The 65,759-nt window shown below is 31.2% G+C and overlaps 2 protein-coding genes, 1 long non-coding RNA gene and 1 pseudogene across 8 annotated transcripts; 1 reads left to right on the top strand and 3 right to left on the bottom strand.

Annotated features, from left to right (window-relative positions):
• Window positions 1-278: 278 nt before the first annotated feature.
• On the top strand, window positions 279-9,804 carry LOC107944135 (SUPPRESSOR OF ABI3-5). Of its 6 annotated transcripts, none has more exons than XM_041075698.1 (15): window positions 279-803; window positions 959-999; window positions 1,265-2,009; window positions 2,090-2,161; window positions 2,258-2,350; window positions 2,431-2,510; window positions 3,216-3,369; window positions 3,799-3,871; window positions 3,948-4,042; window positions 4,123-4,191; window positions 4,999-5,178; window positions 6,914-7,106; window positions 7,757-8,716; window positions 8,958-9,109; window positions 9,429-9,804. In XM_041075698.1, exons 1-15 carry the CDS (start codon window positions 750-752, stop codon window positions 9,606-9,608), a joined length of 3,141 nt encoding a protein of 1,046 aa, XP_040931632.1. In that variant the 5' UTR covers window positions 279-749; the 3' UTR covers window positions 9,609-9,804. The 6 variants fall into 6 exon arrangements, with proteins under 6 accessions (XP_040931632.1, XP_040931633.1, XP_040931634.1 ...); XM_041075699.1 differs by having other exon boundaries at window positions 3,951-4,042; XM_041075700.1 differs by having other exon boundaries at window positions 3,219-3,369.
• Window positions 9,805-13,660: 3,856 nt separating this feature from the next.
• LOC121204910 (trans-cinnamate:CoA ligase, peroxisomal-like) lies at window positions 13,661-15,789 on the bottom strand (annotated as a pseudogene).
• Window positions 15,790-18,375: 2,586 nt separating this feature from the next.
• On the bottom strand, window positions 18,376-19,577 carry LOC121204911 (uncharacterized). The gene is made up of 2 exons (XR_005900047.1): window positions 19,034-19,577; window positions 18,376-18,785 (listed from the first exon to the last, which is right to left on the bottom strand). It is a non-coding gene; the product is annotated as an uncharacterized lncRNA (long non-coding RNA).
• A 39,489-nt stretch (window positions 19,578-59,066) lies between these two features.
• On the bottom strand, window positions 59,067-63,389 carry LOC121204912 (NAC domain-containing protein 86). Its single transcript, XM_041075705.1, has 6 exons — window positions 62,983-63,389; window positions 62,016-62,296; window positions 61,635-61,937; window positions 60,885-61,289; window positions 59,946-60,027; window positions 59,067-59,847 (listed from the first exon to the last, which is right to left on the bottom strand). The coding sequence occupies exons 1-6, from the start codon at window positions 63,137-63,139 to the stop codon at window positions 59,258-59,260; spliced, it is 1,818 nt and encodes a 605-aa protein (XP_040931639.1). The 5' UTR covers window positions 63,140-63,389; the 3' UTR covers window positions 59,067-59,257.
• Window positions 63,390-65,759: the final 2,370 nt, after the last annotated feature.

Below are 65,759 nucleotides of genomic sequence, written 5' to 3' on the forward strand. Positions count from 1 at the left end.
AATCAATTAACATTGTTAGTCTTTTTCATCAAATTTTGCCGACCTGACATGTTAATTACACTGCCTTTATATAACATTATATATGATTGATAAAAAATAAACATGTTAAAAGATAACTAATTTTGACAGATAATGATTCGATTTTAATTTTTAAATTGAAAAAAATAGATGTAAAAGTATAGGAACTAAATCTCAATTTCTAGATAAGTACAGGGACTAACAGCACATTTTAACCCCTTCAAAAAAGTTTAAATACTCAATTTTCTGGCTAAGTGTTGCCTTCCCTAAAAGAAAAAAACCCACCTTAAAACTGAATTCTGCAGAAAGGGTTACATATTGCCAAATCGTGAGAAGGGCGATCAAGCGAAGGTGTTTAATTGGTTTTCTCATTGAATTCGATCTGATTCAATCATACCGCAGGTTAGGCAGGTAAATGAATTGGATGCAGATTGTGGAGTTTGACCTATGTTCATAAGGGGAAACGTCGATTATATTAGGTTAGCTTAAATTAATTTTCCCTGATTTAGTTCAGCCAATCAACCAATCGAATATGGAAGATGGAAAGAGGGTTTCGAAGGCCAAGTCCAAATTCGTGGCAATTGTGTTTCTTGCTTCTTCGTAATGGCATAACCGTCTCTGTTTCTTTTCTTTTTTTTGTTGTTGTGGATTACATTACAGGGAATTGAAAAGAAAGTGTTTTTAGACAATTTCTTCTACGCCTCCAACCGAAACGCTTTTGTAGGGAGAAAATGGATCATGCTCCTGCTCGCTACCCTCTTCAGCGAGGATGGGATAATAACAGCGTAATTGCGGTTTTCTCCTTTATAAAATGGGATCATTATCTCATCCCTTATACCAATATGAAACAAAGCCCTGCGGCGTTCTGGATATGGACTCTCCATTTGCCTAATTCATATTTCTTCCTCGCACTGACATAGCTTATCTCTTGAATCCACAGGCTCTTGAGGGGTTTTCTGCTGTTCCTGTACCCAATTACCGGTGAGTGCTTCCCACTGCTTATTATGGTCTCCATTCATTTACTCCCAATGGCTGTAACGCTTGATAGTTAGAAACTCTGTACCAGTCTTTTTTGTGCTTCGCAAAATTATGTGATGCCAGGGCGTAATTTTGTTTTTTTCTTTTGCTTTCATGTTGCCATGCCAATTTTAGATTTCATTCACTGTTGAAATACTTGTTTACACAAACATTTGGCTTCCTTGTATCCCATTTTTATCTTCACTCCCACTCTTTAATACTGCGGCAGGGTCCGTGGTTCTTATGATAAGAGGAGATTTCTAGATGAAAGATATTCCAGGGATAGTTTTTACCCAAGAAGTACCTGCCACCATTATTTTCCAGAGAGGGATAATCATTCCCCTCCTGCTGCTGCTGGTGTCTGGTCTCAATCAAGGGAGAGAAGTTATGAGGAAGAATATCCCCGTGATGAGGATTTTAGGCATCATCAGAAGCTTTATGTGGATTCATATAGGGACATGGATACATATTGTGATCATGAGATCGCTTTTCAAGATTTTGATAAGTTTCAGGATGGCTATCGTGGTGTTGACAACATCCGTGATCATGAATTTGGCAGGCCCTCTAGGTATGGGGGGCGAGATTGGGAAGACTACTCATATGATTATTATGATTATAGGCCTCACATTTCTCATCAGAGCAGGGACAACAGCCGTGAGAGGAATTATGAATATAGTCGAAATAGTTATGATTCTTGTCATAAAAGAGGCAGTTGCAGAGATGGCAGTTGGAGGAAGCGTCAATCACGTGATCGAGATTGTTTCAGTAGAGAAAGAGATCAGAGTCCACATAAAAGGCATGAGAGGTCTTGGTCACGATCCCGTGGATGTGATGATCATCCAAGATCAAGGTCACCTCGAGTTTGGAGCCATGGGCGAAGCCATAGAGAGGACAGCTATGATAATTATCAAAATGAGAAAACTCAGAAGCAAAGGGACCGAGAAGGGAAATATCAGCTGGAGCATTATTCTGTGGTGTGCTTCATTTTTCCATGTTCTTACCGTTGCATTTGTTTTAAACTTTGAATTTGGGTGAAGATTATGTTTTCTTGCAGGCACCATCTGCAACTGTTGTTGTAAAGGGTCTATCGCACAAAACGACGGAGGAAGATCTTTGCCAGATTCTTGTAATATTTTTTTGTTGTTTTCTTGGGGGTTGTATATTATTATTCTGTCACTTGTTATACATAAATAACAGTTTTTCAATTTTATATGACCATAAGGCTGAATGGGGCCCACTTCGTCATGTTCGTGTGATCAAGGAGCGAACCTCTGGCATTTCTCATGGATTTGCTTTTATTGATTTTCCTTCAGTGGTACCTATCACATCTTAGTAGTCAATGCTTTGTGTTTGGTGTTATTGAATGTTATATGAGGGAAACTGCTTCTGAAACAGGGGGCAGCACGCTCAATGATGGACAAGATTGGTGATGATGGTCTTGTTGTGGATGGTAGGAAGCTTGTCTTTGATTACAGGTAAATTCTCCCTACAATCATGATTGCAGTTTTTACGTGGCACAGTTTTTATGTTGCTCTGTGATGCTAGGTTTTACAGAATACTTTTATCAGTTGGTTCGATTCCTTTGCAGGTTTGATAGTAGAAAATGAGTTTATAAGGTTTTAACAAAATATAATCTGATTAATTTCAACTTGAGAGTATAATTGGCTGGAAATTAAAGAGAATAATGCAATATCTACGGAAAGAAGAAAACAGGGAACACAAGAACCTTGTATATTTGCCAAAGAGTGCTTATTTAATTGCCGAAATGATTCTGTTTAGCTGTAAATCTTAAAATGACAACTGAAATACAGAACTGCTTTAAACATAAAACCATACTCTCCCTTTGTGTTCTTAAGTAAGAGGTGCCATGCAATGGAAATCTTACAATTACCGCTTCATCAACCTTAAATGTCTGAGGTATATTATATGCGCATTGTTCAAACCTGGATCATTGGGTTACTCCATGCTTGTTGATTGATTTTAATATTATCTAAAGCTTCTGTACATTGAGGAATGAATATGGTTGAAATCAGTACCACATTTTAAATTGATGAAAAAACTCACTTATTTCCCCTTTCTTTTAAATGATAAAAAGAAAAAAGAGTGTTCTCATTTAATGTTTTTCCTACAATGTGTTTGCATACAAAACTATTGCCATGTTGAAATCTATTCTGTTACAGTAGTAAGCCAACTGGGGGCACTGGTGGACCTTCTGCTCATAATAATGCTGTGAAAATGGGTCACTCAAATCATAAGAGCACCACATTACGGTCTGATTGGATGTGCAAAATTTGTGGATGTGTCAATTTTGCACGTCGAACTGAATGTTTTCAGGTCAGTTTTTCTTTCCCAGTCTATCTGATTTTTTTTTTTTGGACTAAAACATTAACTTATTGAAGCCTTCTTTCTGTGATATATCTTTAGATCACCTTCCTGTTATCACTAGCCAGAATTAGGTAACTATAGTTGGCTAGCTTCATGTGCCATTTTATTAAGGCACACCAAAAAGTGATGCTAGGAGCTAGGCTAGGGATGTACGGGGATTGAGATGTCAAAAATTGCAATGCATGTACATTGGCTGTTGAAAATTGATATATTGTGTACCCAAATGTGACAGCTGAATCCTATTATGTTGATTTATTTCTTTTATTGATGGTGCATTAAGTTTAGTGCTAGCCTGCAGTTTTCCTAATGACTGTTCAAGATTTTTCCAGCTGAGTTAGTGCAAAATTGATGTGTCCTTTCTCTCAACTTTCTATGCAGTGTAATGAGCAACGTACTGATGATGCTCCAGTAGCTGACATATCTTTAACTGGAAAGAGAGGATCTGATTCAGGTTGGTTCAGATCTTACTTTGAGCAGGCTTTTATCATCTTTGTGTAATTGCCACATCATATTAATTTGAACTGTAGTAGGTCCTACCCATGTATTGGTTGTTCGTGGATTGGATGAAAATGCTGATGAGGAAATGCTTCGTTACGAGTTTTCTAAATATGCCCCAATTAAGGTCTGTGTGTTTATCATGATACTCTTTTGAAGGAAAACTCTTTTCTAGCACCTGCAAAATCTTATGGATTTAATCTGCAGGATCTTCGCCTTGTTAGAGACAAGTTCACCCATGTTTCAAGGGGATTTGCTTTTGTACATTACCATTCGGTATGACTTGCTTCTTTATGGTAATTTGACTGTGCTTTATATTTAAATCTAAGTACAATAACTGCAAATAAGAATGGGTTATAAATGGTTTTCTTTATTATTAATATGTTTACATGCCATTAATCTGATAATAGTCTTGTCTTGCTAATAAGTCACATTGGCAGCTGTCAAGAAAGCAATCCTGAGAATGTGTATTCCCAAATTTTTTAGCGTGTTTCACTTCTCTTGAGCAAATAAAGAAAAAAATTGATTCTAAAAATTTGAAATTTATCATCTCTATTGTGCACATTGGTTCAAACACTAGTATATTTATTGGAAAAGCTTTTTTCTTTACAACCAATGACATTTTGGAGTTTTTGTACATTTATTTTTAGTTCATTATAAATATTATACATAATAGCAGAGGCTATTCAAAAGTAAAAGAATAGTGCTATTTTCCAAATGTTATTTTTACTAATCCTGCAATGTAATATATGAAGAATACCACAAATTCTGTTCTCTTGTTCAAATGAAGAGCATCATGTCTGTAGGTGATGAAGAGAAAATATCTGCATCCATAAATTTCTTCAACTGATTTATTCTCCATTAATACACTTTCAACACAGTAGGATAACTTAACGCATATTACTATCCTATGTCCTGGGGTCGCTTTCAATAAACGATGCTCTAGAATTCCGTGCTCCCTTGTAGGCTGAAAGCTGTTGTACTTAATACTTTTCTGCTTTTGTTATTTTGTCTAGGAATTTTTGGTTGGCAAAATTATTTATGAAATGAGCTATATACCTCTGAATGTTTGATGTCATATAGGTTGGTGATGCCACAAAAGCCCTTGAAGCCACAAATGGGACAACCCTTGAGAAGAATGGGCAAATCTTAAGAGTAGCATATGCAAGGAGCATTATTGGGCCAAGATCAGGGACATTGGGATCTTTACAGTCAAGTAGCCTTGCAGCTGCTGCAATTGAGGCAGCAGCTTTTTCTCAACAGGTATGTGAATGTATCTTTAGTTTTAATGATGATGTCTGCATAGATTTTTGTACTTTTGAATGGATGATAGTTTCTACTGTAAATATATTTTTTCATGCTTGTACTGGCAAGAATAGGCTGGACAATCTTGTCAGCTGAGGTAAGATTAAAACCTGGTCAAAAGTGTTCAAAACCAGATTGTGGATAAATCTGGTTTTAATTTGCCTGATTAACTGGAAAAAAGAAGTACAAGGCCCAAGAACAAAATCATTATCACCAGCTCTGGCCTGCACACTACTTCCATATCACCTCTACCACCTGCTAAAGTCTCTTAAGACTCAAAAATGACAATACACTTAAGACTCAGAAACCGGAATTACCACTGTCAATGTAATTGTAGATATTGATCTTAGATGTGATGTGAAGGAGAGATAACAATTAGGAAGAAAACAAAATATTAGGAGGCAATGATCATGATGTTTACATTACAATGAAGTAGTTTGGTGCTTCGAACTGACTGAAAGAAGATTTTGAGTCAGTTACTACTTACACGAAAGTTGATAATAAGAACCCAAAAGAAAAACATGGGAAGACTGAAAGAAGCTCTAAATGTGTACGTGGAACTGAAGGAGAGAAAGGAGAGAAAGAAGACTCCATATCTGGTAAACTCCAATGACAGAAGTGATAAGTATAAAGTAATACTGAGAAAAACGAAGCAATAGTTAGTTGTAAAAATTGTAGACAATCATGTCACTATAAGGTGTCCCTGAAAAGTCAATTGTTTTCCAATGTCTACTGAACTTGGACCTTTTTTTGAAGAAAGAATTAATATTGTGCGTTTACTCTTGGATTTTGGCTTCCTTGGTCAACTCTTTGCTGTGGCATATTTCTAGGATGTGTTGTGGGTTAGAAGCTTAAAAGAATCAATCATAATGGAGTTCCATGGACTAAGAACCCTTACTCTATTGAGAATATAATTACCTACGTAGAATCATCTCTATTACTAATACGATGAACTGATTGGAGTGTTTCACCTCTTTTCATTATTTTGTTATCAGTGTCCATGGTCTAGTGGTACAGAAGGAAATAAAAGAGATTTAAGAATCATGAGCATTTAGGAGTGAAAATGCCTTTTTTTTTTTTGTTTTAAATGCAAAGAAGGAAAATGTTGTAAGGTCACTGAAACATGACTGGTTAATGCGTTATGTATATATACTACAACTTCTTTGCTTTCGATATAGTCAATTTATTCTGATGCAATTTATGGCATGTACAATTTCATGACTGCAAAAATTCGGCATGTAAATTCACAGGGGTTTCTAGCTGAATACTTTTGGGATATAATCTGATAGCCATGGGTTTTGTTCTATTGCTGCCATAATTATTCTATTTCATGGTTATTAGTGTTTGATGTTCATATGGTCAATATCACAGATGGTGCTTTTATTTATTTATTTATTGTTATCTAGTACCCTGTAAATCTAGCTAGAGTATACCCTACAATAAACCCTTAAAACCTGAAAGCAAACTACCTTAGATTTTACTAATTAGTACAGTCATCTGCATGCATACATGCATATATATATAATGGCCCAGCTGATGATTCCATGCTGCTCCTCTGGTATTGCTTTTCTTAAGCTTTTGCATTTTTATGTAATTTCATGGGATGCAAGGTGCTGTTTATTTTGTTCATCCTAGTTGCCATCTTAGTTCTAAATGTTTCTTGGACTTACGGTATTGCTATATTTCCTTTCAGTATGATGCTGTTGGATGGACAGCAAAGGAATATAACCCAGATGACAAACAGTCTACTAGCTGGCAGGAGCAGGTTGGTGGTTCATTTGCAGTTCAACTGGACCATTCAGCTTTGCATTCTGGATTTGTGTGGGATGAAGCCTCTGGTTATTACTTTGATGCTGCTTCTGGGTTTTACCATGACAGGAATACAGGTTTGCATGCATTTTCTTGAAGTTTTCCATGCCATTGCTTTTTTCCTTTTGCACATTAGAAGTCAAAATATTAGGATACTGATTTTTCTTTTTTAAATTTATTCTCAGAGAACTTAAAAATTTTCTAACTGTAGAATGAAAATTGTTATTTTATTAGAAATTGATTTATTGGGGGTGCGTCCCTTGCATTCAAATGCTTTTTTGCTTCAAAATCATTTTATATTGCATGGTGTCCGAAGTTCAAGCTGCTATTGGTGGGGATGGGGTTTAGTTGGGTTATTGCTTCAGTCGTTACCAAGAATATATTGATGTGAAAGCTGAATAAAACTTGGGGATTGTTTCCTTTTCTAATATAGCTTTTATTTTCGTCAATTCTAATGACAAAAGCTCAGGGCTCTTTGTTTTTATACAGATTCTAGGTTTAAATTGTTCTTTTTATAGATTTTATATAAAAATGTAAAAAAAACAAAGATACCCTCATAATAATATTTGTTACCTTTCAAATAGAAGGGTTTTTTACTTATTTCTTTATTATTGAGTTGGTGTTTGGTTAACTCACGCATTTCAAAATTTCAAAAATTCCTTATTCAAACACGCCTAAAGGGTTGCAATTTTAGGCCTAATTTGTTTTCGGTTGCTTCAACATGCAGGCCTTTATTATGACAGTAACAGTGGGACTTGGTTTTCGTACGACCCCCAATCCCAGCAGTACATCCCTTGCAGTGATCAGAATGACAAAATAATACCTGGTAAAGAATATGAGCTTTCTAGAGAAGCTGATGGTTCCAGTAATTCAAAAGTAATAACATCTGCACCAGCTGCTATGGTCACATCAGTTGAGAAGGCAGCCTCACTACCAGATGCGGTTGAAGCTGCAGCAGCAGCAGCACTGGCTGCAGAGAAGAAAGAGAAGGAGAAATCAAGAGAGATAAAACTTGCTTCAAAGAGTAGTATACTGGCTAATAAGAAGAAGATGAATAATGTGTTAACCATGTGGAAACAGAGGAGTCATGAAGGGAAGGCATCCCAATCAGGTCTTAATGACAATCACCTGTCTGCTTCATCTGAAGATAGGCCTCTTTCAGCTGAACAACATGCAAAAAGCAAGTATAAATTTGATATGATGGACCTGAAGGAGGGTGATACAAGAAGTTCAGGAGTCAATACAACTGCCCAAGCTACATCAACATGGGGTTTGGGGTCTCCAGTCAAGCCAAGGCCTATAAATAACAGCTCAGGGGGGAATTTAATGGGAGTAATAAGAGGTTCTGCAAGGGGCCTGGTGAAATCTGATATTCCATTTCCCAGATCATCTGCCAGGGTTTCAACCTCTTCAGCTGGTGGAGTTGCTGAGGGTTCATTGTCATCAACTTCGGATCCTGCATCTATGACTCCCTTTAGGACTGATGCATCTGCATCGGGTTCTATTGCACCTTCAACTACAACTGGGAGTGGTAAAAGAAGGTTTTCTGAAGCACCAGTGCCTCCCACTACCAACAAGGAGCAGTCTCAAACCACTTATAGGGACCGTGCAGCTGAGAGGAGGAACTTGTATGGTTCATCATCTTCCACCACTGATGATCTACCTGATGATCAGTTCTGGAATTCAAGTAAGCTTGTTTAAGATTATTGAATCTTCTTTGTTCATGTTATGCCAATCATTGTTTCATACCATCAAAATTATCTCCAAAATCCCTTGGATTTATTTCTAATGTTGGTGGCTTAAAGGCCTTGGTTGTGTAACTTGATTGGTTCATTTATTTATCTTTAAAATATTGTGTTAACTTGTGAGAAATTGTTCGTTTGTGTATTTTGAAGATTGAGATTTAGCATTCAAAAAATTCTCCTCAGATCCAATGCCTTTCCCACCTGGAGTTGGTGGTGGACAGGGGGCTGTATCAGATGATGTACAAAGTTTCGAGGTCATCACAGCAAAGAAAGCAATTGATGAGAACAATGTGGGCAACCGAATGCTCCGCAGTATGGTTTGGCATGAAGGATTGGTATTGTTTCTCTCTTGCACCTTTTAGCTGTTGATTACATATTCAAGTGCTATTGAGCTGCTACACGTCTCCCCTTGAAATTTCTGTCCCCATTATGTCTGATGCATCCCCCTGTCCAGCACTTTCTCCTTAGTTTTGGACCTTTGCATTCTATTATTAGGTAATAGTTGTTATGCATACAGGGAAAATAACATTAGGCTCATCTTCTTTAGCTGGCATTTTGTTAACAACTGTAACTTTGAAGCCGAAAGTTGCATCCAATTTTAGATTTGGGGGGATTAGGTTTTGATGTTTGTGTGCATTTGATGTGATAAAATAGGGAATGGGGAAGGATGGAAGTGGAATGACAGAAGCAGTTGAAGCACAGGGAATAGATAAAAGTACAGGACTTGGAAGTCAGGTGAAGAAGTTGGACCCCAGCCTTGAGGTGCAAGCTGGCGATAATTACAAAACTGTGATTAATAAGAAAGCACTTGCTAGGTTCCAACAAATGTCATAGGTTGGATCACACAGATGTGGACAGTGGAAAATGTAAGTCTTTGTTTATAAACATAGTTTGAAATCTTTAGGTTTGAGATTATATTTCATTTGTCTGGATGAATGGAGTTTGTTTCTCTAGGCCCTTAGATCATCTTGATAAGGTATATGTACAAAGACACATGAATCCCCATGTTTATAAACTTAATTTGGAAAAAGACTTATACTAGGTTATATCATTTTTATAATACAAATTAAGCAAAAAATTATATAAAATTATAATATATAACATTTATAAAAAAAGTTTTATAAATTGCCTAATAATTTTCTTAATATTTTTTATAAATAATATAATTTTTTGTCATAACTTTAAAAAGTTATTTTTTTATAAAGTTCTGATAAAAAAAATCATAACAAGTTTTTATGATTAAATATATTGTTTTTATAATATATATAATGAATACATAAATAAGTTACGTCTATATTTTTTTATCTTAAATTTTATAAATAAATATATTATAACACCTTTATAACATATAATTTATTTTTTATAAAAAACTTTTTTTTCATAATTTTAGAAAAATTTAAGGATTTAAAGAATATAATTTTTTTTGTTATAATTTTATAAAATACACATTATTTTTGTAATAGATTTTTTTTAAGATTTATAATATATAAAACTTTTCGTAATATTCATCCGAAATACTCATACGTGTTCATGCTTATGATATAATTTTTTTAAAATTGAAATTACATGTGTAATTATTTCAATTCTCACTCTCCCTCTAAGAATTGAAGAGTGTAATTAGGGTGTTTCAATTATACTCAATTTGATGGGTCCACTAATTACAATGGTTAGCCAAATATGTCATCCTTGTGTAGTTAAAGTTAAAAATTATCTTTTAAGACAAAATTAGTCTTAAATTTTTTTTAAGTACTATCGTATATGCTTATTTAAAAGTATATGATTTTTTATTGAAAATAAATATGTAAATGATATTTAAAAATAAATATATTAAATTACTTGGTTGTTAATAAGAAACTAAGTTTTGTTAATAAAAAAATAATTGAAAAATGTTAATATTAATTAAATTTATATTTTATTTGATATGAACGTTTTCAAAAAATTTATCCTCACATCTCTAGTAAAGTGCTCGATAAATAAAACGTATGTGTTATATAATAATAATTACAACTTGATCGGAGATTCGACCCAACATCTAAATTATTCGACCTATATAATAAAATTCTAAGGCATGAAACAAAGTCTATATTTCGAGTCGGGCCAATCTTAAGCAAATACAAAGTATGTTAATATTATGCTTAAGTCCAACCTAAATCTAGTCCGGCTCATAAACACCATTCTACACCGGCAACAATGCCGACAACAATCGAATTAATACTCAATCGACAATTAATGAGACTCTTTAATTTAGTATATTCATGTGTCCTAGTTAAATGGTTATTAGATTTTCTAAACTCATCTATTTTACCGGTCATTTTGATTCAATACAAATTTATTGTCATCGCATTATTCAATAATAAAAAATAAGTGATACCATACCCCTTGGAGCGAAATTAGTCCAGTTGATATAAAATTAAAAAAATTTTAACAATGTAGAAGGATGTGAGTACGAGTGTGCTGAAGTGTATTATCCTCTTATTTAAGAGTTGGGAAGGAACTATAGGTAGTTTGAGACATTATTATAAGAACATATAATAAGATTAATGTTCAAAAAAATATAAAAGAGATTTTGGGGCACTAAAACTTGATATGAGTAAAGCTTATAACAGAACAAGCTGAAATCTTCTAGAGGCAACCCTACAAGCTAAATTGGATTTGGAGAATACTAGTCAAAATTAATCATGAAATCAGGGGTGAAGTTAGGAATTTTTTTAGAGCAGAATGTAGTTGTATATTTTAATGAGAACTAAATACAAGTTTACCAATTTAATAATTTATATTTTTATAATCTTTTAAATGAATAAATAAAAAAAATTATTTTTTTGGGGGGACAATGCAATTTTCCTATATACTAATTTAAAATTTTGACTTAATACTCATTTTATCCTTTAAATATCGTTAAAAAATTGATTGGCATATGACAACAATCAAAATGTGCCATGTTACATATCCAATTAATTAGAATGCGATATGTAAGAATAGATTTATAAAATTTTATGTGCTACTTCTGTAATTTGTGGTAAATGACAAAACTCACGGATTTCATTAGACTGAGAGAGGATACCCACATATTAACATCAAAGTGGGGACAATGGTCAGCTCGAAACAGCAGCGTGGCAGGTAAGCATCTACCTTAATAACATGCCAAATAATACAGTAGCTTTCACTGACTCGGGGGACATAAAAAAAAAAAAACTAATTAGTCTATGTATATTTCGAAATATAAAAATTAATCCTATATTAAATGATGGTGTGAAATATTAATTGAAATGGTTTATTATTAATTTAATCCTTGAATCATAGTTTAAATATCATTTTAAATTTTTTTAAATTTAATAATAATTTTAAAAACTAAAAATAAATATAAATTATTAAAATTAGTTAAAAATTTAATAAATTTAACGTTCAATATTTATCAAATTTATCAATTTAATCCTAACTCTAAAATTTTAAAAATATATATTTAAAAAAATTATTTTTAGTATTTTATAATTCATCAATTAACCGATATAAGATACTAAAATAAGAAAAAGAGTATACTCTTTCAATTCACTTGAACTCTAAAAAGGTGGTATAAAACACACACAAAAAAATTAGGGTAAACTCCACCAATTGTCCTTAAACTTTGTTTAAAATTACATTTCAGTCCCCAACATTTAAAAGTTACATAATAGTTGCTAACATTATTAAATTATTACATTTTGGTCATTTTTCCATTAACTATCATTAAGAGGATAATATGACACGTTAATTTAAATAGTTAATTATTAATTTAGCCTTTGAATTATAGTTAAAATTTTATTTTCACACTTTTATAAAAAAAATTAACCATAATTCTAAAATAAAAAATTTAAAATCTTAAAGATTATAATAAAAATACATATATTTTAAAATCCGCCATCGATTTTTGTTATATTTTTTTCCTTAAGAAATCAAATTCAGATTTAAATATTTAAAACTAGAGGGTGCCAACTTAATATTCGTTCAAAGAAGAGGTACGATTATCCCCTTTATTTATAAGCTAAAATGAATGGATAATAAAGTAAGCAAGCAAGTGAACAACAATCCACCTTGTTGACATCCTTTATTATATATAGCATGGATTGAGGATGACCTACATTTCATTGCCCCCACAAAAATGCAGAGCTGACAGCAGAGGGCATAGCCACCTCTTTTGATGGATGTACTGACCAATCCATTGAAGATTTTTATGTAACCATTGAAGATATTTATGTTAAGTTCCAATAGAATAAAAATCAAAATTTTCGAGATACGAGAAGTTACGTTCGCGAAGCTTTAAGTTGAGAATCTATTAAATTAATTTGAAATTTTGTGTGAAAATAAGAATATTTAGATGTTTCTTGTGTCATATCCAAATAAGTATTTAACCATTGTTATAGTAACCAAGGATTAAGTTAGAAAATTGCTTCGAGAGGGTTAGAGATTAATCATAAATTATTGCGGGGTTAATATAACTATACTAAAATGTAATTTTATAAAGATTTAAGAGACTAACTAATAAATCTGCCATTTGGGAGGTCGAGGTCACTGACTACCCTTTGTCTTTGTCTTTGATAATCATAATCAATTTGGGTTTTATGATTATTATGATTTCTTTTAATTAAATGGTTTTTATTTTCGATTCTCTGAAGGTTTTTTTTTTCTTTCATATTATGAGGTAATACGATTCGGAATCATGTTAAAAGAGTTTAAATATCTTCAGTAATCATCATATGATGTGCATTCAAGTTTTTGTTTTACTTTACAGGAATAGACTAAATAATAACTCAAAACTAGGAGATATTGTATGAAATTGTATGCATTTTTTTGACAAATCAGATTTTGAAAAGAGATAACCATCTTCCTAAACAATAAAAAAGAAAACAGAGTTAACAACAAAATTGTTTATTCATAACATAGATTAAGCAGTAGTGTTTCTTCACAAGCCATCTGCAAGAGGGTACAAAAGCAAATAAAAAATATCAAGGAAAGGGGCCTCTATACAAGTACTCGCATGTATAGTTTATTCCAATTCCATGACTTTGAACTAATTTAACTAATCTCTTTTTGACTTTCAAAGGCGTGACATAGCAAGAATCTGTTCATGACCCTCCACGTGATATTGAGGAATTTCTTTATTGATTTGCGTAGACTTCTTCTCTGTAACCTGGAATGTTTTGGCCATAGCTCTTAGCTGGAATTTCTGTATTTTCCCCGTTGAAGTTTTGGGCAGCTGTGATAGAAACTTCACCTTCTTTGGGATCATGAAATGTGGGAGGTTTTTACGGCAGTATGATATAATATCGGCTTCTTTCACGTCGCCTTTTTGGCTGGTTTCGTTCTCTCTTAATGAAATAAAAGCACAAGGGCTTTCCCCCCACCGTGGGTGCGGCATTGCAACCACTGCTGCTTCTAGAACTCTGGGATGTTTGTAAAGAACCGATTCAAGCTCGACGCTACTGATGTTTTCGCCTCCAGATATGATTACGTCCTTTGATCGGTCTTTTATTTCGAGGTACCCATCGGGGTGTATAACTCCCACGTCACCGGTGAAGAACCATCCCTTTTTAAAGGCTTTGGAGGTGGCTACTTCGTCTTTGAGATACCCTTTCATGATACTACTTCCACGCAAAACGATTTCCCCTATGGTTTTCCCATCCTGCGGGACACTTTCCATGGTTTCCACGTTCTTCACGTCTACATCTGCTAACGTCAGTACACTAATTCCTTGTCGGGACTTGATTTTTGCCTTATGTTCTGCGGGTAGATGGTTCCACTTGGCTTGCCATTCGCACACTAAAGCGGGACCGGTGGCTTCTGTTAGTCCGTAAGCATGTGTTACGTAGAAACCAAGGTGTTCCATCTTCTCGAGCAATGGGGCTGGAGGGGGTGCACCGCCGGTGAGTATTTGGACGGGAGAGGAAATTTCCCGGCGCTCGTTTAGTTTGGCTTCGAGGAGGATGTTGAACACGATGGGCGCGCAACACATGTGGGTCACTTTGTGAGTCGCTATGCTTCGGTACATGTCGTACGCGGTGGTATTGCGTATACATACATTGGTGGAGTATACATACATTGGTTCCACCTCGTGCTGCAATTCCCCAAGTGAAGGTCCAACCGTTGCAATGGAACATAGGGAGAGACCAAAGATAAACAGGCTCATTCCCCATTTCCCACCCTAAAATCAAGGATAAAGTGCTTAAATAAGCCCCTCTGTGACTGTAAACAACCCCTTTGGGTTCCGATGTGGTTCCGGATGTATAGTTGAGTGAAATAGGATCCCACTCATCTTGTACCTCAATGGGGACAAATCTCGGATTACCCATTTGGATGAGCTGCTCATATTCCAACTCCCCAAGTCGAACACCCGTGGGGGAGTCTACATCATCTATGACAATCACCAATGGCATCGATGACTGCCCTTGTTGTGAATCCGCCATCAAAATCCGAAGAGCCTCGCTAGCCAACTGCACGTACTGATAATCAACAAACAAGGCCTTGGCCTCAGAGTGACGAAGAATGGTGGCAACATTCTTAGCATCCAGCCTGCTATTAATGGTGTTAAGAACAGCACCAGCCATGGGAACAGCAAAATGCATCTCATACATAGCCGGAACATTAGGAGCCAACACAGATACCTACGAAAAAGACATGTTTTCTAAACATCAATGAAAAGAAAAAAAAAAAACACTAACATACATACATGTAACACAAATGGCGATTGAAAGAAACTTACAACATGGTTGTTAAGTATGTTGAGAGAACGTAAAGATGAAGCCAGACGACAACACCGCTCGTAGGTTTGACGCCAAGTGAAACGAGTGTTCTCGTAGATGATGGACGTACGATTAGCATACATACTGCCAGCTCTTTTGAGGAACGACAAGGGTGTAAGTGGCACATAATTTGCTTCGCATTTCGAGAGTCGGTCCATTCTAAATTTTTTGAAAGATTGGTTTCTTTTATAAACTCTGTTATTTGTTTGGTTGAGAGAAGAAAGAAAGAAAAGATTGAATTGTGAAGGAATTAGGATGGAAGGAGAAATATATATAGGCTGGGCAAAGAATTTCTTTTTTTAAAAAAAAAATAAGAAGTAAATATAATAAAAAAGTGAATTTAAGGAAAACTGATACGGAAATTGCTGAGATATTGCAAGGCAATTTAATGCCAAATTACTTTAAGTGAAGATTGATTAATTTAGCTTTGGAAATAAGGATTCTTGAGTTGACCCGAACTACCCAACGCACGTTCACACACACTGGCCCCATAGTGTCTCAAGTCACTATCCCACTTACGATTTTCCCCTTCGGCTTTGAAATTGGATTATGGTTTCACCATATTGTGGGGCTGCTTGAATTTCCAACCGATGCTAATGGTTTTCGTTTTGTTTCCATCTTATCCTTTCCTCCCTCTCAAATTAGTCGATTTTTTGAGGTTAAAATATCTGTCTTATTTCAATTGAGTCTTAACTCGATTAACATAGGTATTATTGTCAATACAAGAAGAAATCGATTTCAGTGCGTTGAAATGCATTATACTCCCTTTTATAGGTTATGTGTAATTTTAGATATTATACAAAAAAGAACACATATAACCAAAACTTATAATGAAATTGTTTTAAAAAAAAAATCTCCTCCCGTGAATTTCTCTTAAATTTTTTCTTCTTCATATATATAAAACTTTCAAACGTTTTTTTTCTCAATTTATCAATTTAAGTTATGTTAATTAAAAACATTATTAATGATGATGGTTATCATATTTTGATTAACATAAATTGTGCTTAGTATTTATTGAAGGTGTTAATGCTTCATTTGAAAAAATTATGAATGCGGTATGTTTTTTTTAATGGAAAAACGTACATATGCATAACTTTATATATAGAAGTTATGAAGAGGTCCCTATATTCAGCAATTCGTAAAAATATGCACCATTTAAGTGAATTGTTAGGAGCATAAAAAAGTTGATATATAAAAAAAAATTAATGGCTGGAGGCTAAATTTTTATCCAGCTTTTGTTTAATTTTATTTTGTTTTAATATTTATGAGCATGTTTATATTTTACATAAAATATTTAAAGATATCTAATATTGTTTATAGATTTTCTAATATTTCTTTTGAATTTTATCTTAATTTTATATTGAGTAAACCTTATTTAGGTTACGATATATTTCGATTTTTTAGATAAGGTGTGCCATGTAATGATTTAATTTAGTTATAGTTATTTGGATCGAGGAACAACACTGGGAATTTGCATTTTGACCCTAAAAAACTGTTCCTAAAAAAAAGGGTAAATTACACTAGTAGTAATTTAATTACTAAGATATCATTTTTGGTCATCCAACTATGAAAAATTTTAAAATGGCCACTTAACTAATAGTAAATTTCTTTTTCGGTCACCCAACTATTCAATTTTATCTTTTTTAGTCACCATTGAGCTGACGATAGCAGTTTTTAAAATTGACATAATAGCAATTTTAACCCTCAACATTTATATATTGTGTCAATTTAGTCTTGATTCTAGGAAATATAACCATCAACATTTACACATTGTGTAATTTGTGATTTTTTTTTTTGCAACTTTGCTTCTTCTTCTTTTTTACCATTTCACCTAAAAAGCTTAAAAAATATCAGCTAAATTTGATTTAAAATATACAAAAAATGGAAACACTAAAAAATTTAGGATAATAATTTTCATCTTTTCTCATTCTTTTAAAGTTAACTCTTAATGTTACAAAAAAAAAGAGTAAAACTAAAAAAAGAAGAAGAACAAAGACCGAATTACACAATGTATAAATGTTGAAGATAATTTTTTTAGAATCAAGACTAAATTGACATAATTTATAAATATTGAGGATTAAATTTATTATTATGCACATTTTAAAAGTTGCCATCATCAACTAGTTGTGACCAAAAAAAACAAAATTGATAGTTGAGTGATCATTTGTAACTTTTTTATAGTTGGGTGACAAAATAAGTACTAATAGTTGGGTGACCATTTTATAACCTTTCATAATTGAGTGACCAAAAAAGAAATTTTCTAATAATTAAGTGACTACTAGTATAATTTACCCAAAAATTTTGGTTTGACTCCTTTTCAAATATATTTATTTGTTATTATATTTATACCTATACTTTTTCAACCAAACATATTGTACGTATTATTGTAACTTTGACATGATGTGTCAAATACATTTAACTTTGACATCTTTCCAAAATGTTATATTGAATTAATATTTTTTAAATAATAAACATGTTTTAAAAAAAATAAAAATGTTATAAGTTGAAAAAAATGTGCATCATAAATTTATGAGCATACAAAATTCATTTATTACATTGTATATATATAAGAAAAACAAATATTGTATATATATAAGAAAAACAACAATTTAAATATGGTTGAGGATATGATTTAAGTGCGCTTCAGTGCATTATCTTTCGATTTATGGGTTAAAGCATTATCTTTCGATTTATGGGTTAAAGAGAAGTTATGAGTCGTTCTAAGTATTGTGTCAAATGGAGTAGATATGATTGAAACCTATAATGAGATTATTAAAAAAAATGACATCAATTTTAGGGATTTTTTTATAAAAAATTACTTGAACAAATAAAAAAATTATTTTTTTAATTCTTATTTTTGGGTAATAACTAATATATTAACTAATAAAAATATAATTTTGTTGCAGGCCAATTCTGACCCATTTAATTAAACCCCTTACAAACCCATTTACCCCTTTTACAAACCCGGTTGACCCATTTAACAACCCTTCAGCCCATACAACCTACCCAATACCCATTAGCCCAATTACCCAAACCCTTTAAAACCCAAACAATACCCAACAACCCACTAACCCCTAAACCCTGGAGCCCAATAATCAAGCCCAATAAATCTAGACCTAGCCCAACAACCAAAAAAAAAAAGCAAGCAAAAAAGAATGGTATGAAACCCTAGCCACCTACCCCATCAACAAGGTCACCTCAGCGCCACAACACCCATGCCATCCACCACCTGCTCCACCTGCAAAATAAGAAAGACACGCAACAGCAACAAAAAGAAAGCAGACAGTGTGACAAAATAGGCTATAAAGCCGAATGAAAACGTTTGTACCAGGGCTCTCTTTTTTTTTCAAAATATTCAAAAAAAACAAATCAATACAAAAACAACTAATATTGAGAAGCAATCAAAGGGAAAGGTGATTTCTTTGTTCCTTTTCCTCTTTATTTCTATTATCCTTAAATAGATAAACAAAAGAAATCAAATCTTACCTTGTTTGGGACGATCGGAGAGTAGAACCGAAAGGTTTCTCTTGATTTCTGTCGGCTTTGTTGAGGTTTTTGGATACTTTAACTACAGATCTAGGGTGGGGAAACAAAAGGGCTTAAAATGGGGTCGATTTTGCACCTTCGAACGGCGGTCCGATCGCCAGAAATTGCCCATGCCCAGAGCCCCCTAGACCCTTTCCCCTTTCTTTTTTCCTAAAACTTAGTTGAAATGAAAATTAGAAAAGAAACTTCATTTTTATACTGTTAATGAAACGGCGCCGTTTTGCGTTAATGACCCAGGGCACAAAACGACGTCGTTTTGCCCTGGCTCGGACCGACCCGACCCGACCCGCTAGGATCCGCCTTTTTTTTAACGGAAGGGTTATTTTCACGTTTAGCCCCTCCGCTTTTTAAAGGTTTTGCAATTAAGTCTTTCATGTTTTTTATTTTGGCCACATATTTTTTTGGTTTTCAATTTAGTCCCCTCATATACGCTGCATTTTGATGGGAAGGGGAAATTGCTATTTTGGTCCTCCTAGGTTACGCGCATTTCACATTTGGATCCTTTTTCTTTATTTATTTTTCGAATTTGCCCCAAAAATTTGTTTCATGTTCGATTTAGTCCTTTTTTGTTAGTTCACTATTTATTTTCCAATTAACTTGTTATTATTTTCTGTTATTTATTAATTATAATATACTTATTATATTTATCGTATTTATCACGTGTAGTAGTGTATGTTTATTATGTATGCATATGTATATGTATATGTATATTTATTGATGATGCTACTTTATTTCTTTATTTTAAGATCTTTATTACATTCATTTTTATATACTTCAATATTATTATTATCATTATGTCTTAGTGTATAATCTTTTTTATATGTATGTGTCTTTAATATACTTATGTATTATATTATATATATATTTTTTATATACTATTTCATATATATACTTATATTATCCTTATTATTATTATTATTATTATTAATCTATATTTTATTATATACGTATAGACATGCTTTTCACTATTGTACGTTATTATATTTATTATTTATTTTTAACATATTATTGTTTTATTTTCTTTATATCATTATTATACTTAGTTTTTTTTGTTGTTTATATATTATATTTTCTCCCTTTTACTTCTATATTTACTATTTTCATTATATTTATTCATTACTTATTATTATTATTTATATATATATTTTTTAAAAATCCCATAATACGTATAGACATCTCTAATATGTATTTCTTTAAGTGATATTATTATATATATTTTAGTACATACATATGTATACTTATATGAATATTCTTTTAGTATGTGCTATATATACATATTTTTTATTTTTATAATTATATATGTATATTTCTAACATTATATTACGTTTTCATATATATTATGTATTTACTTTGGTACCATAATTATATATTTTTATACGATCTTATGTACATACTACTATTTCACGTCCATTTATGTAGCACATTGTTAATGTTTGTTCTTCACCATTATTATTATCCCTAGTATATATACTATGTATACACTTTCTAATATTTTATCACATATATGTATATATATCTTTTATTGTATTATGTACGTGTTATTATTATATCTATCTTACCCTACTATATTTACTATTAATATTAGTACATATATTTTACTATTCTTGTACACATATTTTATATATAATATTATTTTCTTATATTTATTATTATACCTATTCTTTTCACTATTATCTCTATTATTTTATTTTAATGTTATTATGTAATACTCTTCCTATATATCATGTACATACATTTTTCACATATATATGTATATATTATGTATATATTTTAACATTATTAGTTATATTTTTACTATCAAACATTATATATAGTTTATGCACATACTCTTAATATTATGTATATACATTCATTGTTTCTATTTCGTGTTTAATTCTAGTATTATGTCTAGTATTACATATATATTTATTATTTGTAATATTATTGTCACACTTATATTTGCTTCGATATATTTCTAACTCTTCCATTTATTTACGTTTATTCCAAATCAATTTTGCTTTGTATTACGTCGAAAATAATATTCTTGCTTTCTAATTAATTTCAATAATCAAGGCAACATACCGATTTAACATTAAGTCATCGAATTTCATCGCTATGTTGGATGAACATTAATTGACTCGTGTTAAAACGGTATGTCCTTCTAAAAAAAAACTAAAATTTCTCGTCCTTTCAATCAGATCACGACTAAATATTACATTGAACTCGTATTTTTGAAAATCAAGACAACACGTGTTTTACGATATACCAATTTTGGGCGTCGCGAGGGTGCCAATACCTTCCTTGCGTGTAACCGACTCCCGAACCCTATTTTACTCTGGTTTTCACGTAGACCTAAATTTAGCCTTCGTTTTTGTTCGAGAATAAATTTTCTTTTCAAAAAGATGATTTATTAGGTGTCCGATCACACCTATAAAAAGGATCGGTGGCGACTCCATTTTTTTAAAATCAAACTTCACTTTTCAAGTTTTCACTAAATCGCCACAATTAGCGACCAAGCTAAAATTTTTACGTCGCTACAAATTTTATCAACAAATGTTGAGTGCAATAATAAATTACATTGCATTCTCAAGGAGAAAACGCTAATTCGAATCTTGGAAACAACATTGCTAGAATGGATAACCACGAATCTCGAATATAAACAGTAAAACGAACATATAACATACCAAAAAAATATAAATAAAATTTTACAACTAAAAAAGAAGCTCGTCATCAGGGGGAGTCAAGGTGGGCTGGCAGAGGCCCCAACCCCCTCTAAAATGAAAATTTTCACGTTTAATCATTTTATAATTTAAAAAAATTTAAATTGGTATATGGTAAAATTAGACTTTGCCCCCCTTAAGAATGAGAAAAAATTGATTTAATCCTTTAAAAATTATAAACATATAGGCTATTAAAATGGTGAAATTTCACTTTTACTATCATAAAAATATACAACTTTATTCCGACCCCCCTCAAAAAATTTTCTGACTCCGTCCCTACTCATCGTGAATGTCAAATGATTAGTATAAATAGGAAAGGCATAGTAACAAGTTTAGCTTTCAATACTTACATATTTTGTTATGTATGTCCTAATTCTTTCTCTCTTTTTTTTAGCAAGTTGACCACCAATCTTTCATTTTGAGTTAACTTTTTTTTAACAGAAATGGATAATTTACTAAAAAACGTCTATTTCCAAAATTATTTACGGAAATGGGCCAATTTTTGGATTATTTACCGGAAATGTCTGAATTCCCTGAAAGCGCGTCCATGTTAGTGCGAAGTTAGGAGATGTGTCAGCAAAATGCTCCCCTAGGTTTGCCCCTTTTTAGGGTTAAGATTTTTTGTGCTTGATTTAGTGTTTTAAGGTTTACAATTCGGGTTTTAAGAGTTTAGGGTTTTATTGTGTTTAGGGTTTTAAGTTTAATTAAATTAGGGTTTAATGTTAATTAATTAAATTAACTATTAATTTAAAAAATCAATTAAATTAAGGTTTAGGGGTTTTATGGTTAACTAATTAAATTAGGATTTATGGTTTAGGGTTTATGGTTTTAAGAGCTTAGGGTTTTATTAAGTTTAGGGTTTTAGGGTTTTAGGGCTAGTTAAATTAGGGTTTAAGGTTAATTAATTAAATTAACTATTAATTTAAAAATAATTAATTAAATTAGGGATTAGGGGTTTTATGGTTAATTAATTAAATTACGGTTTATGATTTTAGGGGTTAAGGTTAAGGTTTTTAAGAGTTTAGTGTTTTATTATGTTTATGGTTTTAGGATTAATTAAATTAAGGTTTAGGTTAATTAATTAAATTAACTATTAATTTTAAAAAATTAATTAAATTAGGGTTTAGGGTTTTTAGGTTTAATTAATTAAATTAGGATGCACTATCAGCAAAATTACTGAAAAAAGCTCTCACGTGGACTCTCTTTTGCTACAATAGTATCTGAAAAAATAATATTTAGTAGACGTTTCTGAACAAATAGTGTCCAAAACGCTTCAAGCAGGATGCAGTGTCAACAAAATTACTTAAAAAAGCTCCCACGTGGACGCTCTTTTACTACAGTAGTATTTGAAAAATAATTTTGAGAAGACGTTTCTAAACAAATAGTGTCCAAAACGCTTCAAGCAGGATGCACTGTCAGCAAAATTACTGAAAAAAGCTCCCACGTGAACCATCTTTTGCTACAGTAGTATTTGAAAAAATAATTTTGAGAAGACGTTTCTGAACAAATAATGTCTAAAACGCTTCAAACAGGATGCACTATCAGCAAAATTATTGAAAAAAGCTCCTACGTGGACGCTCTTTTGCTACAATAGTTTCTATTTGGCCTTAGACTATAAATAAGTCGAATTTCATTCTGAGGTTGCATAAGTTTCAGCAAGAGAAACTGAGGCTAAAGTAGAATAAAAACTGAACATGAGTGAACGTATTAGTGATGTTATTTACTATGATGGTGAGGTCCATGAAACGAAGAACGACGTTGTTTTTTTTATCGGAGAGCACAGCGCGACTAGTTTTTAACCAGAACATAGATTTGACAGAACTTCGTAAAATAATTAGGCGTAAAATCTTTGGAACGACGCCAATGAAAGTTTTGTCTATTAAGTATCTATTTTGTACTTTGGCTGATCCCGTGAGATATGACTATGTAACACCCCCTGACCCCAAGCCGTCACCAGAATAGGGCTATGAGGCATTACTGGTCTTATACACTAATATTTATACAAAACCGAGTCATAAACTTTACATTTCAGATCAATTCTTATCAAATTTTATCTTAAAGCCCTTAATATGGGCCTACGGGGCCCTATATATGTTTTAGAATTGATTTAGGACTAAACCGGGAACTTTGGAAAATTTTCCTTGAAGATAGGGGCACATGCCCGTGTGGCCTGGAACATGCCTGTGTGGCCCGCCCATGTGCAGATTCTGACTTTTCCACACAGCCTGGGCACACGCCCATGTGATTTGGCCGTGTGAAAACATAATTTTTGATCATTTTAAAGCTATTTTCGCATACTAAACACACTCTATTCATGCCCAAAACATTTACTTATGTATCTTAATCAAATATCATTCTTTTTATCCATTTCTTGTACCTAAATACAATTATACACTAATAGAGTCCAACCAATCAATTATATCAAACCAAAACATGTATATTTCATTTTCCAATCACAAAACATCACATTCAACATAGTTTGCATACTTAATTATTCATATAATTACATTACTAAATCAAATCCTATACATGCCATATAAACCAAAAAGTTGTTTAACAAAATCTACCAGAGTAAATCTGGATAGTGTGATCCTTGTTGTAGATCCGATCTTCCATATGTATATAAGTCAATCTACAAAACAAATGACATACACAAGTAAGCTTATAAAAGCTTAATAAGCTCATAGGCATAAGAACACAAATCTTACCGAACACTGTACACAATCATATATCTATTAGTTAAACTAATTCATCCTGCAAATCACAATTTCATTAATAAACTCATTTGAATAATTTTCATGATGTAATTCACGAACTTAATTCTTTTGGGCTCATTTCTTATTTATTTCCATTGTCAATTTAAGGAACAATAATGGGATTGAGTGCTTCATTATCACATTGCCATAGTAAACTATGGACTTTCACATTGTCACACATCACACACCGAAGCCATAGCCCTGCCATGGTATTACACGGATCACATATCATATCGATGCCATATCCCAGATATGGTCTTGTACGGAATCATATTATCACATCACACCGATGCCATAGCCTAGCTATGGTCTTATACGGGAACGCGAATCACATTATACCGATGTCATAGCCCGGTTATGGTCTTATACGGAAGCATATGTCACATCTTTTCCGTCAATTCATTATAATCATAAAATGAAAGCACTCAAACCATTGTTCCAACTAATTTGTTCTTTTTGTTACACATTATTCATTAGTTAATACAATCTAATAATATTCATCTACAATAAAATAATTTAGCAATCATAAGATTTTCATATCAAAAATTGAACTTTGCCATATGAACTTACCTGGGCTAATTTGCAAAAGTCGTAGAAATTCATGGACTATTCTTGAATTTTCTCCTTTCCATAATTTACTTCGTTTTCTTGATCTATAATTATAAAATCATTCCTTCATTAGCATCTATTTCAATTCCATTCTATTTCACAATTTACGCCCTTAATTTTTAAAATTACACAATTACCCCAAACTTTTCAATTTTTCCAATTTAATCCCTATTCAATTTATTCATCAATCAAACTAATTCCTTTCAACTATTATTTTATCTAAACACTACAAACTACTTCACAGCCTTTGACATTCCAAGCTTCAACACAAAACCCTAATTCCAACAACTTTCACAATTAGGTCCTAAAATAAATTTCTATGCAAATCTCTTCATAAAATCATCATATAATGAAATTAAAACCTTAATTCCATGATAAATCATCATAAACTTTCATCCCTTACTCATGGTAACTTTCTAAGATATTCATAAAAGCAAAAACTATTGAATTAGATATTAGGACCTAATTGCAAAAGTCTCAAAATCAAAAAAATCACAAGAATTAATCAAGAATTGAGCTTACATGTAATAGAAATATGAGAGACCAGCTTAAAAGAACCCTTCAATGGTGTTTTTGCTGGAGAAGATGAAGAAAATTGAAGAAAACTCTAGATTTTTACCTAATATATCATATTTTACAATTTAATATTTACCCATTTCCAATTTTGCCCCTTGTTCACACTTGATTTTTATTTTTCTAGCACACACCTGCCGTCCAGCCCAATAATAGGTGTTTAACTACCTATTTAGTCCTCCTTTAATAATTACTAGAGCTATTTAATCACATTTCACAATTTTGCACTTAATTCAATTTAGTCCTTTTTACCCAATTCACTACCGAAACCTTAAAATTTCTTAACGAAACTTTAATACTAACTTACTAACACTCCATAAATATTTATAAAAATATTTATGGCTCAGTTTATGAATTTGAGGTCTTGATACCTCGTTTTTATCTTATTTAATCTACAATTTTTTTTAATTCATAATTTCACTAATTCGAAATTGTTTCTAAAACCACACTTAGCTTTTACTTACTAATAACTAAACTCACATGTCGGATTTAGTGATCTCAAATCACTATTCCGATATCACTGAAATTTGGGTCGTTACAAACTCATTCGACATCAAAGGTTCTCGTAAGTTGGAGCTAATGGTGCAGACTCATTTGCCAATGGATCACAATATCTTGAGTTATATGTACAATTTTCATCACCAAATGATGCATTTGCGACTTCAACATCGACTGTTGTCTGAGTGGAATACACGACTCATGTCTGACACCCTGAAGTGGGTGACAAAACACGAAAACGCCCGTGTTTGATAGTAGTATGGAATACACAACCCCTGCACGACACTCCGTTGGTAGATGTGATATGCACCTCGGTGGGTCGATGTTTGATACTGAAAATACGTACTGGGGAATAACATCAACTCCTAGTGGTTGGCAATCCACATCTGATTGGGAACGTTATGAAACGTCAACAAGAAGGGATGTTATACTCCCTATGACATTCACCGGCGAGGGGACCTCATTCATTGCAGATGATGATGGGTCGGATGATAAGTGCGATGTGGATGCACCTCAAGAGCCTGGCCCGGTGGTGCAGAAGTTACATTATTTTCTGAACCGGAGCCTGTTCCAACCATACTTGAAGATGTTGAAGGGGGTTCAAATGAAGAAGAAGAAGATCCATGATTCAGGGCATACTCGCCTCCAGCCCACATGCATAATGTTGATTTATCTCAAGATGATGCGTTGGAGTTTCCAGATCTACCACACAGAAGGTGTGATTGTACAAATTCGTCATTGGATTCGGTTGAATTGGAAGTTGGTAGGGAGTTTTCCAATAAGGATATTTTTTTTGGTACATTGAAACAACATACTATCATGAACGAGGTTAACTACAACGTGGTTAAATCCAAATCTAATAAGTTTGAGGCCAAGTGTGCAGTGTAAAACGATACATGTTCATGGAAAATCATGACCTCGTTGAGGAAAAGAACAGGCCTGTGGAAGATAAAAAAGTTAAAGGTCCACATACATGTGTTGGTGGTACAGTATCACTAGGTGTTTAGGGTTTTTGAATAATATTGTTATTACGTAATGTTGCATTATTTAATGTACTTCATTGATAGATGTTTCACAAGATCATCCGAAGATGGATTCAGATATGTTAGCTAGCTTAATACTACCGACGGTGATGGTAGATCCCAAGACTTCAGTACCGGTCTTAATTGCTAATATTCGTAGCCAATTGAGGTACATGTCCTCTTACCGCAAGGTTTGGATAGCTAAACAGAAAGCGTTGGAAAAGATGCATGGTAAGTGGGACGCTTCATATAATGAAGTATGGCAATGGTGTTAGGTGTTGGAGAGATATGTCCCAGGTTGCATAACAGACCTTAAAACGATACATGCGTACTACAACGACCAATTGTTCTGTGGATGTCAAGTGCTTAAGCATCTGTTTTAGAACTTTAAGTAATGCCGGGACGTATTTCTATACTGCAAGCCATTGGTACAAATTGACGGTACCTTTATGTATGGTAGATATACCCACCGGTTATTGTTAGCTGTGGCACAAGATGGCAATAAGAGAATCCTTCCAATTGCATTTGCAATAACACCGGGGGAGTCAGTTGATGATTGAGATTTCTTTCTTTCTAGGTTAAGGAGGCATGTCAACCCCAACTTGATATCTGCGTTATATCGAATTGGGGCACTGGAATACTAGCCGTTATTAAGCGACAGGGAAGCCAACGGCATCGCACACACAATCAGTATTGCCTAAGGCACGTTGCGTCTAACTACTATAGGCAATATCGATCTACAACTGAATGACGACAAGTGATCAACATGGGTATTTAATCTCTATTAATATAATTTCGTTTGTAATATTCAATTTATTCTGAATGAAAGAGTGGCATGTAATTTTCGCTATAAACTTATATTGGCAGGGTATGAGATAAATAATGACCGTTTTCATGTGATGTTGGCGGTTTTGCGTTCATTTAACGAAGAAAGCGCAGATTAGTGTAACATACCTTTCGAACAGTAGACATAAGCATACAATGGCGGCCTACAATATGGTCATATGACCTCAAACCTGACTGAATGCATAAATTCTGTTCTAAAAGGAACACATTATTTGCCAATAACATCAGTTGTGTGAGAGGCATATTTTCATTTAGCGACATTTTCAAAGCGAGATGCAATTTATAAAGGCCAAATGCAGGGAGGCCATGCATGGTGCACGAAGGTATTGAAAGAAATTAACAAGGTGGAGGCACGGGCCAACACCATGCACACAGTATGTCACGATCGCGACAACCTATAGTTTCATGTGACAGAGTTCACCAGACCATACCAAGGTATTATTGGCATGCAATATTGTGTACACTTGAGAAATAGGACTTGCGACTGTGGAACGTTTGACACACTACGTTATCCATTCGCTCATGTAATTGCAGCTTGTCAGAATATCCATCTGGATCTCATGAGCTATGTTGACGAAGTGTACAAAATAGAATACATGTATAACGTGTGGAGACACGTATTTCTACTGATTGCAAATGAACTTAAGTAGCCGTCTGTATCACTTGCTCCGTTTAAGTTATTACTGATAGAGAATTGCGTCGCAAACCAAAAGGTCGACCTTGCTTGACTAGAATACATAACAATATGGATATCCGAGAAATAAAGAACCAACAGAAGTTGTGCGAATGGTGTAGGAACCCAAGTCATACAACTCAACCATGTCCAAATCGGAATAGCTGATAATTGTTGTAATAAAATTATGTTGTATTATTTATATTTTATTAAAAATATAAAAAATATTAAAAATATTACCTTATTCAAAAGAACATTTATTTTATTAAAATTAAAAAAAGTAAATTACAATTAAAATATTAAAAACAAATTTTATTTTATTAAATGAAACAATATAAAAAAACTTTGTACAATTTTATTAAAAAAATCAATGTTGGTGCCGGTCGGAATCAGTGCCACATGAGGGTCGTCGTCAGTTAAGCGCTGAATTCCTCCTTGATTTAGCTTCCAGCAGGGATTGTGGTTCCTCCGGTAGGGGATCTAGTTGTGGGTGTTGGGAGGATGACCCACCTTGATCGAATAATGAATGCGGAGGTGTTCGCATCACCCATGGCAAAGGTGTTTGAATTCCATAAGGCAATGAGGATTGGTAAAAAGAATGGCTCCCCGACGGCGCCTCGTCCGATCCCTCATGCGATGATGGCCTATTGATCGGCAGTTGACTCGGAGTAATTGGGAATGGAGATGAACTGGGCCATACATTCTAACCTGCCCTAGGACTGGAAAAAGAAAACATATAACGGTTAGGATACATATAAGGGCTATGATACGCACTTGGCATAATTTGAAAAGGCTGTGATATGGGTTTCGTCGGTTGAAGTGTTAGGCCCGGTGACCATGTGGGTGCTGTTGATGGGCTCGGTGGTTGTGTAGGCACTATTGATGGGCCCGAATCGTTATCCCTTCTTCTTGGATTTAAAGGGCCCTGTCGTTCCCTTTGGACACAAATTTGTCGTCGCCTCTCCTTTTCCAACAGTAAATATGGCTTGCTGTGGATCCTAAACCATGGTATGTATTCCGGCACGCACACTAACTTAGGAATGATGATCGATTCTTGAGTAGGTATATAATCATACTGATTTTCTTACATTTTGATATATTCTGACCAGTATCTCGGCCAATCCGTATTCAATAGCCGTAAGTCGACTTTGTGCTCATCATCGAGCACCTCAAGTTCCACAAAAATCGATTGCCAAAATCCAAATTGCCGCAATACTCTATTTGACTGGGGCATCTCCATAATAGTATAGTTGACCAATGGGACCTTCACATGCCAAATGTTTAGATTTTGAAAAAATTCATCCAGAATTACTACCCGAATTGTCAGATCCTCTTATGGTGTCCATTGAAACTATATGAACATAATAAAAATATTAGTTATATATAATACTAAATACTAAATACTAAATACTAAATACGAAACAATTATTTTATTATGTATATATATTTTATTTAATACTTACTTGTGCTTCCGATTGTTAGTCTAATAGAATTCGTATATCTTCAAAAGAGGTGGGTATTCCAACATAACTCGCCCAATGGTTCCACCTAATTAAATAAATTTTTAGCATACAATTATATTATAAATCTACGTAATAATTGTAAAATCTAATATAAAATTTACCTCGTTATCAGTGGGAATATATATGGGTGGTTCACTCAAGGACGTAAAAATGGAAAGCGGAACTGTACCCATGATTGCAGTAGTGATAGGCAAACTTCGATTTTGGCTTTATTCGGTTGCGTCGCCCTGCACATCTCCCGGTACAATGTTGTTAACACGGTAGACCCCCAACTAAATTCACCAGCTGCTCTAAAATCAATGAGTTTCAGCAGTCACCTCAGATGTACGCGGTTTCGTGACAAGTCCGGCATCAAATAACCTCCAATCATCTTAAGAATGTATTCCTGAGCATATCCTATTCTTTCTAGTTCAGTCGAATCATTATCCGGCTCCAGGAATGTGTCTCATAACCAGCCTATCTCGATCTGACATCCGTTAATATTATCCGAAATAGCACCCAAAAACTCGTAGCATACGGCTCCCCAATCAATAGATTGAATGGACCCGATAACTATGTACACATCTATCGGCAATCCCAATTGCAATTGCACATCTTCCAGAGTGATAGTACACTTTCCGCATGGAAGATGGAAAGTGTGCGTCTCGGGTCTCCACCTCTCTATCAATGCACTGATTAGTTTTGGGTCCAACTTGCACCCCCGACCTATCGTGGCCACATGCCAAAAACCCGCATCTTGCAAGTAATTCTCTATCAACAGCGATGGAGAACTAGACATATTACGGATATATTATTACAACACTCGATCTACAGACTGCTATAAAAAATTATAAAATAGAAATTAATTAAAATTGCATAAATGAAAAAAATTAAATAGTATTGAAAAATTGATTAAAATTATCACTTATCATTTTCATTTGATCGACGTATATGTGTTTATTATCGAGACGAATTAAATCTCTGGCCATTGCTAACACGATTGAATATTTTTAATTTAAAAAACTAGTTCAAAAAAAATTAAACAGGCCTTTTTGCAAAAATTAAAGAGAGCTTTGAGAAAATATGAGAGAAATTTGATAGAATTTAGAGAGAATTATGAGAGGACTTTTGTGTGAAAAAATGAAAGGAGGGGGCCTTTTATAATTTTTTTTTTACCGTTGGAGGTCAAACGGTCAAGTGATCGTTAGTGCGGGGGCAAAACGCGTCCCTAGGGGAGCATTTTGTCCACGTCAGCACAAAGCGCGCCCTCAAGGAAACACTTTATGCTGACATGGACAAAACGCTCCCCCAGGGACCCGTTTTGCTGACACATCCCCTGACTTCGCGCTGACGTGGACGCGCTTTCAGGGAATTCGGACCTTTTCGGTAAATAATCAAAAAATTAGCCCATTTCCTTAAATAATTTTTGAAATGGGCGTTTTTTAGTAAATTACCCAACAAAAATACTTACTAAATCATTAATTTTTCTTAACAACATTTATATGACAACTCAAGTGGTAATTTATGTGTACTTTATTTCAATGCGAGCATCATCTCAACCCTTTTTTTGCCACTCTATGTCAACAATGAGGACCATGATAGCGCCGTTAAAATTTAATGGTCTAATCAATATTTTTGTAAAAAAAAATTGTTAGGGCAAAAGTGATAAAAATTGTAAGTATTGAGAGTTAAAATTGTTATTGTACCATTAAAAAATTAATAAGGTTTCAAAGTTTGTCATATCCTTCTATTTGTGTATGCATATTTGCATTTGATTATTAAGGGACTCAATTATAATGAATGTTTAATTTAATGAATTAAAATAATAATTTTAAAATTTCTTCACCAATGCTAATTCATCCATTTTTTTTCTTTAGTTGTTTTCATTGAAAGACTTGCTTAAATCAACTGCCACCAATCCATCAATATATAATTCTTTATTGATTTTTCAGTCAAATGTATTTAAATTTGACATTTTTTTAATTATTAAGTGAATAAATAATTTAAAATACATAATTTCTAAAATAATAAATGAATCCGTGTAATTTTAGTAACATAAATAAATAATCGAAAATTTTAGAATTTTAGCTATTTAGTAAAGGGCTTTAGCTATTTCGAATTCCATTCTGATCAGGATGATCATTCCAGCCTTATAGCAAGTAATATATATACCAAATGAGAGAAATCTAGCTGCAAACCATTTAACTAAAATGGTATCTAACAAGAAAGTTGATGTACAGGTGTTTACTGAAACTCCTACGAAACTTTTAACAATTTTATAATCTGATAGAGTTAATAAATTAATTTTTCTTTATTTTTATAACACACAAAAAAAAATTAAAATAGATTCACTTATATTATACAAGATATCTCCTTTATCAATAATTTATAAAATTATACGCCATCTATATATTAAATACATACGGAATTTTTGTTCTTAATAAATGTGAAAGTCAAAAGAAATTAATGACTACCTTTTTCCCTTCTATGTTTCCAAATCAAGGTTTCAAATTCACACTTGACTACACCAACCCTCTAGGGCCAAAAGTGGTGTAATAGATTTATGCTAATAATAATTTCTCTTTTTCAGACTTAATTCTTAATTTCCTCATTACCCCACTTAATTTATAGCATCTATATTATCAATTTAATTGTAAAATTATTAAAATATTTTTATTTTAAAAAGTAATTAATGTTATTATAAAAATATTTCAATTAAAACAATTGAAAAATATTATTTGTTAATTCAACAAAAAATCAACAAATTCAAATAAAATTTTTTTATCACTTTACGAATAATTATTTATTAAAATAATTTTTATAAATATATTTTTCATTCACCGACATCAGGAGCGAGTGAGATAAAATTTAATCTAATTTTTATTTTTTTTAAAAAGTATAACTGTTAATTAGGATTCACATGCACTATATATTACTACTATGTTTTTTTTTCTCTTTTTCTGTTCATGGCTGCTACTATTATGTTAATTAATGATACAGCCATCTCTGATATTGTTAATTAATGTTTTGGACATGTAATCATCAATTTGAATAATTTTTTAAGCCAATATGGCTGCATGGCAACATGGACTAATAATTAAAATAAATTTTCTTTTACTTTTTCTTCCCCTCTCTCCCTCTCTCAATTCTATATTAGTTATATGTGACCTGTCTAGTGATGGCAATAGAATGGAATGGGTTGGATTTTTGCTCGCCTTAATCTTAGACTTAATATTCTACCTTCAATTTCGACTTGATTCCCAATTTAAAAAAAAAATAACCTATCTCAAACACAAATTTAAAAATTAATTATATATCCGATCTTGATTTGATCTGATCCGATACGACTCAAATTCAATTTTTTTATTTGAAAATATGAGTAATTAAATTTTAAAATATTTAAAAAAAAAACATGCTTGGGATGACTAAGTAAAAAAATATGTATTACATCAAAGAAGAAAAAAATAAGAAATGGAAACGAGGAGACTTGGGAAAAAAAATTAAAATGAGAGGAAAAAAGAAACTAGTTGAAATGGGAATAAAAGTGATAAAATGATGTTGGTAGTAATAAAGTTTAAGGATTTTTAACTTAATTTAATATTAAAAAATGTAAGGGTAATTTTGTTATTTCACGCTAAATTCGACCCGACCCAACCCTACTATTCTATAAAGTTAACTTGACTTGATTCATCTCGAAACTCGATTTAAAAAAAAAACTACTCAATACTATTAAGTCAAATCAGTTCGAAACCTGTTGGTTACAAGATTTTTTTTTTCTGCCATCCCTAAACTTATCAACGTAAAGAAAGGAATTATTTTCGTGCAACAGTTATTGTTAGAGATATTAATAATTGGGTTAATATACAATTTGGTACCCATATTTAGCTTCAATGTTCAATTTAGCATCTACCCTTTTTTTCCTAATTTGATACTTAAATTTGGCTTCAATATTCAATTTAGTATCCAAACTAAATAACATCATGTGCTCTAATAAATATTTGATGTGCGTGTTCTAGTGTTTTGGGTTAAGTCGAGCTTAAACCTTAAATATTGGAAATCAAGCCTGGTGCATATTTTAAACAGGACTAAATTTTTATCCAATCATATTTTAATTTAGACAAATAACACAATCATTAAACAAATTTAATACGGGGTTATAACAGTAACAAGTATCTTATTTATTGAATTTTTATATTTTTTGAATCTATTCAAAGGATACTTGTCATTATTTTGTGAAATTTTAAACTTTTAGGACCAAATAATTATCCATAATTATATTACATTAAACAATTTATTAAATAATTCAAGAGCTAAAAAGTAATTAACCCTTTTCAAACCAGCTAGTGTTTTGGGTTTCTATCTAAACACATTTACCAACCACAAATCTTTGTCTAATCTTTTACTTAATTTGACGTACTTTCGGGGCTTGAATAATGATTAACGTTTTTCGTATGCGAAAAAATAATATTAATTATGATTTAAAATAAATAATATTTTTATAACTGATTTCGTCACTCAATTAAATTGTGATATTCTGAAATCAATTTAATATAAATATAAATATTATATTTAATATTTATACTTCGTATCGCATATTTGTGGCTGAGGAAACAATTTTTTTAAATAATAATATTTATTAAAAATAATTATATTAATTTATTCAACAATTAAATCATAAATAGAATGATAAGTATTTATAAGTAAATACACATCAATCTCGGGTTTAACATCTAAACATTTAAGCATTTTAAATAAAAATAGTAAAAGGAAAAAAAATATTATGTTAACATACATTACTTTATTAAAAATATTTTTTAACTAATTTCACTGTTAGAGTCATATTGTATATCTATACTATTAACAAAACCTCTTATTAAGTTGGTGTTCCGAGCTAATCAAGTACCAACTCAATTAAAAAATTACTAATCTATTCTTTTATTAAAAGGCTACTATTATTGTTTTGATGGACTTTTTTGTCTTTCATATTTTTATATAGTTTTTAAATAAAATAATTAAAAATAATATGCTTGCGGATTGAACTCAAGTTCAAAGGATTATAAACAAAATCTTTACAACTACACCAATAATAATTCCTAAATAATTTTTTTAAAAATTTTAATATTTCTTACCAAATTTCTGTATATAGATAATGTCATTAATTGCGTTGATGTCATACATTTGAGTTTTATATTTGTGGTTTGTACAAGCGTACGCACGTGATAGGTAGGGGTGCAGTCAAAACAATTTTTTAGGAGGAGTTGGGTGAAATTTTAATTTTTTATAGTCTATATCATTATAATTTTTAAAAGATTAAATCAAATTTTTATAATTTTAAAGGGCCGAAGTGTAATTTTATATTTACTAATTTAAAATTTTTAAAAAATTTTAAAGGCCTAAATAATAAATTTACATTTTAGGGGGGCTGGGGCCCCTTCCAGCCTCCCCTAGATTCGTCTTTGGTGATAGGATTTCTAATATAGATAATCTCACTTATTGCATTGGTGTCACAAGTAAACTCGATATTTAATTTTTAAAAATATATTTTTAATAATATTGAATTTTCTTTTTGATAACTTTCTGAAGTGATATAGAAAAATGACAATACCGTGATAAATATTCTTAATACGATGTATTTATTTATTTCTTTTACTCATAAATTAAACTATTTTTTATTTTAATTTCATACATATTTCATATGTATTAATATTATTAGTTTCAAACCTTTCATTTTCTTATTTATCATATATTATTTATAAACACACAGATCTATGTTCTATATTTATGAATTTCATACGTATGCGTGCGCGATAAAATTTCTAATTATAAAATATTTATATTTATACGTTTAAAGCTATATTTTAGAAGTTTCTCAATAAACCAAAACTTCAAAAGTGAAGTATGGAAATTGGAACCAAAATGCTTTGGTTCGTTTTGCATTATAATGATGGGTGTGATGGCTAAGACCACTTACCTCTTAAATTTAAGTGGGAAGAACCTTTCTTTTTTTTTTTCTTTTTTTTTTATAGATTTGGACTGGAGTGGAAAATTAATATGAATATCCACTGTTAAATTATTTGCATTTTATTTATTTATTAAAAAAATTTAATTTCACAAATAAAATTAAAATCTATCATATATTTTAATTTTACTCCTCTGCTTAATAATTTTTCTAAAAAAAGAAAAAAGGAAAAAGTTTTCTCATAATTCCAACTTTCTTTTTGTTGACAAAGAAATATCATTGAAAGTGGCAAAGCCATCTTGGCACTATAAAGACTTTGTTTATCTTTTCCTTTTCAAAGCTTGAATCCTTCGTCAAAGACAAATTAGATTCTGGAATTTTCTTTTTCCATTACTATTTAATTAGACATATCATAGTTCGGTTTAGATGGAGCTTTGTCAAAATTTTAGACCCTTTTATTAGGTTCGATTCGATTCGCCTTAATTAATTTTTTTATATTATTTTTTATATAAAAATATTAAAATATTAAAATAAATATTTATCTAAAAATTAAAAATAAATTAAAAAAATATTTATACTTAAATGACACTAAAATAAGTACAACTTAACAAACGTATGCATCTAAAATAGTAATAAAATTAACAATAAAATAAAATTTATATAATATCGAACCAATAACAAAGAATAATAACATAATAGTGAAAAATAGTAAGAAAATAATATACCTTTTTTTTAAAAAATCTTTTTGCTAATTCAGGTCGAACTTAGGTCAAAAAAGTCTTACTCGAGGCCGAATCCATTTTTTAAATGCGTCTTAATTTTTTACCCAAACTCATTTTTTAAATCTATATATTTATTCAAATCCTCTTAACTTTTGGACAGGCCTTTGGAAACAAATCTATATTTAATCAGTTGTTGACAAATTAGTCGTCAACAAATATAGTTATGAAAAGAAAAAGAGAGAGCAAATTAGACCTGATCATGGGTTGGGCCACCTGACCCGGCCTAAAGACTTGCCCCAAAAACGGGAGATTCAAGAAAAATATAGGTTCAAAAAATGGGCTTGGACAAAAAAAATGAGACCCGTTTTCTCGGGCAAGATTTTTTTGGCATTATATAATAAAAATTTTATTTTATTTTTAATCATTTTAAAATTTTAACTTTACATTTCTAATTTCACTTTCAATTTCAATTTGTGTATTGTTTTATAAATTGTTTTAGTATCATTTATGTTTTTAAATGTATTTAATTTATTATATTTTAACTTTTTTTATTTAATAAAATAAGTTAAAAAATTAATATGGGTCGGGCCAGGTCGGACTTGGGCTTAACAATTTTATTTTAGGCGAGACTTGGACATTTTTTAGGCCCATATTTTAGGCTAGACCCGAGCCTAAAATTTTATTTGGGCCCGGCCTGAACCGACTTATCCCATCATCAACTCTAGAGCAAATAATTGAATAAAATTATATTTTAAAATAGTAATATAATAATATTTATAGATCCTAGAGAAAAAAACAACTCCCACCCAAAATAATTTTATCTAAAAGTAACTTTATTTCTTTTTCTTCTTAGAGAAATTCAAAAGTATTCATTGGAAATTTGGAGTATAAGAAAGGAAGGAACCTTCGTTCAAAAAACGAAATCAAAATATTCTTCCACTTTCTGCTTTGACCAATTTAGGAACCCTCTAAATATGCTAAATTTATCATTTAGCCTCGTATAATAATAAAATTATATTTTAATTTTTTTCAAAAAATTTATAATTTAATTTTGATCCCTAAAAAAATATATATATATATTTATTTTATACTGTGTTATAATTAAAGAAATAATACAGTTGTAAAAATAAGTAGAATCCGTATAGAACTATATTTTTTTTATTTAACTTTAATTAGAATAAAATTTTTCAACTTTAAAATAGATATGTAGTCAAAATTCCTCTTGTATAATTCAAATTTTAACATTAGTGAATTTCTCCTCCTCTACCCGTAATTTTTTTTCCCGAAAGAGTTTCCAAATCTACGTGTTTTATTTTCCTTTTCTTTCTGCTTTGCAATCATTCTATATTGTCGTTATCGACAATAGATTTAACACCCTGCAATGTTCGACTTGTATTAAGTTGAACTGAAATAGGATTTTATAATACATAAATATAAATACTAAAAGTAAATTGATATCTGTAAATATATTATACTGATAACGTTTCTTAATATGACTTACCGAAAGTAAATAAATTTATTCAATATATCAAATACAAACTCGTAAATAAAAAGCTATCAATCTTCCAACAATTTTCTTTTAAGAAAAGAAGTAGTATTGAAAGAGGCAAAGCCACCTTGACACTGTAAAACTTCCAATGAAAGTGTTCTTTCTTTGAAAGCTTGAATTCTTTGGTTAAAGACAAAGTAGAAGCTGGAGTTTTCCACTAGGAATTTACCAGCAGTTTACAAATTCTTGGTCACCCACTGTAGCCTTGGCATCTTAGACTGTAACCCAAGAATCTTTCAATACAGTAAGCTTGATCTTCAAAAGTCTTATTCTACTTTCAATAAAAGTACTATTCAAAGTAAGGACTCTTATTCTGCATTCAAAGGTATGACTAATTTATTATTGCTCTTAGAAAGTTTAATATAAAATTAGTTCAAGTATTGAAAAAGTCTTTGGAAAATTCAAAAATTAATTGAGTCATTGTACAAAACTACAACCATTTGAGCCTTTAGTAGAAAGTTAGTAATTAATTTGAACTCTTCCAATATGGTTTTCTGTCGAAGCCCCAGATAAATTGTTAGGTACTGACATGGTTGATGACATGAAATCTAATATGGAATGACGTGACAATTGACATGACATTTATTATAAAAAAATATTGACGTGAAAGGCTTATTTGATTTTTAATTATTTTACGAGGATTTAATTATAATTTAATTAGTTTAAGAGGGCCTAAATTATTTTTAGGGTATATATAAAAATTCTAAAAAAAATTATAAAAGGAGTAGTAATTTTAAAATTTTGGGTAAAATTGTACTCATGGTTACTCTAAAATAGGGTTTGTTCTATTTTGGTCATTCCAATTTTTTTTCCCTCAATTTAGTCACTCTAAATAAGATTATTGTGCAAATTAGTTGCTACCGTTAAAATTTCCGTTTTCTTTTAACAGATTGCTAACGTGGTACATTAGCCATTAAGTTATTGACATGTGACCTTTTTATAAAGTTTAGGGGGAGATTTTGGACTAATTATAAGGAGGTCCCTAAACTTTAGTCAAAAGTCAACCAAAATGTCATGTGTCTATCAGTCAATGTGTTAAAGTGCCACATCAACAATCCGTTGAAAGAAAACAGAAAGTTTAACGATAGTGACTAATTTACACAATTAGCTTATTTAGAATGACTAAATTGAGAAAAAAATTCGAATGAATTTGAGGTTTTACTCGAAGCCTTTGGGTTTTTTTTTTGTTTAGGTTGATTAGGGATTATAAGTTCGCTTTGACTTGTAATTTTTTTTTTAAATTCTGATACTAGAGAAAACTATCTATGATGGTGGCCGACGATGTTACCATCACCTGTTTTCGAAAAATAATTACCAATTTTCTTTTAGGTTAAAATAATTAATTAAATAATAATTTTTATTCATGAAAATTCAAATAAATCAAAAATTATATGACACAACGGTTGATACTTTTTAACCTACATGTCAATTTTATATAACTAAAAAACAAAATGTGTTTAAGGACCAATTTGATAGAAGAGTTGAATTTATTGAATTATTTGATATTATGACTAAATTGATAAAATATATAAATATTGAAGACTAAATATGTTATTGTTTAAATAAAAAATGGCACATCAGCATTTCTGTTAAACAATATAATGGAGGGTGTCAAAAATAGAATCAATCGAAAACATTAATGACGAAATTGAAATTTTTATAATTTGGTGAATAAAACAAAAACTCACTACTAATTAGAGGACTAATAGTGTAATTTACCTAAAAACAATATTTTAATTGATTGGGTACCTCATATAGCTATAAAGTTTTTTTCCTTTTTTTGGAGTAATTTTAATTTGATAGTGTTGTCATGTTAAAAAGTTTTGACATGGATGTTGACGTCTTCTTTCTTATAAAATTATGAGTTTTTACGTAGCTATTAATTTTTTATTTGAAAAATCAATGAATGATAACATGCTTATAATTCACTAACAAATATATGTCGATTTTTTATTAGATTAAATACGCTTTTTTTTCAAGATTTAAGGAGAGAGTCTATGAAAACACGTCTAGTTAAGCGAGCTTTTCGCATAGTTATCAGGAAAGCTTGTACAGTTAGACGTGCTTTCACTTTCTTTCTAAAATCTGTCTATTTCCCTAAATCTTAACCCCCCGGCATATTTAGCCTATTTAGCCATTAGAACTATAATAATATCATATAATAGAGGTGTTCACGGTTCGAGTTGATCTTTATTTGATTTCAAAATAATTTTTAAATTCAAGTTTTTCAATCATTTTATCGACTTGTTTAATTGTTTCAAAATTAATAAAATATTTAAAATATATTTTATGTTAATATTTAAATTTTGATATTTTTATTATTTAAATTGAGTTAAAGAGTTGGATCAAATCTGATAAAATGCATTAAATTTCTTATTCAAGTTCGAATCAAGTCAAGCCGAGCCTATTAAGAAAGGTGGGCCATTTGATTCATGAGTAGATCTAATTCACACCCATTTTATTGTTGTCGGTTTTCCAGGATAATTGCATCAAACATCCTAATTTCATGATTCGGATTTCAAATTAGTTTTTAAACTTTACAATATTCTAAATGAATCTTCAAAATATATCAGTAACATAGTAAATCAAGTCTTTTTGTAGTTTTAACAATTAATTTAGACGTTAAATGTCATCACAAATTTATTCTAAACATGTTAAAAACACGTGGATCAAATTGTAAATATATTTATATTTATGGTGTAAAAAACTTTAAAAAAATTAACCTTCCTAAATCTTATTAAGTAAACATTTATTTTTAATATGTACCTTGTGGGGGTTTCTATTCTTAAACAACCATGGGGTGGGGTTGTGTTTTTTTTTTTCCTACCAGCCAAGAGGAGGGGTTTAATAGTTTTTAAAGTTTTTTTTTTAAATTTCTTTTATTAATCTCATTTTATGTTTTAATTATATTTATTTTTTTACACAATATTTAAAACTACTCATAGTCTTTCCTTAATTCATAAATAGAAGGATAATGCACTTTTACATACTTAAACCCATATTTTCCTATATTAAAAATAATACACGTACTAATCGAATAAGCTTTAATCGATTTTTAGATTTTCTACCCTTAAACAACCACGATGTTGTTTTTTTCCTACCGGCCAAGAGAAAAGTCCGACAATCAAATCCAAAATTAAAATGAAGTAGCCTTGAAATAGTTGGGGGAAAAAGTCAAAGCCAGTCATACAATGAATATAGGTACATTGGCTCCTACCTATAAATTTGTAGTACATATTAATATATATATATATATAAATAGGTTTAGTTAGCTAAGTGGTTTGGTTCAATCAATTTTTTTTTTATTTTAGTTCATATCGGTTCACTCCCTTACTCTGGACTAATGTATCAAACAATACTCAATTTGACTAGTTAGGTTTAATTTTAATAACGTGGTTAACATTTATAGGTATGAATCGTATGTTATTAATTATATTTTTAATATAATGCATAAAACTACCCATAATCTCTCTCTAACCTATTAAATAGGAGGATAATACAATTCAGCATATTTGAACCCACGTTCTCCTATACTGATAATAATATTAATACGAATAGGGCTAAAACTCAATTGACAAGTGTTAAAATTATTTTTTCTAACAATAACTTCTCTTCCTGATTAGATTAAAAAAATATAAAATTATTTTAACTAATTTAACCAGTTCATACTAATTTTTGATTTAGTCAATTTAAAATCCTACCTTTAAACTCGAAAGGAAATATGAAAAGAGGAAATTTCATGATAGTGCAAAGGAATAGATACAAAAAATGTTGCAGCGTGAAACTCGAGGAGGAGGAGGAGGAGGAGGTAGGTTTGTAGGTGTAGAAATGAGTTACACACAGACACAGCATCTGTGTGCGGTGAATCGTGATGCCGACTTTTAAATTAATAAGGAAACAAAATCTTTTCGCCATTTTTCATGCCCACAAATATTAATATAATTAGAATTATAGTGGAAACATAACTTAACAAGCAATCTACACCTGAAACCCAAAAAAATTTAATCAAAACCTAAAACACTGATTGAATGTCAGGTGGTGGCTTTTAGGGCAGTCTTGTTCATTTGGACTTTCCACATCATGGTCAAACCAAATAAAAGCAGCCGAGTACACTGGTTCATGATACAGGACCATGCCGGCTATGGGATTTGATGGAGGACTTGAAAAAGCAGGTTTGGTTCCATTAATGTTTCATCTAATTAAATCATCCATTTTTTATTGTTTTTTTATGCCATGTTTAGGCTTGATTTGTCGATCCACAGTCTAATATAGGTACGAAAAAGGTTTTGGCAAAACATAAGGTTTGTTTAAGAAATTAGTCACGTATTGAATAAGGTTTTTTTTTAAGCTTGGCTCGGCTCGAAGATAAAAATAAAAATAAATTATTATTATTTTTTCTTATTATCTTCTTGTTATTTATTATTATTTTATTACTATTTTATAATTATGTTGTTACATTTTATTATTATTTGGATATTGTATATCTTTTGTTTTAGTTACATTTATTTTTTGTTATTTAAGTATATATATATTTTTAAAATTTATTTTTAATTTGTTGAGAAATATTTAATTTAATATTTTTAATATATTATATTTATAAAAAAAATTAATATAGACTGACTGGGTCGATTTTGTGCAAAATTTTAAGCCTATTAGCAAATGAGCTTAATTTTTTTGTTGGGCTCAACCCAGCCCATGGACACTTTTAGCTCATGGTCTGTGGTTATCCTTCTCAATAAAATTTTCTCCAATATTTGAACTTAGGTTCTTCTTTTAGATGCGCAATATGCCTTGCCATTACATCTAGTTATTTTTGGTCATTGATTTTTTATTTAATTGATTTAATTAATTCAATAATTTTATTCGATTATAATATGAAAAATTAAAATAATTTTTAAAAAATGAAAAAAATACAATTTATTATAAATTTATAACAAAAGGCTATTTTATTTTTAAAAAGTAAAACATATTTTTTAATAGGATAATTTTATACGGTGAATCATTTTTATAACAATCTCATTTGTTTACTGAAATTTTAGATGTTATAGAGAAGTGATTGTTATACACTTATAATAACATTTGAGATATGTGTAACAACATTTGAGATTCAAATAATATTTTATTTCTTAAAATTTTTAAATTAAAAAATAAGATATATTCATAATAATTAGTGTGATTTAGATAATATCTTTAATAAACTTTACAAATTTAATTTAATTTATTAAAAAATGAGATTAATATATTTTTATATAAAATTTAATATTTTAATGAAATAATATATTAACTAATATTTATTATTTTTAATTTAAATTAAATAACTTTTTGGGGCCTGAATTTGGTAATTATGTTCTCATTAGGGCTTGAACTCTTTTTTTTTTTGTTCAAGTTAGATCTTGCACTTGACAATTGTTCTTAATTTGGGATTGAACATTTTTTCCAAGTTAGTCATTGATGATATTTCCTTGAAATCCCAATAATTGAAACCCCGTTGTGAGAACAATTATCAAATTTAGAGACTAACTTGGATAAATAAATTTAAACCTCAATATAAAAATAATTACCTAATTTAAGTCCGATTTAATCCTTTTATTTCAATTAGGAATAGAAAGGGGTGAGTATAAAATAATTTTGAAAGAGCCTAACAAATTTATAGCCCAAATACTCATTCAAAATGCTCGGCCTAATTTAAAGTTTAATGAAAGCTTTTGGGCCTTCACTTAATAGACCAAGAGTGAAAAAGTCTATACTAAACCCATCAACTCAATTTCATCCCCCAAATTTCAACAATCGAGATAACTCCCACACTTACTAAACCAATATCTCCTTCATCCGTTTCAGTTTTGATATCATTGGTAAGTGAATCAAAACTTCATTCATTCGATTCGAAAAAATTAATCTTTTTTCTTTATTTTTTTTATTTTTGAGTTAATCAAATTAAATTATTAGAATTATTTCATTTTTCGAGTCAATTTAAATGTCGAAACCATTTTTTTTAAAAAGTGACGGCGACTTTTTATTTTGAAAACAAAAATGAAAATGGAAGTCACCATAAATCTTTTTTATTTAGGTGTAATCGGATCACCTCGTAATTTTATTGTTTTAATAAAATGTTTTGTTTTACTAAAACCACGATTTTGGTCTATGAAATTGGAGAAAATGGGTTCAGGAGTCGGTTATGTACGAGGAAGGATTAGCACCCTCGTAACGCCCAAAATTAGTACCTAATTGGTTAATTAATGTCTTAATGTCGAAAGATGAAAATTCGTAAAGAATTTAAAAATACGATCATCCTTTTTTATTAATGTTAATTTTACAAAAAAAATGTTTGGATAAATCGGAGTGGATGCTAAAGACCTTCTTGTCCCGAAGTAATAAAATGTCACATCCAATACGTTAGGACACGACATTTTAAACCCTCGAGAATAAGCTTGTCTTTTGATTTTCAAAACTCATGCATTTTAATTTTAAAAGGATATTCGGCCATTTGGATCAAACGAGAAAAATCGAAACCCAGTACATTAGGGCACGATCTCTCAAATTTTCAAACACGAAATATTGCCTTTATTAGAGAATCCCTTTTTTTATATATGAATTTAGGGTAAAAAACTAATGAAATATTAAAACAATGCATGAATACAAAATTATGTTGATGAATAACGAGAATATGAAAATACGAATAAACAATTCTATAGTACACATAATGGCAATAGTCATATAATACACTTCACTTTAATACCAACATTAACAATCAAAGAGAAATAAAATAAATTATAAAATAAGTAATAATAATGATAAATCAGCGCACATAAAAAGAAAATACTAACTTTAGGTATAATAAGGGCAAAGGAATAAATACATAAAAAAATATAAGGAAAGATAATTTGTAAAATATCGAAAATAAAGAATCAAGTTAAAGTAAAATGAAATTAAAGATATAAATAAATAATATAGTAAATAAATAAGAAAAATTAATCAAAACACGAATTAAGTTGAAAGTCACTAAGTTTAAAACTCATATTGCAAAATAAATGAGGAAAAATGAAATGCGAATATACAAATAAAATGAAAATAGGTAGTAAAAATAAAAATAATAAAAAGAAGAAATAACGAATAAATGACTAAATAAAATAGATAAAATAAACATGGCAATGTTAAATTTAAGCAAAAAATTTAAAGGAAAGATAAATAAATAAATAAATAAATAAAAACCATATTGGAATTAAATATTTAAAAGGTAAAAGTATAATGAACAAAATAAACAAATGTAATAAATAGAATCAGTGTTAAATTTAGCTATTAAAAAAATAAAGGATAATAAATAAATAACACATAAATAATAAAATTAGCCAAATGAAGGAATAAGTTTAAAGAAAAAAAAACAAAGTATTTTTAAAATTATATCAAAGTATATAAGTAGACAGATGATAAATAAGATATATATAAGATTTTAGGTAAACATATATATATATAAAATAATAGCAATAATATTACAATACCAGTTAATTTAATAATATAATAACAAAACAAACAAATAAATACAAAAAGAGAAAGTATAATAATAATAAACAACTAATTAATTTGATTATAAAATAATCAAGAATCACAAAGAAATGACTAAATTGAATTTTAAAAACAAAAATTGGGGGAATTTGAAAATAAAATAAAAGAAAAGGACCAAATTGAATGCGTGAATAACAAGGAGGGACCAAAATGGGAAATAACCCTCTCCAAAATGCGCAGCTTCAAGGCGGGCTTAATTGAAAATCGAAATAAATTACAAGGCCAAAATTAAAGATTAAAAAGACTTGATTGCAAGAGGATAAAAGGCAGAAGGACTAAACTGGCAAATATCCCATTAATAAAAAACACACGAATCCTCTGGACGGGTCGGGTCAGTGTGCGGGTAAGGCTCAAAACGGCGTTGTTTTGGAGCCTGGGTTCCTAACCCAAAACGGCGCCATTTTGCTCCCTTATTTAAATATTTTTTTAAAAAACCTTTATTTTCTTCTTCTTCCTCAAAAAAAAAATCTCTCCAAACTCTCTCACCCTCTCCCCATTCCGGCCACACTCCGGTCGTCTGTCCAACGCTGGACCACCGCAACGGCCTCCGCTAGCTGGTGACGGCGCCGCCGTCCACAGTGGCTGGAAACTAAAAAGACCTATTTTTTGGGTTTTTTGACTTCCCGAGCCTCTTAATTGCCAATTTTCTTCGGAATCAGTAGACCTCAACTGCCTATGGAGGCGAAAACGCAAGAAAGGGTAAGATTTGGCCCCTTTTATATTTTTTTGCTTAGTTCTTTTTAATAAAAATAAAATAAAGAGTAAAGAAAAAATAAAAAAAGAAGAAGAAAGGAACCACCTTTGAAGTGTATTTTTTTTGCTCTGTATTGATTTTTTTTGTGCATTCGTTCTTAAAAAAAAAAACAAATTGCTCGTTTTTTCTTTCCTTGCTGTTTTTTGTTTCTTTTTTCTGTTGTCCTTTTTGTCCTTTTTTGCAAGTGGAAGAGGCAATGTGGCGTGTGGTGGTGCACGGAGGCTGTACATGGAGTGGAGGGGAAGCAATGAGGCATGCGACTAAGGTTTCCTCCCTTTCTTTTTTAGCTGAAAATTAGTTTAGGTTTTCGGCTATTTGGGCTCTAGGTTTTTTAATTTTATTTTTGGCTATATTGGGTTGTAATTGGACTGTTTTAATTATTTTGGTTTTACTTATTGATTTATGACGGGCAAGGCAAAAATAGGCTCTTACATTAAATATATAATTCAAGTTTTGAGTTCAAGTCGAGCTAAATTTTACAAACGAATAATTTGAATAACTCAAATAATAGATTAGTGTAAATATCTTTGGTCGTATTCAATTTTGAAAATAAATAAATTGGCATCTCTCGTAACAAAAATTTAAAAATTTTCAAATAAAAAATAAAAAATAATTTTTTAAAAATCCTAATATTTATAAAAAATTCAGACATTTATATATTTTTTAAAAATACATATATAAAAAATCTAAAAAAAATCTAAAGAACATATAAAAAATTTTAAAAAAATCTAAAATAATAAATTTGGGACCTAAACAAATAAATTAATGATGCAAGTTTATTATACTAAAGTATCTTTTTTTTTCTCTTATTTTGCCTTGATTTTTTTTAAATATATATGGTTATACGCTCTAAAATAAAATTAGTTATATGGTAAAAAAAATTGATATGTTCAATTTTTTTTAACTCGAACAATTTTATTATATTTAACTTGATTCGAAAATATTTCAAATTGAGTTAGGATAATAAAACGAGACTCGTCAACTTAATTAACTTGAAATTTTTTGACTCGATTTGATCAAACACTCACCTCTAATCGTTGATCCGAATTTTGATTAATAAAATTTAAATATATTCTAATATAATTCTATTGATTGAAAATTACTTGACAAATAAATACACTAACAAAATAAATATTATTAATAGATAGAAAGTCTGATCATATCTGTTCTTGTTGACACAATGCCTAAAACTATCCATAGTCCTCCCAAACCATAAATAGGAGGATAATGCGTTTCAATGCATTTAACTTCGCGTCCTCTTACATTGATAACAATACTAATACCAATCGAATTAAGACTCAATCGACAATAAAAAAGAAGTTTTGAATAAAGTAAAAACGGCTATATTTTAAATCACAAATTGCTATATATGTGTTAGAAATGATCATAAATTCCACCTTCTTTCATGCGCAAACTAGTGCTAGACATAGGAGAAATCATGTATGATGTGTTAGAAAGAGTGAGGTTGAGGATTGGATATTGAGACTATGACATACTACTATATATTTTATTCTAAGTTCAGTTATGGGTTAGATTCTGCTATTAGTTTTTGTATTTTAAAATTATTGTAGATTTAGTCCTTATATTTTAATTTAATTATTTTAGTATTTGTACGTATTAAAATTTAAAATTTTAGTCCTCAGCAAATGATAATGGTTAAATTCATTAAGTTAAGTTTTGCTATTTTCAAAATTTATATGTGGAAAATATATTATCATATGCATAATGCCATATCTTCCACGTATTACTCACTAAAAATTCAATTAATAGACTATCAGTTGTCATTTGCAGCAAGACCAAAATTTCAAAATTTGAAAAGTATAGGGACTTAGAATGATCGAAGTGGAAAACATGGACTTAATCTACAATTGTACGCATAGTACATAACAAGTAATTGAATCTAACCAAATGGATTTAACTGTATTTATTTAGGCCAAGACTAAAATTTTAAAATTTTAAAAATATAGAAACTAAAATTGACTAATTTAAAAAAAATATAGGGACTGTAATTAACTAAATTAAAGTACAGAAACTAAATCTACAACTTTTGTAAGTATAGATACTAACAACAAAATTTAACTTATTGGATATTATGTGCCTAGGGGTACTTAATGGTGAATGCAATAAGGTGGAGAGATAGTGAAATAAACTTAAGGGTACGTTTGGTTTACTGTAATGGAATAGGACTGTAATTGAATAGAGCTGTAATGGAATAGAGCTGTAATTAGTAATTCAATTTTTTGGTTGAATGGAATGAAATAGAGCTGTAATAGAATTCTTATGTTTGGTTGAATGAAATAGATGTTGTAAAGTATAAGGAAAAAGACTTAAATGACCAAAGTACCCTTAGCAGAAATTTTTTTAGGTAGATGATTATTGTTATTGTTATTAAATTTTAATAAAATTATTGTTAAATATATTTTATTAAAAAATAATAAATAATTTAATCATATTTTAATATAATTATTATTAAATATAATTTAATAAAATAAAATATAATTTAATAACATTCTTAATATAAATATTATTATACGAATTAAAAAATCATAATTTATAATACTATAAAAATAATATATAATCTACTTTATTATTTTTAAACTGCAATTCATATTTAATGTGCTAAAATATCATTAGTGAAACAAATAATTTAATTATTCTACAATAAAAAAACTAAATATTAGAAGTAATAAATAACTTGAGAATTAAATTTCACATCCAAGCATAATATTCATATATTAACAAAAAGTTACATGATTTCATTAGTTTATATGTCATAATCCATATGTTTTAAAATTTTACAATATTAAAAAGTTACAACATTGTAATGGCATTCTATCATGTCATTATACCATCCAAATATTATAAATACAAAATGTTACCAAAATATCATCAACACAACCATGATTTTTAATGGTCAGCAAGAAACCTTATGACCATTCTAATCACATAGAAAAAGGTAAACTAAAGAAAATGAGCATTTGAGTTGGATGATTTAAAATTTTTCTCAATGCGCGATAGCGCTCATCCTCAGTTAAACGTTCTATTTCATATAATGTTGGATATAATTTTAGAGCACTCTCTTGAATGGTCATTTCTGACTTTTGTTGAATTAGCACTTCGAAGGCAATACTCTTATTGATTTCAAGGCCAACGGTCCGAATGTTTTCCGCCAATAAATTGGCAGCATCATTAAATGAAGTAAAAAAATCACTTGCATCAGAAATCCTTTTTTTCTTCTTTGAAAATGTGGAATCAACTTGGTTTCTAGCTGGTTGCGGTTGTATAGCTGAAAGATCCATGTCATCCAAATCAATTAAGAGATTATGTCCCTGGATTAGCTAAAAAATTAATTGAACTATAAAAAAAATTAAGAAAGATTTAGAACATTCTTGGAATGAAAAAGATGTTGAAATACTAAAAGATACTAAAAAACATTGTGAAAAAAATGGAAAAATAAAACTAAATTTCTTAGATGAAAATAAACAATATACTTGGATTATAGAAACAGATGCTAGTCTAGAAGGATATGGTAGTGTTTTAAAATTTAAATACGCTGATTCATCTAGAGAATATATCTGTACCAAATTTTACTAAACCAAATTTTAACTTATATGTAACACCCCACACCCGAGCCCTACGTCGGGACGGGATACGAGGCGTTACCATACTTAATCACATGCATACAATCATTTTGATGACATTAAGATTCGGTCAAATTAAAAACCTTTTTCTTTTATTTCGAACTTTGTCTAAATTCCTTAATATGGGCCTACGAGGCCCCAAACATGTATTGGAAACCATTCGGGACCAACCCAGGTTCTTTAACTAACTTTAGAAAAATAACCCTTGAAACAAGGCACACGTCCGTGTGAAAGGGCAACACGCCCGTGTGGTCATTATAACATGGCTGTGTTGATGACCCGTGTGACACACACGGCCTAAGCATCTAGGGATACGTCTGTGTCCCATGCCCGTGTGAATTAAATTTCACACGGCCTGACACACTCCCGTGTCTATAGCCCATGTCTCTCACACGGCCATGACATGCCCATGTCTTAGCCCGTGTCTAAAAACCTTGACATTTTATTTCTGATGTCAGCATCCAATAAGGGGTACACGGCCAAGGCACACGCCCGTGGCCAGAGGCCGTGTCCTCTACTCGACTGAGACACACGGCCGTGTCTCCGTCCGTGTGTTTACTACCATGCATTTTGACTTGCAAATCTTACGTGCAAGGGACACACGGCTGAACTACACGCCCATGGGGCTGACCGTGTGTCACACACGGCCTAGACACACGCCCGTGTGTCTACCCGTGTGGGCAATATAAGGCTATCTACCAAGCCTTTGCCACCCTGTAACACAATCTAACATCAGCCAACATATCAAAGTTTAACTTAATATGATTTCTCAACCAAACAACCATAGTTAAGATCTATATACATTACATATATTCAACCATGCCAACAATTTCACATTCATGAAAGACTAGCTTGCATTCACATAATAACTTTCAATATTAGCCATTTTCCATGGCCTTATACAAAATGAATCAAATGCTAAAGAAAGCCAACACATTTGGCCAATTAACAATGACACAAAAATCAAAAGTCAAGGTCTTATACATGCCATAACCAAAATAAAAGATCTAACTATACCAAGTGCTTCGGATGATAGTGTGATTGATGCCTCCGACGTCCGATGATCCTCGAGCTAAATAGGTGACACTATAAGAAAATGGAAAGGAGAGAGAGTAAGCATAAAGTTTAATAAGTTGCATGCAAATAAATATAACAACAACTTTACCATTCATCATCATGCTCATAGTACAAAAATAGGTATAAGCACAACTTACTCATCACCATCCAATACAATTCACATGGCATATATTGAGCTCACACCTCATACATTTCAAATAAGTATCTGTACCACTCACAACATGGTTATACTTTTCTCGTTTAACTTAAACTGTAACTCTCACCGTTGAACCATTTGGAATGCTATCGGATATTTACTAAGCATCAAACATACGGTATAATGTCGATGTCATGTCCCAGACATGGAATTACTCTGGCTCATCCATCAAGTCGATGCCATGTCCCAGACATGGTCTTACACTGACTATCAAAATCGAAGCCGATTCCATGTCTCAGACATGGTCTTACACTAGCTCTCACAAGTGCCGATGTCATGTCCCAAACATGGTCTTACACTGACACCTCTATACGTGCCGATGCCATGTCCCAGACATGGTCTTATACTGACACATCTCGTAGTCGATGCATGTCCCAGACATGTCTTATACTAGTTTTCGTCTCAATGTCGACACCATGTCCCAAACATGGTTTTGCGCTGGCTCTTATAATATGACCGATGCATGTCCCAAACATGTCTTACATTAGCACATAAATAACTCGAATGTCATGGCATGAATATCCAATTTATTTCCTAAAGTTCAACCGGGAGTTCTACTATCTCAATATTTATCATACATAATCATTTCCACAAACAAGAAATTTACGCTATATCAATTCAAACACATATAATAACAATGTAGTTGTATTATGTACATACAACTTACCTCGGATTACAAAATGTAGACGACTAGTTCAGCTTAGTCCACTTGTTTTGCTTTTTCCCGGTCTATGCCCAGATTTTGTAATTCTTGATTTAAAATGATAGAGATTCATTCATTTCTTCAGCATATTAATCTAGGCACTTGAAAATTCATAATTGGGCAAAATGACCATTTTACCCTTAAATTTTCACAAAATGATCATTTTACCCCTAGACCCGAAAATCGATTTTTATTATATTTTCTCATCAATCAAGCCTAACTGAATACTTTTTATACTAGGAGTAGCCTAAAATTCTAATTATTTCGCACATTTATTAACTATTTTATAACTTATGTAAAATAGTCCTTAGTTAGGGTTTCCATGAAAACTACTTCTCAAAAGTTGTTTATTTCACAACTATGATTCATTTCATTCATAAAATTTCAGAAAACAACATGAACACTCTCATGGTAAAACCCTAGACTTTCAATCATTTTGCAAAATAGTTCCATTATTTGAAAGCTCATGCTACAAGGGTTCTAAAAGTACAAAAATCATCAAGAAAAAACATCAAGATCACTTACTTGTAGAGAGACTAAGTGGCTGAAATTTCAAGCTTCAAAACCCCCTCTAATGGCTGCTATTTTCGGTGAAAGGGAAGAAATAAAAGATGAAGCCTTTTGTCTTTATTTTAATATTATAACTAGTCAAAATAGGTCACCAAAACCTCACCTAATTTTGACTTCCTTGTCTCATGGTCGACCAAGCACTATTCTAGGGTCTATTTGCCCTTTAAAGACCCCCAATTTATGATACATGGCAATTTAACACCCTTAGTTATCAAATTAAGACTTTTGCACTTTATTCAATTTAGTTATTTTTCACAATTAAGCATGAAATCGCTAAAATTAACTCACCAAAATTTTCATACTTTCATATAATCATGCCACTACACATAAAATAATATTAAAAATAATTTCTCTGCCCTCAGATCAGTGGTTCCGAACCACTGACTGGGCCTAAAATCGGGCCGTTACATTATATAAATATGTAAAGAATTATATTAACATTACAAAAACAAAAAATTATTTTGTAAAAGTTACAATCGCTATGGAAGATATTCAAAAGGATCATGTCAAGGGACCTATTCAAGTGGTAAAGATAAACATCACTCTGAATTGCACTATTAATGACAAAGCAAAAGCATTTCCAGAAATTAAAAAAGAAAAATAATCAGACATCCTCAGAGAGAATGTGTCCAAGGATTAAGTCAAATCAGTAAAGAGCTTAAAGAACTCCTAGAAAAAGATACCTCAATCTGGATCTATGAGAACCGAAAGAATAAATTATTATATTTTGTTGCAAGAAAACAGAATGATCAAGCTATAAAACAACAAATTTATCATTTGATCTACACCATTAACTGCCTAGATGCACCAAAAGCAGATCACACTAGAGCAATTCCTAAAGACTTTGCATTATCGGAAGTAAAAAAGAAATTATGCCGACTGAAAAGTAGATTCAACTGTTAAGTGGTAGAATCTTAACGTAAACAATGTATCATTAGTCATTAAACATATATATACATGCTCTCTAGACTGAAAAATCTAATTGCTGTTAATTTAAACTACTTTTTTGTTAATTACTTGGATCGAGGCTCTCATGGAAAACAGTAGAGGCCATCTAATGTGCATAGATTGGAAAGTTATATAGCGTTAAAACTTAAAAGCAAATAACTTTGATTTCCTTTTCAATTCAGCCCACTTGATGGCTCGAGTGCAAAGCTGCTCAACCCTCTTGTAAAGAGCATGGGATTTCTTTAAAATCAAAAGTCAAAAGGACCATTCTAATCAACTCTGAAAACATTTTTTACTTGAGCCAAAAAGCCCAAAAATTATATAAATGACAAATATAAGTGAAGCATGAGAGGAGACCACCAAAGATAAAGCAATAGACAAACCCATAATTAGCTAAAAAACTAAGCACCTAAAATCAAACAACGAAATTGAAGAAAACAATCAGAAACAATAACCTTAAAAAAACCCTTAAATCAAATTAACGAAAACTTGAAAAAAATCGAGATAGCAAAAATCTCACAATTTAGATTACAAGCTGCAATTTTTTTAGGTTATTACAAAATGACAGCTTTGGAGGTAGTAACCACATGCTTTTGTACCTCCTTTTACAACAAAACCATCCTTGTCTTAACAGTGTGTTTCTTTAATTCATTGGCACGCCAACAACCTCTTAACAAATACATACATGCATCCAACATAGGATTGAAAGGGGGGAAATAAAAGTTGAAAGAAGTGAAAGAACTTTAACTAAAAAAATCAAATAAAAAAATGGAATCAGATGCACTTATTGTAAATAAAGAGGTTCAACTAGAAGAAAAATGAAGATGAAGGGGAAATAGATGCTTGATTTGTCGTTGATTAAGGAGCTAATTTCTAGGGTTCACTTTGGGGATAAATGTTGAGGAAGAATCTAGAGTGAAAACGATAAAGAAGAGAGGCAGGCTATTTTGGTCCAAAAAAGTAAGAGCATGTTTGGTTGGATGGAATTGCTATTCCATTTCGTCACTATTTCGCGTGCTACAGTAATACAATAATTTGGTTCACCATTTAAGTGATTCCACAAAATTACTATTGCACATTTATTCCCTCAACTCTTCTAATAGGAATTCAGGGGTTGGAGGGTCTAAATGCCTATTCAAAACCACACTCGTAATAACATTTTTACTTTTTTGGACCAAAGTAGCCTACCTCTCTTCTTGATCGTTTCCATTCTAGATTTCTTCCTCAACATTTATCCCCAAAGTGAACCCTAGAAATTAGCTTCTTAATCAATGACAAATAAAGCATCCATTCGCCATTCATCTTCATCTTCCTTCTAGTTGAACCTTCTTATTTACAGTAAGTGCCTTTGATTCCTTTTTTTATCTGATTTTTTTAGTTAAAGTTCTTTCACTTCTTTCAACTTTTCTTTTCCCCCTTTCAATCCTATGTTGGATGCATGTATATATTTGTTAAGAGGTTGTTGGCGTGCCAATGAATTATAGAAACAGACTGTTAAGACAAGGATGGTTTTATTGTAAAAGGAGGTATAAAAACATGCGATTACTACCTCCTGAGCTGTCATTTTGTAATAACCTAAAAAAATTACAGCTTGTAATCTAAATTGTGATCCTTTTGAAGGTTCATTGGTTTTTCTTGGTATTGCTTCTGTAAATTCATTTGTAAATTGGCAGTGTGCAGAACAGAAACGCCATGGGGGGCGAGAGTTCTCTGTTCAACATTTTGAGACTTTTGCTATCTCGATTTTTTTCAAGTTTTCGTAAATTTGATTTAGGGGTTTTTTTAAGGTTACTGTTTCTGATTGTTTTCTTCAATTTTGTTGTTTGATTTTAGGTGCTTAGTTTTTTAGCTAATTATGGGTTTGTCTATTGCTTTATCTTTGGTGGTCTCCTCTCATGCTTCACTTATATTTGTCATTTGTATAATTTTTGGGCTTTCTAGCTCAAGTAAAAAATGTTTTCAGAGTTGATTAAAATGGTCTTTTTGACATTTGATTCCAGGGAAATCCCATGCTGTTCATAAGAGAGTTGAGTAGCTTTGCACTCGAGCCATCAACTGGGCTGAATTGAAAAGGAAATCAAACGTATTTGCGCTTAAGTTTTAACGCTATATAACTCTCCAATCTATGCACATTAGATGGCCTTTATTGTTTTCTATGTGAGCCTCGATCCAAGTAATTAACAAAAAATGTAATTTAAATTAACAGCAATTAGCTTTTTCAGTTTAGAGAGCATGTATATATATGTTTAATGACTAATGATACATTTTTCACGTTAAGATTCTACCACTTAGCAGTTGAATCTAATTTTTAGCTGGCATAATTTCTATTTTACTTCCAATGATCCAATAATGCAAAGTTTTTAGGAATTGCTCTGGTGTGATTCGCTTCTGGTGCATCTGGGCAGTTAATGGTGTAGATCCAACGATAAATTTGTTGTTTGGCAGCTTGATCATTCTGTTTTCTTGCAATAGAATATAATAGTTTATTCTTTCGGTTCTCATATATCTAGATTGGGGTATCTTTTTCTAGGACTTCCTTAAGCTCTTTACTGATTTTATTTAATCTTTGGATACGCTTCTCTTTGAGGATGTCTAATAAATTTTATTTTTGTAATTTTTGGCAATGTTTTTGCTTTGTCATTAACAGTGTAATTCAGAGTAATGTTTATCTTTACCATTTGAATAGGTCGCTTGACATGATCCTTTTGAATATCTGTCATAGCTGTTGTAACTTTTACAAAACAAATTTTTGTTTTTGTAATGTTAATATAATTCTTTACATATTTATATAAGTTAAAATTTGGTTTACTAAAATCTAGTACATATATATTCTCTAGATGAATCAGGGTATTTAAATTTAAAAACACTATCCTATCCTTCTAGACTGGCATCTGTTTCTATAATCTAAGTATATTATTTATTCTCATCTGGGAAATTTAGTTTTATTTTTCCATATTTTTCACAATATTTTTTAATATCTTTTAGTATTTCAACATCTTTTTCATTCCAAGAATGTTTCTAAATCTTTTTTAATCTTTTTTTTAGTTTAATTAATTTTTTAGCTAATTCAAGGACATAATCTCTTAATTGATTTGGATGACATGGATCTTTCAGCTACACAACCGCAACCAGCTAGAAACCAAGGTGATTCCACATTTTTCAAAGAAGAAAAAAAAGGATTTTTGATGCAAGGTGATTTTTCTACTTCATTTAGTGATGCTGCCACTTTATTGGCGAAAAACATTTGAACTGTTGGCCTTGAAATCAATAAGAGTATTGCTTCCGAAGTGCTAACTCAACAAAAGCCAGAAATGACCATTCAAGAGAGTGCTCTAAAATTATATCCAACATTATGTGAAGTTTTTGTTAATATATGAATATTATACTCAGATGTGAAATATAATTCTCAAGTTATTTATTACTTCTAATATTTTGTTTTTTTTAGAATAATTAAATTATTTATTTCACTAATGATATTTTAGCACATTAAATATGTATTGCAGTTTAAAAATAATAAAGTAGATTATATATTATTTTTATAGTATTATATATTATGATTTTTTAATTCATAAAATAATATTTATATTAAGAATGCTATTAAATTATATTTAATAATAATTATGTTAAAATATGGTTAAATTATTTATTATTTTTTTAATAAAATATATTTAACAATAATTTTATTAAAATTTAATAACAATAATAATAATCATCTACTTAAAAAAAATTCTACTAAGGGTACTTCGGTCATTTAAGTCTTTTTACTCATACTATTACAACATCTATTCCATTCAACCAAACACAAGAATTCTATTACAGCTCTATTCTATTTCATTCAACCAAATAATTGAATTACTGATTCCAGCTCTATTCTATTATAGCTCTATTCAATTACAGCCCTATTCCATTACAATGAACCAAACATACCCTAAAATTGTTATTATGGGTGTGGTTTTGAATAGGCATTCAGACCCACAACCCTTGAATTCCTATTACAAGAGTTGAAAGAATAAAGGTGCAATAGCAATTATGTGGAATCACTTAAAGGGTGAATCATATTATTGCATTACTGTAGCGCGCGAAATAGTAACGGAATGGAATAGCAATTCCATCCAACCAAACATGCTCTAAGTGCGTCTAAAGATAAGACTTAGTTAAAAGAAACAACTTGAGGAGCTTTAAAAAATTTCTATATTGTACTTCAAATGCACTTAAAAGAGTTGCAAAAACTCTTATGCGTTGCTGTAAAGAATATGAGTTACAAAATTAGAATATTAAATAGACAAAAGAGAAATTTCAGTTACATATATATAAATACTTAACAGATAAAAATTTACCGATTAGATTTTAACTCGATTGGCATGAATATTGTTGTCAAAGTAGGAGAATGTTGGTTCAAGTGCGTTGAAACACGTTATCCTCTTATTTATGGGTTGAGAATAAGCTATTGGTAGTTTTAGATATGATCAAAACTTATAATAAGATTATTAAAAAAAATTAGAGTAAATATCATAGGTAAAAATTTTTAATTGTTTCTAATTTTAATTTATGAAGTGAAACTCTCTTGAACATACAAAAATGAACATAATCTAAGAATCCTATTAATACCAAGGTCATTTCAACTTCTTCTGTTTGTGTGAACTAATATATTTTCTACGAAGATAATGTTTCATAACAACGGTTTTGAATGACAGTCATTCTTAAATAACAGTTGTTCTCAATAGAATTATATTTAAGTGACGGTTGTTTTGAACTAGTAATATTTTAAACTGTAGTTGTTCTAAACATGAATTGTTTTGGATTTAATTATCTTGAATCATCGTTAATTTAAATGACAATTGTTCTAAACATAAATTGTCCTAAACATAGTTGTTCTTGACTGACAATTAAAGAACGGTTTTAAATTATAATTGTATTCGAGCTTAACTCTTTTTGAACAATAATTTTACTAAACAAAAACTATTTCAACAAATAAATTTAATTCAAAACCCTTGATAAAATATAATTTAAGGGTAACTAAATAAAATTTTTTTAAAGAAGAAATTTAAAGATATTGCCATGAAAAGAAAACCTAATTCTTAGTTTGATTTAGAGAAAAAGAAAATACATAATTAACTATTTCAGAAGCTAAAATGGACTGCATTTATTCATGAGTTCCTATGATTGATTAGTATTAAAACATTACAATATGAAATTAAAGATAAACTGTGTGTTCAACTATGGAGAAGGCACCTTCCATTGCTTTTCCACCTTTCCTAATTGACAACTATAAAATTAAAATTACACCAAATGGGTCAGTATATATAGTTAGCATAACAATGTACACAAAACCAAAGAAATGGTGAAAAAAAACCCCAATTTTTTCCAAACCAACCCGAAGTCATTCCAACTGCTAGTTTTAGACTTGATCAACAAATAATCTGTCACTTCCTTCTCCTTATTACACTCCTTTGAACCACCATTCAATCCATCATCTTCTTCCCCAACATACAAGAGAAGCACAAGCATACAAAGGAAGCCACTTAAAGCTTCTTTGCATTGCTTTGTGAAGGTACTCATGGTTGTTGCCATGCACTTCCCTTTGTGTTTCTCCACTTGGAAATGGAAGCTGGTTGGTGTCATTGCATTTTGATGGACCTGGACTGTTTGAGAAGGCAGTGTCTGGTGGAAGAACGTGTTGGCAACTTGCCGAGTTGAAACGAACATTCCATGGTTGATTTTGATGTCTTCGACGAGTTCAAAGCTTGGTGAGGTGGTGAGATCGTCCATGTTGCCTTCGTCTAAAAAGTGATGATCGTTGGGGTCATCGTCGATGAATCCATGTGTGAAATCTTCCATTTCTGGATTGTTGATACCGGTGTTATCGAATTCGAAACTATTATAATCATGTCCATTTCCTGCATGCAAAAAACAAAAGAAATATAGAATTTTTTTAAGTCCGAGAGAAAAGAACTAAGAGGAGGTGATATGGGACTTTGAATCTTTGGTAACCTACCTTGGATGCCATTGTCTTCATTTCTTGTAAAACTTGAAATGTTTTCGATAGGAACAACCTTGTTTTCTTCCATGAAACAATACTGTCCATCGAATCAAATGAAAGGACTAAATAAGAATTGTACATCAAATTATGGTTTTGGTCCTTATACTATGCTTAGATTTTGTATTTAGTCCCTCTCTCTCTATTTTTTTTTTGTATAATATAGGTATCATTTATATTCAATTACTGTCCTTGAAGACACTTTCGGGGTTTATGGCTGATCCCTCTCAATAATGTCATATTTAGGGGCGGAGCCAGAAAATTTTTTGAAGGGGGCCATAATAAAGGTGTATATTTTTATGATAGCAAAAGTAAAATTTTACCATTTTAATAGCCTATATCTTTATAACTTTTAAAGAATTAAATCAATTTTTTCTCATTTTTGGGCGCCCAAAGTGTAATTTTATCATATACTAACATAAATTTTTTAAAATTATAAAAAGACTAAAGGTAAAAATTTTCATTTTAGGGGGCCAGGGCCGTGCCAACTTCTGGTCAAATTCTGGACTCAAACTTAAATTCTTTCCTTAGGAATACAATGTATTTTATTATCACACAAACATTAGTTGGTAGTTCATACATTTTAATTCGGCATAATTTAGTCCACTACTTTATAAAATCATTAATTAATCTAAATAAAAACGCTATTCCCAACTCATCATGTTTGACATGAATTTTGTGCCGGAAACAATCTTTTTAAGAAAAATCTACTATAGTATTTTAAATGAAATAATTAATGTGGTTTAACGATTTAAGTTAACTAATGATATTCTAAAAATAAAAGACAAATTATGCTAAACTAAAATATAACGATTAAATCTTAAATTTGAGTATAGTATAAGGACCAAAAAAAATTTCACCAATTATATATGTAAACGAAAGTATTAAAAATGCTACCTGCTCTAGATCTTTGCTCGACATTCCCACCCATCTCGAATTTTCAGTCATTCTCTCTCCCTGCACCTCAGTTATCTCTATGGGACTTGTAATGGCTTCTTCCAAAGGTTTATTCATGTATTGTGCACAGCTCATCTCGTTCACTTGGTTTTGGTACATGCTTTTGGCAGTCATGAAAGTGAAATCATAGGCATTATTATTGCTTGAACTAGCCCCCCAAGCATCTTCATGGCCGATTGGATTTACCGAGAGAATCTCCTGCAGTATATCGGTTTCACGCATTGGTGGTGGTGGTGTTGCCATCAGCTTATGGTTGGTGAATCCAAGTCGAGGGAAATCTTCCACCTCCAATGGTGGCAGTGCCAACCTGTGCTGTAGTCTTGCACATTCGAGTGCCACATCGACCTACAAAAATAGTGATTTAGTGTACCGGTTAACTATTAAGTTACAATTAATTTTCTTTCTAATAGTTTTATTTATTTATAAAAAATTTAAATATTACAGAGAGAGAAGTGGATGTTAGACATATTACATTTAACAAAGTGTCGTTATAGAGAAAAAATTCAGTAAATAGTTTATTAATTTCATACTTTACAGATATTGTTGTTATTGATGAAAAATTGTTATAAAATATAAAAATAAAACATAAAAAATCGGTTGTAAAATAAAATTAATTGTTATAATAAAATGCTTATAAAATTGTACTAATTTCTGATTCTAATTTTATTAAATTATTGAAAAATAATTTACCTTGGATGGATGGTAGGGTAACGTTTCGTAGTTTGTGAAGGATGCATTGTTTAAGCCAAACACATCATGGGACAAGGATTGCATCCATTTAACCTCGTTGGCATCGCAAATGTCAATAGGTGACCGATTGAGAACACTCGGCGAACGAGTATCGATCGGGATACCAAAATCGGAGCTCTCTTCGAAGCTCGATGAATGGTCGCAAGCAAACTGATTTGGAGTCGCGACGGCTTGGTAATGGTCCCCAGGAACCTTGGGGGGAATTGCAGTTTTCTTAAACACACGGCAAAGAGCATAAGCATCCTGCAATCATTAACCGATCAGTGAAGTTCATGCAATGGTACGAAGAAAATTTGCGTGGAAACGGTGAGATAACCTAACCTGCAAGCCTAAGGAAGCCGATTCGCATTCGCGTTCGTCGAGACGATATTCATGCATGACCCAATTGGTTCGAGTGCCATGGGGTGCTCTTCCTCGATAGTAAACCAGGGTTTTTTTCATCCCTACAGCTCGTGTCTGAGAATTCACTTTCCTGTCTTTCCCCGTGGCTTTCCAATACCCAGATTTAGTTGCTCGATTTGTCCTTGATCCATTTGGGTACTTACGGTCTCGAGGACTAAAAAAGTACCATTCAAGATCTTTGCTGGGTAATAAGGATTTCCCTGCAAATTTATATGATGCATGTGATTATGGATTATTTGGTAACAAGAAAACATTTGCAACAATTACACAGTCTTATGCTAAGATTTTAGGATTTTTTTTTATCATAAACATAAAGCACGTATATGGTGCATGTGATTACGGATTATTTTGAAAATACAAACAATCTTCTTCTACAAATCATTTTATGAAGATTCCCATCTTCTTCTACAAATCATTTTATGAAGATTCCCCTTTCACAAATTTAGGGTTACCTTTACATTTATTAATAATTAAACATATAATAGCATATATTATACCTGAATACAGGTATTACTCAAATCATAGATGGGAAATAATCTAACCAGTTAAATATATTATATTTGAAAGATAAATATCTATTTATTTAGGTTATTTAAAATATTTTAATTATTTTTTTATAATTATTGAGGTTATTTCGGATTTAACTCTAACTTTTATATCTATAATTTAATACTCTTGTCACTCCAACAAGGAATTGTTGGATAATATTGTATTATTGAATGTGATTGAGAGTTGTATATATATTTTCTCAACATTCTTTTCTAATAATAAGTATATCATACTATTTTAGATTTTCGAAAATAAAAACAATTAATTGTTCGTTTCTTGCTGTTGAACTTAAAAATATTGTTTGAAAATGAAAAAAAAAAAGGCAGAAAAAGAGTACCTGGTAAGTCCCAAGGCTCACACTTGTAGAGATCAACTTCAGGGATGATCTCCAATTCAATCTTGCGCCCATTAATCTTTCTCTTGAGATAATAAACGACGAGCTCCTCGTCCGTCGGGTGGAACCTAAAACCAGGCGGCAATGAAACAGCACCCATCTTTTTTGATTAATAAACAACCAATGATATCAAAGAAATGGAATAATGGGCGGCAGTGAAAGCCAAGAATATGGTTGTATTGTATGAGAGATTATTATATCCTTGGCCTTCACTACAGTTTAAGAGAAAGAGACGGAGGCTTTAAAGAAGATCCAAAGAGAGAGAGAGAGAGAGTTTAGGATATGAAAGACAAAAAGAAGAAGAAGAAAAAGGTGAGAGAGGAAGGCCGCCACACCGCCCTTTGGATGGCTTTTGTAATTGCTTTTGATTTGATATAATCAAATGATTCCCTGCAAAAAGAATGAAATCGTTTAATTGAAGCTTTGGAGGGGTTTGGTTGCTTTGGCTTACAATTATCCCATGCTTCATGCAATGTCCTTTCTTCGAATCTCGGCTACGTACCTACACGTGCCTACACCCCCTTCTCTTTCTCCCATTTTAAACACTAGGAATCTGGTTTTCCTACTCCTCCTTTACCTTAACACCTATATCAATACATTTTCATAAATAGATCAATTCTTTCAGTCAATCAATCTAAATTAGTTTCAAACAATTTTATTATATCTCTTAAACAATATCAAAAGAATTTTTTTTTGTTAAAAGATTTAATTCTACTTAATTTTGAATTTAATCAAAGTATAATATAACAATGGAGCGATTTATATATTAGCCGACCACTTTCTTAATACTATTCATATTAGAGAAAGGAGCTTACTTGACCCACAAACTTTTCTTGAGTTTCTCTATTATTTTAGAATTGATTTAATTCCATTTTCTATCAAACTAAACAATTGATTTAGTTTTGGAATTTAATTATTTTTTACTTAAAAATGATTTGAATATACTTTACTTATTGAATAGAAAATATCAAATTTGAAAATGATATCTATTAAAAAAAATTCTTAATTAAAATGTGCAATATTGTCGTTTCTTAGCATCCAATGATCCTAATTAACACATCATATGGAAGACTTTATGCTTGGGCTTGTCCAACTAATCAATCTCAACATATAAGCATTTCATGGAAAGTTTTCATTTCTTTTTGTAAAAGGTGTGGTAGATCAAAATGGAATGATTGCAACTTTATTGTTCAATAATGGTTAAATGTTTCATAATTGGATTTTATATATGTTATGATTCTAAAATACCAATTTAGAGAAAAAAAATTACCATCATCTATGATAAAATACTACTAAAGCATCTAAGGTAAAGAAGCATTTTGGAAGTTTATCCTTAGAGTTAATGGGGTTTGTTGATACAAAGAGAAGATTTGGTAGTCGGTAACAATTCACACGATACTGTAACCTAGAGTTATTGAGCCAGGTTTCTGATGAGTTATGGAAGATGGAAGGATCTGGTGAAAGGTTCGCCGAATATAAATGGAGTTGAAGCTTTAAACCTTAGCTCCTTTTCTGGTGAAAGGCAATGTACTATTACCGGCAGGGCAGAAAGTGTTAATTCAGTCTACCACTTGTGCCATCCCTCTTTATGCAATGCAATTTACTCTTCTGCCAATTGCAACTTGTGACCAGTTGGATCGCCTTAATGGGAATTTCTTATGGGGATTGAGGAGGCTCTACTGAGTCGGTTCACAACCATCTAGTGAAGTGGAACCAAGTTTGCCATTTCAAGAGTCAAGGGGGTCTTGGATTACGGAAGGCTAGACTAAATAATCTAGCCATGCTTGCCACGGCTGGTTGGCGCTTACAGACTAATCAAGATGTTGTATGGTGCCAAGTTTTTAGACAGAAGTAATGCACAACACGCCTTTCATGGACGTGGAATTGAAAGCGACTGTTTCGCCTACTTGGCGGGGTCTTTTAAAAACTCGACATCACGAGGTTGTAAATGGAAAGTAGGCAACGGGTCGGATTAATTTTTGAAATGATTGGTGGGTGGGTAACATCAAAGTCGAAGTCAGATTTTTTTTAATAAAAATTAAATTATATATTTTCATGATAATATAAATATAATTTTATTATTTTAATAAATTTTAAAGAATTAAATTATTATTATTATTTTTAGACATCAAACTATAATTTTACCATGCTATAATTTTACCATGGGGTAAAAGTTTTTTTCCATCTTGCCAGCCCCAGGCTCCGCCGCTGGTTGACACTCCATTATGTCACTCTTTATTTCTCCCTGCCGTTGAGCAGCGAACAGAGAAGGTTGCGGATTTCATTAATGTTGATGGTCAGTGGAATTTAAAGGTCGTTTCAGGCGAGTTACCGAGTAGGATGAAACTTGAAATTGCAGCAGTCCCTCTACCAATAACAGACCTCCACCATACGCCGGATTCTTGTTGTTGGGGGTTAGAAAGTAGTGGAAAATATTCGATAGGATCCGCCTATAATATGTTGATGAGAATTGAGAATCCTCCGGATATGGAGATAAAAGTCGAATGGATATGGCACCTGGATTGTCCGGAACGAATCAGATTTTTTATTTGGTTAAACGCTTAAACGCGAACCAGGTACATTTTCGAAAAGCTATGTCTGATAATACAGCTTGCGCGATATGTAGTGCTGTTATGGAATCGATCGATCACATATTTCGCGAATGCTTGGCGGCGACTGAGTTATGGCTGGAGCTGCGTGTCCCACAATGGCAGCAAGAC

The sequence above is a fragment of the Gossypium hirsutum genome, chromosome A08, assembly GCF_007990345.1.
Source record: "Gossypium hirsutum isolate 1008001.06 chromosome A08, Gossypium_hirsutum_v2.1, whole genome shotgun sequence".
Classification (NCBI taxonomy): Eukaryota; Viridiplantae; Streptophyta; class Magnoliopsida; order Malvales; family Malvaceae; genus Gossypium; species Gossypium hirsutum.

Bases quoted from the DNA above. Each gene is read 5' to 3' on its own strand.
- LOC107944135 (XM_041075698.1), top strand. From the start codon at position 750: ATGGATCATGCTCCTGCTCGCTACCCTCTTCAGCGAGGATGGGATAAT. The intron at 3,872-3,947 runs GTTGGTTCAGAT...TTTGAACTGTAG, and splicing joins AAAGAGAGGATCTGATTCAG to TAGGTCCTACCCATGTATTG. The intron at 5,179-6,913 runs GTATGTGAATGT...ATTTCCTTTCAG, and splicing joins CAGCAGCTTTTTCTCAACAG to TATGATGCTGTTGGATGGAC.
- LOC121204912 (XM_041075705.1), bottom strand. From the start codon at position 63,139: ATGGGTGCTGTTTCATTGCCGCCTGGTTTTAGGTTCCACCCGACGGAC. The intron at 61,290-61,634 runs GTAAATTATTTT...CTATTTTTGTAG, and splicing joins TACCCTACCATCCATCCAAG to GTCGATGTGGCACTCGAATG. The intron at 60,028-60,884 runs GTAGCATTTTTA...TTCGATGGACAG, and splicing joins CGAGCAAAGATCTAGAGCAG to TATTGTTTCATGGAAGAAAA.